At 43.9% G+C, this 60948-nt stretch overlaps 1 protein-coding gene and 2 non-coding genes across 3 annotated transcripts; all 3 read right to left on the bottom strand.

Annotated features, from left to right (window-relative positions):
* Window positions 1-5861: 5861 nt before the first annotated feature.
* LOC101144197 (small ribosomal subunit protein eS1) lies at window positions 5862-11043 on the bottom strand. The gene is made up of 6 exons (XM_004040485.5): window positions 10778-11043; window positions 9904-10007; window positions 9332-9519; window positions 7424-7632; window positions 6213-6322; window positions 5862-6025 (listed from the first exon to the last, which is right to left on the bottom strand). The coding sequence occupies exons 1-6, from the start codon at window positions 10837-10839 to the stop codon at window positions 5904-5906; spliced, it is 795 nt and encodes a 264-aa protein (XP_004040533.1). The 5' UTR covers window positions 10840-11043; the 3' UTR covers window positions 5862-5903.
* On the bottom strand, window positions 6612-6676 carry LOC115934455 (small nucleolar RNA SNORD73). The gene has a single exon (XR_004070249.1). It is a non-coding gene; the product is annotated as a small nucleolar RNA SNORD73 (small nucleolar RNA).
* Window positions 8366-8437, bottom strand: LOC115934454 (small nucleolar RNA SNORD73). The gene has a single exon (XR_004070248.1). It is a non-coding gene; the product is annotated as a small nucleolar RNA SNORD73 (small nucleolar RNA).
* Window positions 11044-60948: the final 49905 nt, after the last annotated feature.

The following is a 60948-nucleotide window of genomic DNA, read 5'->3' as shown; positions in this document are numbered from 1 at the left end:
TCAGTTAGGAGCAAGCGGGCCCATGTCCTGTATAATATGGCCTTATTTACCTCCAGACAAATGGGATAACTTTAGCAGGGGTCACCAAGACTGGCATGCATGAGAAAGAGTTCTTTACTGGGTGCCTAGTCCACCATGGTGGATGTGTTGCCATTGTGAGGACAATCCAGGTGATGCTGGCTTCATCAGCAGCTTGATTCCACTAGGTGTTATCAGTCACAGGTGTTATCAGCCCTTAACTGTAGTCATCTACATGAATGACCCAGATGTTCTGGTTGGCAGCCACAATTTATTTTCATAGTTTATAGGCTTAAAAGAGATGTCTTTAGTCTGCCTTTCAAGTGGCACACCAGATGTCTAGGCCATTAGTAACAGCCCAAGTCAGCAAAAACTAGTGTGGTGGCTCACACCTGTAATCTCAACTTTGGGAGGCTGAGGCAGGAGAATCACTTGAGTACAAGAGTTCAAGACCAGCCTGGGCAACATAGCGAGACACCCATCTCTACAAAAATTTTAAAAAGCAGGTCATGGGGACACACACCTGTAGCCCCAGCTACTCAGGAGATTGAGGTAGGAGGATCCCTGAGTCCAGGAGGTTGAGACTGCAGTGAGCTGTGATCACACCACTGCACTCCAACCTGGGCAACAGCGCAAGACCCTAACTCTAAAAATAATAATTTTTAAAATAGGGCAAGGTTAATCAAAAGCAGTATTGGCTATGAGAACTGAGTTCCGCCCACTGAGCAGGGACTTCATTCACTTTAGTTGCATGGCTAGCACTGAGGTTGGATTGCAACAGCAACACAATGGATACTATCAGCTTTCCATTCTGCAGAGCCATCAGTGAATCAGGTCCAATCATTTAGGAGACTTAGGTGAACTAAGGACCCCATTGACCCAACAGGTGCAAGTACGCTTCACGCAGTGGAGTGCTAGATAAAGTTTTCCAGAGTTTCTACTACCACTTCATGAAAAACCAAGATGATCCTACGGCTGCTACATCCCAGAACACACTGTTTTTTTTTAGCAGCAAGGCTTGTTTAGTGAGGCATGCGGTCTCCAATATCCAAAGCCCTCCAATAAGCCTAGAAGCAGCGAAAGATTAAAGAGATAGCAGTTTGTCCTTGACTGCCAGAGGGATTAAGCACTGTGACTCCATCCACACAGTCCCAAGAAACTACTTGGTGAACAGGCTCCTGAATTGTTTTGGAGTTTTATCAAACACTCCTGTTGGTGGAGGTGTGATGAAACCACAGTCAAGGTATGAGATTGAGAATTCTGAGTTGTCAAACAACTGGACAGCATCCTCGCTCTCATGTGAAAACTGTGGCCATCAGAGTAGAAGCACTTGTGTTTAAATACTGACACACACACACACACACACATGGCAAATGGCAGAGGAGTTTGTTCCATTAACACTTTTCTAAATACAGCAGTGCCCTGAATGGGAGAACCTCCTCTGAATACATGAAGTGCACAAGCATATACACATCAGTCTCACATTTAGCAGTGGAAAATAGAACGCTGAATTGGCCCAGAGGGACTCACACACTTAAATATAAAAATATTTTTGCCTGGGCGTGGTGGCTCAAGCCTGTAATCCCAGCACTTTGGGAGGCCAAGGTGGGCGGGTCATCTGAGGTCAGGAGTTCAAGACCAGCCTGACCAACAATGGAGAAACCCTGTCTCTACTAAAAATACAAAATTAGCCAGGCGTGGTGGCACATGCCTATAATCCCAGCTACTGGGGAGGCTGAGAAAGGAGAATCACTTGAACCTGGGAGGCAGAGGTTGCGGTGAGCCGAGATCGTGCCATTGCACTCCAGCCTAGGCAACAAGAGTGAAACTCCCATCTCAAATATATATATATATATTTTATAAATTTAAAAAACCTTTTTCTCCACTGCCAGTTTTGCCCAAACCCTGTCAGCTGAATTTGGATGCTTTATTTCCTTATTTACAGTAGGCACTGGCAAACTTTTCTCTGTGAAAAGCCAGATAGTTTTGGCCTTGTGGGCCAAGAAGCAAAACTGGGATGTAGGCATATAACAAGAGGAAACAAATCTCCACAAAATTATTAATGAAGTTCAAACTATCATGATAATAATTGAGTACTTTTTTTGTAATACAGATCTACTAATGAGGAAAAAAATGGAATTTTTTTCTTTTGGGATGGGGAATAACATTTCATTAAATTAGAGCTTAGTGATTCCCATTATAAAAATGAGTTGCAAATTTTCATCTGTGAACAGTGACTTGTAATGAGATTTTATGTATTTCTTTTTTTTTTTTTTTTTTTTGAGATGGAGTCTCACTCTGTTGCCCAGGCTGGAGTGCAGTGGCGCAGTCTTGGCTCACTGTAACCTCCACCCACTGCAACCTCTGCCTCCCAGGTTCAAGCGATTCTCCTGCCTCAGCCTCCCAAGTAGCTGGGATTACAGGAGCATGCCATCACGCCTAATTTTTGTATTTTTAGTAGAGACGGGATTTCACCATGTTGGCCAGGCTGGTCTTGAACTTCTGACCTCAAGTGATCCACCTGCCTTGGCCTCCCAAAGTGGTGGGATTACAGGCATGAGCCACAGTGCCTGGCCTGTATTTCATTTTTGAAGATGTCTTTTCACAGGTAAAATGTGTGGCGCTCAAAATGAGCGTGCTATCGCTGCAGTTTGCAGTGTGCACCTCAGTGTGAAGTGATGAGTGCACCACCTCAGTGTGAACTGCACCTGCACCACTGCAGTTGTAGTGTAAAAAGCAGCAAGTGGGCCAGGGGCTGTGGCTCATGCCTGTAATTCAGCACTTTGGGAGGCTGGGGCAATAGGATCCTTTTGAGTCCAGGAGTTTAAGGCCAGCCTGGGCAACATAGTGAGACCCCATCTCTATTTAAAAACAGATTAAAAATTTTTTAAAGCAGAAACACAATATTTAAAGATAAATGAGTATGATCATGTTCCAATACGACTTGATTTGTGGATATTTATGTTTATTTTGAATTTCATATAATTTTCACACGTAGTAAAATATTTTTTCAAATCTATAAAAATAGAAAAAACATTCTCAGCTTGCAGACTATACAAAAATGGAAACTGGCCAGATTTACCATAGGCAGCAATTTGCCAACTCAGCCTGGACTAAGGATTGTATCACATGGATGGTTAGCAATTATAACTGCAGCTGCTTTTAAGATCAGAGGTGAAGAAGTCGCTGATACAGAAAATCAGAGCAAGGACACAGAATGCCAAAAACTGAAATTTAGGAAAACTTTACCTGCAAAAGATTTTTTTTTTTTTGAGACAGATTCTGGCTCTGTCTCCCAGGCTGGAGTGCAGTGGCACAATCTCGGCTCACTGCAAACTCCTCCTCCAGGGTTCAAGTGATTCTCCTGCCTCAGCCTCCCAAGTAGCTGGGATTACAGGCCCATGCCACCAAGCCCGGCTAATTTTTGTATTTTTAGTAGAGACAGGGTTTTGCCACGTTGACCAGGCTGGTCTGGAACTCCTGACCTCAAGTGATCTGCCCAGCTTGGCCTCCCAAAGTGCTGGGATTACCAGCCTGGCCAACATGGTGAAACCCCATCTCTACTAAAAAATAACAAAATTAGTTGGGCATGGCAGCACACGCCTGTAATGCCAGCCTCTCAGGAGGCTGGGGCAGGAGAATCGCTTGAACCTGGGAGGCAGAGGTTGCACTGGGCTGAGATCGCGCCATTGCGCTCCAGTCTAGGCGACAAGAGCGAAACTCCGTATCAAAAATTAAAAAAAGAATATACTGCCTACGTAACACTACTTAATCAGAAAAAAACCCTAGTAAGACATATTCAAGCAAAATTACTGGATTTTAAAGAAACAGAAGGCTAGGTGTGGTGGCTCACGCCTGTAATCCCAGCACTTTGGGAGGCCGAAGCAGGCGGATCACAAGGTCAGGAGATCGAGACCATCCTGGCTAACACGGTGAAACTCCGCTTCTACTAAAAATACAAAAAAATTAGCCAGGCATGGTGGTGGGTGCCTGTAGTCCCAGCTACTCGGGAGGCTGAGGCAGGAGAATGGCGTGAACCTGGGAGGCGGAGATTGCAGTGAGCTGAGATCGTGCCACTGCACTCCAGCCTGGGCGACAGAGTGAGACTCCATCTCAAAAAAAAAAAAAAAAGAGAAAAAATTGGGGGGCCTCTACCCAAAATCGAAGACTTTTAAAAGAAATTTAATTATCATACTTTTCACTGGCAATGCTTTAAGTTATTTTTTAAAAAATGGGAGTAGCATATTTAAGATGCTCAAAGAGTGAGCCAAGGAGCTAAGGATGCAGCAAAAGTGACTATGAGATATAAAGTACTCTGACAAATTATACTCTCCATGGAAGAATAAGAACTTCCTAAGGAACCTACCAAAGAACATGCTTCAGACAACCAAAATAACTAGAGAGCCATCAATCTAAAGACTGGTGGTGGGCATTAAACAGTTACTTGTGGCCAGGCGCGGTGGCTCATGCCTGTGATCTCAGCACTTACTTTGGGAGGCCAAGGCGGATGGATCCCCTAAGGTCAGGGGTTCGAGACCACCCTGGCCAACATGGTGAAACCCCGTCTCTACTAAAAATACAAAAAATTAGCCGGGCGTGGAGGCCGGCGCCTGTAATCCCAGCTACTTGGGAGGCTAAGGCAGGGGAATCTCTCGAACCCGGGAGGTGGAGGTTGCAGTGAGCCACGATCACGCCACTGCACTCCAGCCTGAGGGACAAGAGCGAGAGGTCATCTCAAAAAACAACAAAACAACAAAATATAGTTACTTGTAGCACTGAGACTAAATGAAGGCTAAGAGGGAGAGTAGACAAGTGATGGCTGTATACTCAAGCAGTTCTGACACAGTGCAACTATGAAAACTTCCTAGGGGAAACTGGGACAAGCACATGCCCACAAAAATTGTAACTGTTTTTAGTAATTACTTTGATCTCCCCTTCCACACTCTTCCACATTTAAGAACTAGTGTCATTACATTAGCCCCACCCAGGTAATTCAGGATATTCTCCCTAGCAGTTTTTCCCCCTTTTCACATTAGTATGCACTTTCATTAGTGATATTGCTCAGCTGTTCAAAGTAAAGAAGCAAAAGCCCACCACACCTTGCTAATTCACCATGTTGGCCAGGCTGGTCTTGAACTTCTGACCTCAAGCAATCCACCCACCTCAGCCTCCCAAAGTGCTGGGATTACTGGCATGAGCTACGCATGTGACCTCTAAAATATATTTTATATGTAAAAAAGTTTTAAAAATTAAAAAAAATTAAATGATACCAATATATAAAAAATTCCTTTGAACTTTGCTATAAAGGGACTTAGTAAGGTGCTCTGGGAGGGTATACTAGGATTTGTATGGTGATGGAAGGGACAGCGAGGAATTGATAAAGGTGTGAATTGCTGAAGCCATGAGGCTGATTAGGCAAAAACAAAAAGGCTGTCTTACGTCTTAGCACAATCCATCCAGTGGTATGACAGAAGGCAGTATGATTAACACATGCATAGGTGGCAGAGTATAGGTAACAGAAATTTGTGGGGTTCTTTTCTCTGCTTTACAACTTTTTTAGTGATTAAAGGAAGCAAGGTTATCAGCTAAGCAAGAAATGAGAAAACTGAAGGCTTGAGAAGAGGTAGAAACTGAATGAATGAGTGACTGTAGGTGGATAGCACTAAATGCCCACTTGGTAACAGCTTCTCCGTCCCATTTCAGCTTCACAGTAAAGGTGCATAGTAGTATGTTTATATCCAATTTGTCTGGGTCAGAAAAGTTTACCAGCTGTCAAATTTACTGTCTAATACACCAAGCTGTCAGATTATTTTAAAAAAAAAAGAATGTTCAGAAGCAAACCATCACAAATAGCACTTTTTATTTGCCACTTTGAAGTCTGAACTTTAAACAGATTCTTGGACTGGTGGTTCATATCCATCAGCTCGTTCAACTTTAGCACCTGTCTCGTCCCCAGTGGCTTTTCCAGAACTACTGCCTTCACCATGAAGCTCCATGAGCTTTCCCACTAAAAGGCAAAAAAAAAAAAACAAAAACAAAAACAAAAAACCTGTTAGTATATCTTGAAATAATGGTCATCACTACTATGCAAGCATGACAGGAAGAAAAAGAAGGCCATGATATGGCCCCACACTCCTCCTCCACCCAAAAACAATGTATTTGGCCCTACAGGAATCATGTGATTTCTCACTTACATTCAAACTTGGGCTTCTTCAGCATTTTTACTTTTCTAACGAAGACATCATGGAGAGGATAAATAGATTGGCAAGCCTTTTCTATGTCTTTTCCAATGCTGTCTGGAATCCTGCAAACCATAACAGTAAATTTTTTTCTAAAAGTCCTAGTTCTCAGATATAAGATAAGCCATTTCCTTTAACAGTAGAGAAGCCTTGGAATAAACCTACACATAACACCTACCTCATTTAACCTGCATAAATCCTCCTGTTAAGATAAGCCATTATTTACCTTTCACATGTAAAGGATAGATGATGTGAATTACATAGCTAGCTAGTGGCAAAGTTAGTAGAGTCTTCTGAGTCCAAGCCTTATGCTTTTTCCATTACACCCTCTTAGCTAACTGTATATTGCATGGGAACATCAGAAAAATGTTGTTATCACTGGCCATCATCTGGGACCGAAACTTTTTTCATCACTTATTCCCGTGCATCATTAATCATGAAAGGTTTTGTCTATTCAGTGTATTTTTTCTTTGTGTGTGTATATATATATACGTATATTTTTTATTTTTTGGGATGGGGTCTCCCTATATTGCCCAGGCTGGCCTCAAACTCCTGGGCTCAAACAATCCTACCACCTCAGCCTCCTGAGTAGCTGGGACTCCAGGCACATCCCACTCCACTCAACTTATTCAGTGTATTTTCCAAGTAGGGGAAAAACATTTCCTGTCCTTCAACTCCATCTACTGTGAGACAGCTTCGTTCAAAATAAATAAACACGAAAAAATTGTTATCATTTACAGAGTACTGGCAGATCACCTGAAGTCAGGAGTTCAAGACCAGCCTGGCCAACATGATGAAACCCCATCTCTACTAAAAATTTAAAAAAATTAGCTGGGCATGGTGGCAGTCCCCTGTATTCCGATACTCAGGAAGCTGAGGCTCGAGAACTGCTTGAACCCAGGAAGCAGTGGTTGCAGTGAGCCAAGGAGGATCACAACACTGCACTCGAGCCTGGGCAACAGAGCAAGACTCTGACTCAAATAATAATAGTAATAATAATAATATTTACTGAGTACTTAACACTCTTTCACTTAAAGAGATATAGCTAGAAGGATTCACAGACAGGATTTCAACAGACCTTTACCTTGTCTCATATGCTTTCTCTCATCTCAGGAATAATCCAATACTCAAGGTTGTGTTGTGTGAGGAAGTAAAGAAACACTTACAATTTATTGACCACTTCTTTCAAGTCATTTGTCTGCACCTCTCGGGTCATGATTTCCATCATCTTCTTCCGGATTTGGCGGACCTGTTGGTGCTGAGCATAAGAGGTCTTCCGTATCTGATTGTTGCGTTTTTTAGTAAAACCAACACAGAACAGACGAAGCAAGTAACCATCGGTAGTCTTGACATCAACGTGAGCTTCAATCATTGTCTGGAGAAAAAAGATACCGTCAGATTTAACAGGTTTTACGTTATCCATTTATCCCTCAAGTTCTAATTTTAAAAAGCTGGATTGTCAAACACTCATTATTAAAGTATCCTAATATAAGTAACATCTCTTAAGTTTACAGAATTAACTTCCTTGAACTTACCAAGTCACCCCCAAATTCTTACCCAATTAAATAACCAGGTCCTCTCAACTGCCCTCCCTCCTCCTTTCTACCCTCCATTAACACTACCACTATCTTGATGGCATCCAAACCCACATCCATTGCATATACATATACCCCTTTAAACAGCTCATACCCCCTCAAGTGTAAAACTACACCAGAGGAAAATAGGTCTGAGAGGATCCATGGTATTCTATGGTATGAACATCTACAGTGATTATGTCATTTTTCAAAAAACTGTGTTGTAAATAGGTGACTGCTATAACTCTAAATGCACACTTTGAAAGACGTCTTTTATGTTCCAAACTAAAGCCATGCTGATGATTAAATACCCAATTTCAGAGCTAAAATATAATTAAAAACCCCTAGTTAGTGGTCATATTATTGCCTAAATTGAAAAAACAAAAACCATCTTGGGTAGTGATGAAAACTGATTTATCTTGTTTGCATTTTGTAAATTTTATACCTTAGTATAAAAAAAACCTAATCAAATACAATTTACAACTAAAGGACCTTAAAATATTTCTAGAAATGTAAACCATAAAGCCTTAGAGGAATGTCAGGATAAATGTAACGGTATAATCAGTATGTATCATTTGGGACTGAAACATTTTGTCATCATTCATTCCCACATACAAAATATTCGAACTGTGCCAGGTGCAGTGGCTCACGCCTGTAATCCCAGCACTTTGAGAGGCTGAGGCGGGCAGATCACTTGAAGTCAGGAGTTCGAGACCAGCCTGGCCAATATGGTGAAACCCTGTCTCTACTAAAAATACAAAAATTAGCCGGGCGTGGTGGCGGGTGCCTGTAATCCCAGCTACTCGGGAGGCTGAGGCAAGAGAATCGCTTGAACCCAGGAGGAGGAGGTTGCAGTGAGCAGAGATGGCGCCACTGCACTCCAGCCCGGACGATAAGAGACTCAATCTCCCAAAAACAAAAAACTCCCACAAAATATTCCAACTGGATAGTTAGCCAGACACATCTGAAATATTTTCATTTCATCCTCACAATTCAATAAAATGACACTCTTATCTGCACTTTACAAATAAAGAAACCGAGGCTTAGAAAACAAGTTACTTTCCAACGAGAACACAATAGGGAAATGGAGCCCAGATTTTAACCTCACTCCAGAGGCTCTGCCACAATTATGCTCTATTGCCACAGTTAATCAACATTCACTCAATTCTGAGGTCAAAAAACATCCTTAAGACAGGCAAAACCGCCCACCTGCACCTAAACGTTCCTCAAAAAACCACTAATCTATGCAGCAAGAAAATCTGACTTTGATGATACACCACTATTAAATCTTAGATTTAAATAGTAAGTAAAATATGGTGTGGCAACCCCAGAGTTAGCACTCAACAACGGCAAGAAAACAAAAATTTAAAATCAACTTTGTGGACATTTCACTGGTCTCAATAAATAAATAAAATGAACTTGCTCCTTCCGGTCATCAAACCATGCTATCCTTGGTCAAACACCCATAGCACAACCACTCTAAGGAACTTTGGGTCTCACCTGCCATTTTTTGACCATGGAACACATTTTGTCACGGGTAAGATCCATGCCATGGAAGTTAGTCAGGCAGTTTTTACCCTGAACATCTTCAGTAATCAGCTTGAATTTTCTAAATGCAACTTCATCATTCTGCAAATCAGCAAGACTCACTTCAAACACACGACCCTTGAGACCATCAGATGCAATTTCTACAAAAGAAAAAAACAAGTATCTTAACATTTAGGAACCATATAAGCAAAGTCAAGCCTGTAAACTGAGGGTAGAAATTAAGTTAATGGTAAATTATAAAGACCTTAACCTTTGTTATCAAATCTATCCAGACACCAGTGACTTACTGACAGTACTTATTAGAAGCTCAGAACTACCCATGGCACATTTTCTTAATTCAAAAAGCACCATCTTGCTTCTCCAAGTGCTGTACTAAAAATGATCACCACAGGTGCCAAGGCTGCAACCAAGAGCTGACATTTCCTTAAAGTCTCCCACCACAGGACCAACAACAGACCAAGATGCCTGCTACAATATACAAGCGCCAACTTAAGGAAAATACAAACCAAGAATAAGCTACTTACTGGTTCCTTGGGTCCTGGTGACGAGCGTCTTTCCAATATTTCTTATATTGAACATAGCAGGTGCTTTCACATCATACCAATCTTTCTTAGAAAATGGATCAACCCTGGATTTTAAGAAGATGCTTAAGTTCCATTGCAGATCAATTCTTACTGTATTTTTCACTGTTAATGTTATTTCCCATTAATATTTTAAAAAGCTAACCGGCAATTTGATACCAAAGTATATCTCACAGTGAGGTGAGGGGAATAAACATAAATCTAGCTCTTCCCACTGTACGTTTCACTGCATGCATCAGACTTTGAAAGGTTATGTCCACTTCCCACCCTCATCGGTCCGTCCACTACACAGGCACTTAGAATAACATGCATCGGTCCTTCCACTACACAGGCACGAGTAACATGCAATCTCATTAACTTTGCTGGCACGTAATGGCATGTACTGGTAACTAAGAGCCTGCATGGCCTCAAAGCTTAGTAGCAGCTCGCAGATTCCAGCGGGACCAAGCAAAGGCGAGATTGACGGGTCCTGAATGGATAGAAGGGTGCTTTCCTCAACTCCTGCTGTCGCAGTGCCATCAAACACTCGCAGAATTGAGGCAGCTCGTGAGCCCACAAAACTAACATTCCAGCCGAGTCGCGGCGGCAAGCCGGCTCAAACGCGACGCGCGCAAGGACCAGAAGGCCTGGGAAAGGCAGCCGACCTGCCGCTACTCAACACCGACCCTCCAGGCCGCGTTCCTGGGTGCACCAACCCGCCACGGCCCGCACAATCCGACTGGAATCCTCGCCATCCGGCCTACGCCGCGATCTAGGACCAGCCCGCCGATTCCAGCAGACCCCCAAAAAGCAAAACGCCACGACAGTCGCCACTTACACTTTCTTCTTGGCTCCCTTTTTGCCGCCTTTCGTAAGGCGCTTGTTCTTACCAACCGCCATGGTGCTGGTCAGAGAGCCAAAAGGGCGGAAATGGGAGTCGCGCGAGAACTTAGGCGTACGGGGGCGGGGCACGCCGTCTACGTGACCTTTGCCCTGTTATTCTTCCGGCCTCAAGAATTCCGCGACAGTAGACAGCGCCACTCCTTCTATTGTGGTTGCGACAGCGCCATCGTGTGTGGGGAGGCCGCGCGGCATGCCGCGGGCTCAGTGGAGGCTGCGCTGTGTAGACCAAGGCGTCGGTGGCCTGACGTGCAGTCGTCTTGTTACCTGTGGTTTCTGCGGCTGTGACGTCGGGAAGTAAGTTTCTGTAAAACGAGACGGCCACTCAACATCGTTCAAAGCTGAACTCACCGTCTAACCCCCAAACCTGCTTTTTGAGAGCATTGGCTTTGGAGTCAGTCAGCGGATCTGATTCAAATGCCGGTTTCAACAGGGCTTTGCTTGAGACCGACCTCTCCACGCTTGTTTCCTCATGCGTAATATGGGGGTGATAAAACGGTCGGCTTCATGAGGTTTCATAGGGCTAAATGAGCATCACTCCAGAGACGCTAGCAACGTTCTGCTTGTTGATGTGGGTGCTGGTTCATCTCAGGTGTTGTTGCTTTGTGAACATTCACTAAGCTTTACGCTTATTTGTGTCCTTTTCTATATGTCTGTTATATATTGATTAAAAGGTTTTTTTAAAGTAGAGTGAGACCGAACTCGTTGGCTCACACCTGTAATCCCAGCACTTTAAGCGGCTGAGGCAGGGGAATCAATTGAAGCCAGGAATTGGAGACTACCCTGGGCCACACAGCCAGACCCCGTCTCTACAAGAAAATGATAAAATTAGGGCGTTGGCCGGGCGCGGTGGCTCACGCCTGTAATCCCAGCACTTTGGGAGGCTGAGGCGGGCGGATCGCCTGAACTCAGGAGTTCGAGACCAGCCTGGCCAACATAGTGAAACCCCATCTCTACTAAACATACAAAAAATTAGCCGGGTGGGTGCCTATAATCCTAGCTACTCGGGAGGCTGAGGCACGAGAATCTGAGCTCAGGAGGCGGAAGTTGCAGTGAGCCGAGATCGCGCCATTGCCTGGCCAACAAGAGTGAAACTGCGTCAAAAAAAAAAAAGTGAGATCTCCAAATGTTTCCATTTTTGCAACTAATCCAACCCCCCTCCCCCATTTTTTTTAACTGTAGGGGTTAACAGAGCACATCCTGGCAAGGTGTGGCTGGCTAGCTCAAGTGTGCAGCCCTCGGAAAGCATCTGGCCCATACAGGCTTGGTACTCAGCCAGTGGTGTGTTGAGTTCCCTTCTCTAACTTCCCCTCTGGCAGAAAACCCTGTGACCAAGACAAAAACCAACCCTTACTTACAAGGCCCCCTGCAAGCTTGTAAACTTACAATCCCTTCCAGTCCTGCTAGCCTCCATCCCCTACCTCCCACTACACCCACCCCTCAAGACAACCTTCCTAAACCTCTAGTAGGGTCCTGAAATATTTCAGTAATTCCATAAATCTCAGTTGCCTGGAGGATAAATTCAAAGTCTTAGTTTCATAATAGTATGAATGTACTTAACACTACTGAACTCTACACTTAAAAAAGGTTAAGGTAGCCCTGCCAGGTGTCTCAGGCCTGTAGTTCCAGGTATTCGGAAGGCAGAGGCAGGAGGATCACTTGAGGCTAGGAGTAGGACTCCAGCCTGGGCAACATAGTGAGACCCCATCTCTTTTTAAAAAGATGGTTAAGATGGTTAATTTGGCCAGGTGTGGTGGCTCATGCCTGTAATCTCAGCACTTTAAGAGGCCAAGGCTGGAGGTTTGCTTGAGCTCAGGAGTTTGATACCAGCCTGGGCAACATTACAAGATCTCATCTCAACTAAAAATAAAAAAAAATTAGCCCAGCATGATAGCTCATGCCTGTAGTCTCAACTACTCGGAAGGCTGAGGTAGGAGGATCCCCAGCACTTTGGGAGGCTGAAGCAGATGGATCACTTGAGGCCAGGAGTTCGAGACCAGCCTGAACAACATGGTGAAACCCCGTCTCTACTAAAAATACAAAAATTAGCTGGGCGTGGTGGTGCACACCTGTAGTCTCAGCTACTCGGGAGGCTGAGGCACGAGAATCGCTTGAACCTGGGAAGTGGAGGCTGCAGTGAGCTGAAATCACACCACTGCACTCCAGCCTGGGCTGGACAGAGTGAAACTCCAACTAAAAAAATATATATATATGTATGTATATGTATATATTATGGGCCCCAAGTCTGCCTACTCCAGCATAAAAACCAAACTTACCTTCTTCCTGGTCTGATTCCTCTTTCTGCCGAAGAGTGAAAGCCACAGGGAGAGACCTTAATGAAGTCAGCTGCATCTAATTTATTTTAGCAGCACCAGCACCTAAGGGATTTGTCAGAGGTCTGTATTTCAATCCTCAACTTTGTTTTGTAGTAAAAGCTTTAAAAATTTTCTATTAATATTTTTCTGACCCTTTACATTAAATGGTGCAATCAGCAGTTTTAATGTAATTGTGTTGAATAAAAGTTAGGGGGTGTGAAATTAGTTTATTGGGTCTCAACCATCATTTAATATTTTCAGATAGAATAAAATGGAACAGGCCAGGCATGGTGGTTCACGCCTCAGCATTTTGGGAGGCTGAGACGAGTGAATCTTTTGAGCTCAAGAGTTGGAGACCAGCCTGGACAACATGGCAAAAAACCCTGTCTCTACAAAAAATACAAAAATGAGTCAGGTATGGTGGTGACTTGTGGTCCCAGCTACTTAGGAGGCTAGGTGGGAGGATCGCCTGAGCCCGGGAGGTTGAGGCAGCAGTGAGCCATGATGGTACCACTAAGTGAGACCCTGTCTCTAAAAAAATAATAATAAAATGGAACAGAAAAATGTCTGAATACATCAAACCTAGTAAGGTGTCAATATTGTTTCATTGGCTGGGCGTGGTGGCTCATGCCTGTAATCCCAACACTTTGGGAGGCTGAGATGGGCAGATCAGCTGAGGTCAGGAGTTGGAGACCAGCCTGGCCAACATGGTGAAACCCCGTCTCTACTAACAATACAAAAATTATCCAGGCATGGCGATGGGCACCTGTAATCCCAGCTATTTGGGAGGCTGAGGCAGGAGAATCACTGGAACCTGGGAGGCGGAGGTTGCAGTGAGCCGAGATTGCGCCACTGCACTCCAGCCTGGGTGACAGAGCGAGATTCCATCTAAAAAAAAAAAAAAAAAAGTACAGTATTATAATCTGTACTGGGATACTGGTATTGACTGGAAGTCATTATGTGGCACATAATTGTAGTAGACATTCAGTAACTTTAACTTTCCTTTTCTCTGTTCCCCAAAATAAATATAAGATTTATTATCTAGCTTTCTCTCCACTGCCCACTGACATTTATATCAACATCTCCCTGTCCTCAACCTTGTGATAACTTTATGTCGAGTGTTGCTCTTGTTGGAGTCATTTCCCATCCCTGCCTCCCCTGCAGAGTTTGTCGTGATTGCCAGATAGGAAGAAAGAACTTGTTCCAGGATATAAAGCAAGAGGATTGAGAACAAAAGCTGAGATTAAATCTGTACATGGTGATATTAGTGTCATTATAAAAGTACAGAGGTACAACCAAACTGGATTCCTTCATACCATTGCTGTTCCTAAGCGCAGCACACGTCCAGGGCAGGGGCACTCCCTTTGCTTCACTATCCACACTGCCATCGTTGTTGCTGTTTTAACATGGGAATTGAAACCACTGCACTTCAGTGTGGGTGACAGAGAGACTCCTTCTCAGAAAAAACAAAAACAAAAACAAAAAAAACACTGCTCGTACTCTAAAAGCACAAGTGCTGGAACTTTCCTTCTAGTCAGCAACATTTCACAAAGTGAAAATCTAGGGCTAGAATCTAGTACAATCACTATTTGGTATCATGTAGGTCTAGGTTCAATCCCACCTTATCACATAGTTTTTTTTGTTGTCATTTTTGTTTTTAAACATTTACTTTAGGTTCAGGGGTACATGGGCAGGTTTGTTATATTGGTAAACTCATGTCATGGGGGTTTGTTGTATAGATTGTTTTATGTAAGGTACTAAGCCTAGTACCCACTAGTTATTTTTTCTGATCCTCTCCTTCCTTCCACCCTCCACCCTCCATTCTCAAGCAGGCCCCAGTGTCTGTGTTCTCCTCTTTGTGCCCATGTGTTCTCATTATTTAGCTCCCACTTATACACTTATAAGTGAGAACGTAGTATTTGATTTTCTGTTCCTGTGTTAGTTTGCTATGGATAATGGCCTCAAGCTCCATTCTTGTTCCTGCAAAAGACATGATCTTGTTCTTTTTTTATGGCTGCGTAGTAGTCCATGGTGTGTATATACTACATTTTCCTTATCCAGTCTGCCATTGATGGGCATTTAGGTTGATTCCATGTCTTTGCTATTATCACGTAGCAGTTTGACTTCACAAAAATTTTTAATCTTTCTGAACTTGTTTTCTCATTACCATATTAGTTCAGTTCAAGGCTGCCATGTTGGACAATTCCAGGAGAGCCACTCACATAGATTGCACAGGGAGTTACACAACAACTTGGTTCAGAAGCTGTAACAGAGACTTAAATAACAGTGGCATAAACAAAGTAGAAGTTGGCCAGGTGCAGTGGCTCACGCCTGTAATCCCAGCACTTTGGGAGGCCGAGGAGGGCGGATCATGAGGTCAGGAATTTGAGACCAGCCTGGCCAACATGGTGAAACCCCATCTCTACTAAAAATACAAAAATTGCCTGGGCGTGGTGGCAGGCACCTGTAGTCCCAGCTACTCAGGAGGCTGAGGCAAGAGAATCGCTTGAACCCAGGAGGCGGAGGTTGCAGTGAGCTGAGATCGTGCTGTTGCACTCCAGCCTGGATGACAGGGCGAGACTCTGTCTCAGAAAGAAAAAAACAAGGTAGAAGTTATTTCTCACTTATGTGACAGTCCAAGTGGATGCAGTCCAGGGCTGATGATGTGTATGCCCCATAGTGTTGGTTACCTAGGTGTCAGTGATTTCATCAGTCTTATTACTCTGCTATCCATACTGTGCTGTCATCCATGTGGTCTGGAATGAAAAGTCAACATTTACGCTGGGCGTGCAGTGGCTCATATCTGTAATTCTAGCACTTTGGGAGGCCAAGGCAGGAGGATTGCTTGAGCCCCAGAGTTCAAGGCTGGAGGGAGCTGTGATTGTACCACTGCACTCCAGCCTTGTTGACTTGTCTCTAAAAAATAGAAAGAAAAATCAACATTTAGTCCAGCAGAGAGGGAGAAGCAAAGAGGAGGGCACATTCCTTTCCTTACACAATACCATCCACAAGTTACACACATCCATTCTGCTCATGTCACTTTCCTGTGTCCCTAGCTATGAGATTGGCTGAGAAATGTAATAATACAACTTAGCAAAAAAGCCATGTGCCCACCAAATATTCTGTTACTTTCCAAGAAGGGAAGAACAGATATTTAGGAACAATTATTATCTGTCTCCCTTACTTATAAGGTTTTTGTGAAAACTAAATGCATAGCAAAATATCTGGCATAAAGTAGATGCTCAAAAAAAGTTGCTTCCCTTCATTTTTTTCCCATTCTTCTTACCCTTACCCTTTTACCAAAAAAGACAACTTATTTCCAACATTTGTTGATTAACAATCCATTTACAACAGATCAATAACAATTGTATAGAGTGAATTTTTTTTCTTTTTCTTTTTTATTTTATTTTATTGAGACAGTGTCTCGCTCTGTTGCCCAGGGTGGAGTGCAGTGCTTACTGCAAACTCTGCCTACTGCAGCCTCCCACCTGGGTTTAAGTGATTCTCATTCCTCAGGCTCCCAAGTATCTAGGACTACAGGCATGTGCCACCGTGCCCAGATCAGTTTTTTGTATTTTTAGTAGAGACAGAGTTTCACCATGTTGGCCAGGCTGGTCTTGAACTCCTGAGCTCAGGTGATCCACCCATCCCAGCCTCCCAAAGTGCTGGGATTACAGGTGTGAGCCACCATGCCCGACCAATTTTTTTTTCTTAACTGGCTAATCGCAAAGTTCATACATCTGTAAAACTGTGGAATACAATGCGTGAAAGATTCTGAATATAAACCAAAAATAAAATTCTAAGCCCCCAAACAACTGAACGGACTCTTCCTGTCGGCTAAGAGCATTCCAAAGTAAACCTAAAACACTAGTTCAGGCCATGATGGGTCAGACATACCTCATTATACCCTCCTCCCCTTGGAATTCAGAGACTTAAGACTGACAAAGCAAACTCTTGTGGCAAGAAGATACCAACATGACAGATAGTGGGCCCTGAAAGAAATAAAATATTCTATCCCAAAATATATATTTTGGGAGATATGCTGGGGATTGGGAGGGGAGACAGGGTCCCACTCTATTGCCCAGGCTGGGGTGCAGTGACGTGATCTCGGCTCACGGCAGCCTCAATCGTCCTGGCTGAAGCAATCTTCCTACCTCAGCTTCTTAAGTAGCTGGGACTACAGGCATATGCCATCATGCCTGGCTAATTTTTTCATATTTTTTCTAGAGACAGGGTTTTGCCATGTTGCCCAGGCTGGTCTTGAATTCCTGGGCTCAAGCAATTTGTCAGCCTCGGCCTCCCAAAGTTCTTGGGATTACTGACATGAGCCACTGCGCCTGACCCCAAAATATATTTCTTTGACATATTTTTAAATGACCTTGCAAAACTGTCTCTTGTGGAGAAAAATCTACATTCTGTAGAGAATCCCCTTCCCTTTCCAGGTCTTTTTCCTCATCCAGGAGCGAATTAAGTCTGGCACCTTTTCATGTCTCATAAGAAACATTTACAATCTATTCTCTCTAAGCCTGCTACCTGGAGGCTTCATCTGCATAGTAAGAACTTTGGTCTCCACAGCTCCTTAACACAGACACTCCGTTCTATAAACTCATTCAACCTACTGCCAATCTGAAAATCTCTGAATCCATCTATGACCTGGAAGCCCCTCCACCAGACCTGACTTCAAATTGTCCTGTCTTTCCTGACCAATGTACATCTTTGTGTATTTTTGCTTTTTGTTTTTTGTGTTTTTTTTGAGATGGAGTTTCGCTCTTGTACCCCAGGCTGGAGTGCAATGGCGCGATCTCAGCTCACCGCTGCAGCCTCAATCGTCCTGACTGAAGCAATCTTCCTACCTCAGCTTGGGTTCAAGGTGAGTTCAAGTGATTTTCCTGCCTCAGACTCCCGAGTTACTGGAATTACAGGCACCCACCACCACCACCTGGCTAATTTTTGCATTTTTAGTAGAGACGGGGTTTCACCATATTGGCCAGGCTGGTCTACAACTCCTGACCTCAGGTGATCCACCTGCCTTGGCCTCCCAAAGTGCTGGGATTACAGGCGTGAGCCACCGCGCCTGGGCTGTACATCTTACATGTATTGATTGATGTCCTGTGTCCCACTAAAACATATAAAACCAAGCTGTAGCCTGACCACATTGGGCACAGGTTCTCGGGATCTCCAGGGCTGTGTCATGGCCCATGGCCACTCATATTTGGCTCAGAGTAAATCTCTTTAAATATCTTGCAGAGTTTGACTCTTTTCATTGACATGCAGAAATTAAAGGCTTGGAAAATAGAATAAGCAGTAAGAACCTTGAATGTGCTGATTTCGATCAGAAGCTTGGGTTATAAAAACTAAGTAAGATAAATTCCAGCACTTTGGGAGGCCTAGGTGGGCAGATCACGAGGTCGGGAGACCGAGACCAGCCTGGCCAACATGGTGAAACCCCATCTCTACTAAAAATACAAAAATTAGCTGGGTGTGGTGGCACACGCCTGTAGTCCCAGCTACTCCGGAGGCTGAGGCACGAGAATCTCTTGAAACGAGGTGGCACAGGTTGCAGTGAGCCAAGATTATGCCACTGCACTCCAGCCTGGCGACAGAGCAAGACTCTGTCTCAAAAAAAAAAAAAAAAAAACACACAAAAGTCTGAGTAAGATAATGGAAATGGTAATAAGCAAATATATGTGAGCAGTCCAGAAGACCCCAACATAGTCAGGGGCCAAATGACTGTGAGAGTCACCTTGATCTGTCATTTATCTTCCCCTAGATTAAAGGGAAGAAAGGATCTTGTTTCTGGAGGGAATTCAGTCTGGTCCTGGAGTGGAAATATTTTTGACTGAGGACAGAATAGTGACCCCAAGGGTCAGAAGTAGAGAAAGGTGCTTTTGACAAGATGAGTCGGAGAAGGATAATTTTAAAGAAAATGAATTCATTCACTCACTCATTTATGTATTCATTCATTAGTGCTGGGTACTGTGATGTGGGGTGTGAGAGGGAACAGCCTCTATCCTCAGGGATCTTGTGGTCTGGAATCTAAGGATATTGAGTAATGTGGGTCTCTGTTTACTTACACACTCCCATATCCATATATGGATTGTATTCAGCGATACCTTCACATGGTATACTAAAACAGCAATGTCCTGTACATACTACCATGAAGTCCATGTCAAGTCAAATTACAAAGCTTTCTTTTTTTTTTTTTTTCTTTTTGAGATGGAGTTTCACTCTTGTTGCCCAGGCTGGAGTGCAATGGCATGATCTCGGCTCACAGTAACCTCTGCCTCCCAGGTCAAGCGATTCTCCTGCCTCAGCCTCCCGAGTAGCTGGGATTACAGGCATGCGCCACCATGCCTGGCTAATTTTGCATTTTTAATAGAGACGGCGGTTTCTGCGTGTTAGTCAGGCTGGTCTCGAACTCCTGACCTCAGGTGATCCACCCGCCTTGGCCTCCCAAAGTGCTGGGATAACAGGCATGAGCCACCACACCTGGCAAATTACAAAGCTTTCAAAAGATTCACTCATTTTGTTTAAACTTTTTATTTTGTTTTATTTTTTTTGAGACAGGGTCTTGGTCTGTCGCCCAGGCTGGAGTGCAGTGGTGCCATCACGGCTCACTGCAGTCTCGACCTCCTGGGCTCACAGGTGATCATCACAGTAACCTCTGCCTCCCGGGTTCAAGTGATCCTCCTTCCTCAGCATCCTGGGTAGCTGGGACTACAGGCATGCACCACCATATGCCTGGCTAATTTTTTGTATTTTTTTGGAGAGACCAGCTTTCACCATGTTGCCCAGGCTGCTAAATTTTGATCAGAATAAATATCCATACATATGCTTCCTACCCTCTGTTCCCAAAATCTGTATTGGAAATAGGGAGCTCCTCTTAAATAGCATGGAGATCCTCTTTGCTTCCTTTCCTATGGAAATAGCATTCATTGCGTATATGCAATGGTATTCACTGTAATAAGATTTTTACTGGCTGGAAGTGGGACTCACACCTGTAATCCCAGCAGTTTGGGAGGCCAAGGTAGGTGGATGACTTGAGGTCGGGAGTTTAAGACCAGCCTCACCAACATAGTGAAAACCCGAGTCTACTAAAAAAAAAAAAAAAAAAAATACAAAAAATACAAAAATTAGCCAGGTGTGGTGGCAAGTGCCTATATATAGTCCCAGCTACTCAGGAGGCTAAGGCACGAGAATTCCTTGAACCTGGGAGGTAGAGGTTGCAGTGAGCGGAGATCACGTCACTGCACACCAGCCTGGGCAATAGAGGAAGACTCCATCTCAACAATAAAACATTTTTATTTATAAATCGATATTTATTTATTCAATAGTATTATTAACCATTAACTATTGAATAAATAAATATCGGATTTATAAGTGCATAGTGACCCTTATCCTCTCAGTATTACCTTTGTTTTGAGATATTCTCAAAAGCTCTGAGACTATGTAATTTGTAATTAATTGACATGACTTCAATTCCAGCTTCCTCATCAAATAGTTTTGTAATCACAGGCAAGTCACTTAATCCCTCTGTGTTTTAGGTCCCTGTAAAATGGAGGTAGTAATGCCTGTCTTACCCACCTCAAAGGATTATTGGCATTCTCTCAGTAAAATAAAAAATACATAGAATGGTGATTTTTTTCAGTTATTTTTATTTTTATTATTATTATTTTTGAGACAGAGTCTCGCTCTGTTGCTTAGGCTGGAGTGCAGTGGTGCAGTCTCAGCTCACTGCAGACTCCACCTCCCAGGCTCAAGTGATTCTCCTGCCTCAGCTTCCCCAGTAGCTGGGACTACAGGTGCACGTCACCACGCCCAGCCAATTTTTTTTTTTTTTTTAAGATGGAGTCTCACTCTGTCGCCAGGCTGGAGTGCAGTGGCATGATCTCAGCTCACTGCAACCTCTGACTCCCTGGTTCAAGGGTTCTTCTGCCTCAGCCTCCCAAGTAGCTGGGATTACAGGCACGTGCCACCACACCCAGCTAATTTTTTATATTTTTAGTAGAGACAGGGTTTCACCATGTTGGCCAGGATGGTCTTGATCTCCTAACCTCGTGATCTGCCCGCCTCGACCTCCCAAAGTGCTGGGATTACAGGCATGAGCTACTGCACCCGGCCTTTTTGTATTTTTATTAGAGACAGGGTTTCATCATGATGGCCAGGCTGGTCTCGAACTCCTGACCTCAGGTGATCTGCCTGCCTCGGCCCCCCAAAGGGCTGGTATTACAGGCGTGAGCCACCACGCCCAGCCTTTTCAGTGATTTTTTTAAAAAGTGCTATCATTGCAGGCTTTGAGCATACACCAGCATTCAGGGTGGTATGTCAAATAATTTTTCTGAGTACCTTGAAAAATGATCTCATACTGAATTTCTCTTTTTCTTGGAAATACCATGCAACCTCATTTTTCTATTCCTATTCCTGTTTGTGCATTTTTCCTTCCCAATAATTGCTAAAATGAGTAGTTTAAGTAATTTAAGCCTCTGGTAGTTACAATAAAATAATGAGAAAACAGGTAGAAGCTTTCGTTATATTATGGTGTGATACGAAAATAAAATAAATCTTGGGACCCCAAAATCACTAAGTCAAAGGGAAAAGTCAAGCTGGGAACTACTTGAAAACCTGATTTTCTTTCTTTTCATTTTCATTTTTTTAAATTTTTGACAGTCTTGCTCTGTCGCCCAGGCTGGAGTACAGTGGTGCAATCTCTGCTCATTGCAACCTCCGCCTCCTGGGTTCAAGGGATCCTCCTGCCTCAACCTCCCAAGTAGCTGGGACTACAGGCACATTCCACCACGCCTAGTTAATTTTTGTATCTTTAGTAGGACGAGGTTTCTCCGTGTTGGCCAGGCTGGTCTTGAACTCCTGACCTCAGGTGATCCACTGGCCTCAGCCTCCCAAAGTGTTAGAATTACAGGCATGAGCCACCCCACTCAGCCCCTGCCTTTCATTCTATTCCTTAAAAAAAAAAAAAAAAAAATAGCTACTAAGATTAAAAAGCTACATACCACCCTCACAGGGAATTTCCTTGTGGACAAAGGACAGACAGAACTCAAGACTTTGAGTTCTTGCTCACTGAGATAAATGCATATCTGATTGCCTCCTTTGGAAAGGCTAATCAGAAACTCAAAAGAATGCAACCATTTGTCTCTTAACATCTATGACCTGGAAGCATCCTGCCCACTTCGAATTGTCCCACCTTTCCAGAGGGAATCAATGTCTATCTTACACATATTGATTGATGTCTCATGTCTCCCTAAAATGTATAAAACCAAGCTGTGCCCCAACCACCTTGGGCACATGTCGTCAGGACTTTCTGAGGCTGTGTCAAGGACGCGCGTCCTTAACTTGGACAAAATAAACTTCCTAAATTGACTGAGACCTGCCTCAGATATTTGGGGTTCACAATGGCAATGGGAAAGAAAATATCGTGGAAATCCTGACCTAGTAGTGTAACTGCCCGATGGCTTTCACCTTGACCACTGTCGAGATCTGGATTCATCAAGACAGGAGAATTGCAATAGAGAAAAAGTAATTCACGCAGAGCCGGCTGTGCGGGAGACTGGGGTTTTATTATTACTCAAATAGTGTCCCCGAGCATCCGAGCATTCAAGCATTCAGGAAGCAGAGTCTTTAAGGACAACTTGGTGGGTAGGGGGAATCCAGTGAGCCGGGAGTTCTGATTGGTCAGAGGTGAAATCATAGGGAGTCGAAGCTGTCTTCTGTTCCTGGGTGGAGGCCACAAGATCAGATGAGCCAGTTTATCCATCTGGGTAGTGTCAGCTGATCCATCAAGAGCAGGGTCTTCAAAATATCTCAAGCACTGATTTTAGGAGCAGTTTAGGGAGGGTCAGAATCTTGTAGTCTCCGGCTGCATGAATCCTAAATTGTATTTTCTAATCTTGTGGCTAATGTTAGTCCTACAAAGGCAATCCAGGCAAGAAGGAGAAGTGCTTTGGGAAAGGGCCATTACTGTCTTTGTTTGTTTTGTTTTGTTTTGTCTCGCTCTGTCGCCCAGGCTGGTTGGAGTGCAGTGGCACTATCTCAGTTTACCGCAACTTCTGACTCCCTGGTTCAAGCAATTCTCCTGCCCCAGCCTACTGAGTAGCTGGGATTACAGGCACCCGTCACCATGCCCAGCTAATTTTTTATTTTTAGTAGAGACCGGGCTTCACCGTGTTGGCCAGGATGGTCTGGATCTACTGACCTCGTAATCCGCCCACCTCAGCCTCCAAAAGTGCTGGGATTACAGGGGTGAGCCGCCATGCCCAGCCTCTGTCTTTGTTTTAAACTGTAAACTAAGTTTCTCCCAAAGTTAGTTCAGCCTACGCCCAGGAATGAACAAAGATAACTTGGAGGTTAGAAGCAAGATGGAGTCAGTTAAGTTAGATCTCTTTCACTGTCTCAGTCATAATTTTGCAAAGGTGGTTTCAGTAGTAGAATTATTTACATGATCTCATTGAATCTCTTTTAGTCCTCACGACATTGCTGCGGGGTAGGATTAGTGTGGAGCTAGAATTCAAACCCAAATTTGACCTCAAAGATTAACTTTTTTTTTTTTGAGATGGAATCTCACTTTGTTGCCCAGGCTGGAGTGCAATGGTGCGATCTCGGCTCGCTGCAACCTCCTCCTGGTTTCAAGTGATTCTCCTGCCTCAACCTCCTGAGTAGCTGGGATTACAGGCAACCACCACCATGCTCAGCTAATTTTTGTATTTTTAGTAGAGACCAGGGTTTCGCCATGTTGGCCAGGATGGTCTTGAACTCCTGACCTCAGGTGATCTGCCCGCCTTGGCCTCCCAAAGTGCTGGGATTACAGGAGTCAGCCACCGTGCCTGACCAAAGATGAACCTTTTCATCTGACAAATTCTCAGGTGGTACCTATGCTGCTAATCTGGGGTCCCCATTATGTGAACCACTGGGCAAAAACTCTGCAGTATTTATCCTCTAGTACCTGTGTTCCGTGTTATTTTATGTGATTATGAGTCAGGTGTGGCCACAAGAGGAGATAAAGGAGATGCACAGGAAAATAGATAATTATACTTACAGGTCCTGAAGAGGGGGTCACTGCATACCATGCAGGGTCACAGGGGAAGCACCAGGTTTGGGTCAGGTGGCAGAAGCTAGAATTGGGTTTGAATTCTAGCTTGGGAAACCAAGGCTAGAGCCTTTATTGGGATTTTGTAGAATGGCAGGGCAGGGTAAATGGTTAAGGCCTGGTGCATGGGTATAGATAGAGGCCATGGGGCTCTGGATTGGTTAGTTTGCATACAGAAAGCATGCTCTCAGCTGAGTTCCTTGCTATCTTTAACTGGCACCAGCCTGGGCAACATGGCAAAACACCGTCTCTACAAAACCATAAAAATTGCCTGAGCTTGGTGTCTCATGCCTGTAATCCTAGCACATTGGGAGGCTGAGGCAAGCGAATCACCTAAGGTTAAGAGTTCGAGACCAAATTGGCCAATATGGCAAAACCCCCTCTCTACTAAAAATGCAAAAATTAGCCAGGTGTGGTGGTGCATACCTGTAATTCCAGCTACTCAGGAGTCTGAGGCAGGAGAATCTCCTGAACCCCTGGGGGCAGAGGTCTCAGTGAGCTGAGATAGTGCCACTGCACTGTAGCATGGGCGACAGAGTGAAACTCCGTCTCAAAGATTTAAAAAAAAAAAAAGTTAGCCTTGGTGATGTGCACCTGTAGTTCCTGCTACTTGGGAGGCTGAGGTGGGAGGATAGCTTGAGCCTGGGAGTTTGAGGCTGCAGTGAGCCACGATCACACAACTGCACTCCAGCCTGGGTGACTTGGTGAGCTTGTCTCAAAAAAGTAAAATAAAATAAATAATTGGGATTGAACACAGTAGCGCATGCCTATAATCCCAGCACTTTGGGAGGCTGAGGTAGGCAGATCACTTGAAGTCAGGAGTTTGAGACCAGCCTAGCCAACATGGTGAGACCCTGACTCTACTGAAAATACAAAAATTAGCCAGTCCCGGTCCCATGCACCAGTAATCCCAGCTACTCGGGAGGATGAAGCACGAGAATCAATTGAATCTGGGAGGTGGTGGTTACAGGTGGGAGCCAAGATGGCACCATTGCACTCCAGCCTGGGCCACAGTGAGACTTTGTCTTTAAAAAAAAAAAAAAAAAAAAGCCGGGCACAGTGGTGGCTCACGCCTGTAATCCCAGCACTTTGGGAGGCTAAGGAAGGTGGATCACCTGACATCAGGAGTTCAAGACCAGCCTGGCCAAGATGGTGAAACCCCATCTCTACTAAAAATACAAAAAATTAGCCGGGCGTGGTGGTGGGCGCCTGTAATCCCAGCTACTCAGGAGGCTGAGGCAGGAAAATCCCTTTAAAAACTCGGAAGGCGGAGGTTGCAGTGAGCCTAGATTGTGCCATTGTACTCTAGCCTGGGCAACAAGAGTGAAACGCTGTCTCAAAAAAAAAAAAGAATTGGCTAGCCCTGGCAAGGGCAATCACCCTAGACAGAAAAGTTTTTTCAGATTTCAAAACATCATTATATACAGAAAATAAAAAATGGCCAGGCGCGGGGCCGCACACCTGTAATCCTAGCACTTTGTGAGGCCAAGATGGGCAGATCACCTGAGGTCAGGAGTTCAAGACCAGCCTGGCCAACTGGTGAAACCCTGTCTCTACAAAAATACAAAAATTAGCTGGGCAAGATGGTGCGTGCCTGTAATCCCAGCTACTCAGGAGGCTGAGGACGGAGAATCGCTTGAACCCAGGAGGTGGAGGTTGCAGTGAGCTGAGATGTGCCATTGCACTCCAGCCTGGGCAACAGAGCAAGACTCCGTCTTGAAAAAAAAGTAAAAATAAAAAATATATACTATATTGTCTATAATAGTGGGCCGGAGGCAGTGGCTCACACCTGTAATCTCAGCACTTTGGGAGGCCAAGGTGGGCGGATCACCTGAGGTCAGGAGTTCGAGACCAGCCTGGACAACACAATGAAACCCCGTCTCTACTAAAAATACAGAAATTAGCTGGGTGTGGTGGTGGGCACCTGTAATACCAGCTACTCGGGAGGCTGAGGCAGGTGAATCGCTTAAACCCGGGAGGCGGAGGTTGCAGTGAGCTGAGATTGTGCCACTGCACTCCAGCCTGGGCAACAGAGGTAGACTCTGTCTCAAAAAAAAGTAAGAGCACTGAAAAGTAAGAGTTACAGACCAAGACCCTGACAATACCAGAAAAAAAAATTTTTTTTGCCAGGCCTAGTGGTGCATGACTATAGTCCCAGCTACTAGGGAGGCTGAGGTAGAAAGATTATTTGAACCCAGTTCAAGGCTAGCATGGGCAACACAGCAATACCCCTTCTCTTTAAAATAAATATATAGGCCAGTCGTGGTGGCTAACGCCTGTAATCCCAGCACTTTGGAAGGCCGAGGTGAGCGTCGCCTGAGGTCAGGAGTTCGAGACCAGCCAGCCTGGCCAATGTGGCAAAACCCAGTCTCTACTAAAAATACAAAAATTAGCCAGGCGTGGTGGTGCGTGCCTGTAATCCCAGCTACCTGGGAGGCTGAGACAGGAGAGCCAAGATTTCACCGCTTGCACTGTAGTCTGGGCAACAGGGCAATACTCCATCTCAAATAAATAAATATAAATTAATTAATTAAATAAAATAAATAAGAGAAACAGAAAACACATGAGACATAATAGAAAACAAAACTGTATAATGGCAGATGTAAATCTAATCCAATAACACTGAGTGTGAATAAATTAACCAATCCAATTAAAAGGCAGAGATTGGCCAGGCATGGTGGTTCACAACTATAATCCCAGCACTGTGGGAGGCCGAGGTGGGCGGATCGATCGATCCCAGGAGTTCAAGACCAGCCTGGGCAACATGGCAAAACACTGCCTCTACCAAAAATACAAAAAAATTAGGTGGATGTAGTGACACATGCCTGTGGTCCCAGCTACTCAGGAGGCTGAAGTGGGAGGATTGCTTGAGCCCAGGAGATGGAGGTTGCAGTGAGCCAAAATTGTGCCAATGCACTCCATCCTGGGTAACAGAGTGAGACCCCATCTCAAAAAACAAAGAAACAAACAAACAAACAAAAAAATTGCAACTATGACTGAGTTGGATCTATCCTAAGAATATGAAGTTGGTTTAATGTCTGAAAATCAGTAAGTGTAATACATCATATCAAATGCATTGACAAAACTCAACATTCTTTCATATAAAAACCCCTAAACTGGGAATAGAAGAGAACTTCCCTAATCTAATAAAAAGCATCTATGAAAAACCCACACCTAACAGTATACTTCATGGTAAAAAATGGGATGACTTTTCCCTAAGATCAGAAAAAGGGAAATGGGGAGAAGTTAGTCAAAGAGTACAAAATTTCTTTCTTTCTTTCTTTTTTTTTTTGATACAGAGTTTCACTCTTGTTGCTCATGCTGGAGTACAGTGGTACAGTCTCAGCTCACTGCAACCACCACCTCCCAGATTCAAGCAATTCTCCTGCCTCAGTCTCCTGAGTAGCTAGATTATAGGCACCCACCACCATGCCCAGCTACATTTTTGTATTTTTAGTAGAGATGGAGTTTCACCAGGTTGGCAAGGCTGGTCTTGAACTCCTGACCTAGGTGATCCACCCCCCCTGCCCCACAGCCTCCCAAAGTGCTGGGATTACAGGCGTGAGCCACCATGCCCAGCCGAGTACAAACTTTCAATTAGAAAAATAAATAAATTCCGGGGAGCTAATATACAGCATGGTAACTATAGTTAATACTGTATTGTATACTTGAAATTTGCTACCAGAGGAAATTTTTTTCTTTTTTAGACTGAGTGTCACACTGTCACCCAGGCTGGAGTGCAGTGGCACAATCTTGGCTCACTGCAACCTCTGCTTCCCAGGTTCAAGCGATTCTCCTGCCTCAGCCTCCCAAGTAGCTGGGATTACAGGTGCCCACCACGATGCCCAGCTAATTTTTTGTATTTTTAATAGAGACGGGGTTTCACTATGTTGGCCAGGCTGGTCTCAAATTCCTGACCTTGTGACCCACCCCCCTTGGCCTCCCAAAGTGCTGGGATTACAGGCATGAGCCACCATGAGCCACCATGCCCGGCCGTATATCTTTTTTTATTTTCTATTTTTTAGTCCTGATCATGGCAAGGACAAGGACAAGAGAGTAAATCTTTTTTTTTTTTTTTTTGAGACAGAGTCTCGCTCCGTCACCAGGCTGGAGTGCAGTGGCGTGATAGCTCACTGCAACCTCCGCTTCCCAGGTTCAAGCAATTCTCCTGCCTCAGCCTCCTGAGTAGCTGGGATTACAGGCGCATGCCACCACGCCCAGCTAATGTTTCTGTTTTTTTTAGTAGAGATGGGGTTTCACCATGTTGGTCAGGCTGGTCTCAATCTCGTGACCTCGTGATCCACCCGCCTCAGCCTCCCAAAGTGCTGGGATTACAGGCGTGAGCCACCGCGCCCGGCCAAGAGAGTAAATCTTAAGTGTCCTCACCGCCCCCCAACCCCGCAACACATAGAGCTATGTAAGGTGATGGATGGATGTGTTTATTAACTTGATTGTGGCAATTGTTTAACATATATGTATACTTAAATGATCATATTGTACACCTTGACAATATATACAATTTTTATTTGTCAATTATACTTCCAACAAGACGATGATGTCTACTCTCACTACTTCCTCAACATTATATAGGAGGCTCTAGCCAGGGAAATAAGGCAAAAAAAAAAAAGGATCCAGATTGGAAATGAAGAAGTACAACTACCTTTATTCACCGTTGACATGATTTTATATACAGAAAGTCAGATCGAGCTCAGTGGCTCATGCCTGTAATGCCAGCACTTTGGGAGGCTAAGGTGGGAGGATCACTTAAGGTCAGGAGTTGGAGACCAGTCTGGCCAACATGGTGAAACCACAACGCTACTAAAAATACAAAAAATTAGCTGGGCGTGGTGGTGTGCGCCTGTAATCCCAGCTACTCAGGAGGCCGAGGCATGAGAATTGCTTGAACCTGGGGAAGCGGAGGTTGCAGTGAGCCGAGATCACACCACTGCACTCCAGCCTGGGTGACAGAGGCTGAGTGATCCTGTCTCCAAAAAAAAAAAAAAAAAAAGGAAAGAAAATCAAAAATACACAATAAAAACTATTAGAGTTCATAAACCACCACAGCAAGCTTGCAGGACACAAAATCAATATACAAAAATCAACTATTTCTATATACTAGCAATGAACAATCAGAAAATAAAATTAAGAAATAATGGCTGGGCGCGGTGGCTCACGCTTCTAATCCCAGCACTTTAGGAGGCCGAGATGGGTGGATCACGAGGTCAGGAGATCGAGACCATCCTGGCTAACACAGTGAAACCCCATCTCTACTAAAAATACAAAAAATTAGCCGGGTGTGGTGATGGGCACCTGCAGTCCCAGCTACTCGGGAGGCTGAGGCAGGAGAATGGCGTAAACCCGGGAGGCGAAGCTTGCAGTGAGCTGAGATCACACCACTGCACTCCAGCCTAGGCGACAGAGTGAGACTCCGTCTCAAAAAAAAAAAAAAGAAAGAAAGAATTCTATTTACAATAGCATAAAAAAGAATAAGATACTTAGGGATAAGTTTAATAAATGAAGTGCAAAATATGTAGATAAACAGAAATAAACCCATGTGTATGTGATCAACTGATTTTTTTTTTTTTTTTTTTGAGATGGAGTCTCCCTGTGTCGCCCAGGCTGGAGTGCAGTGGTGCAATCTCGGCTCACTGCAACCTCTACCTCCCAGGTTCAAGCGATTCTCCTGCCTCAGCCTCCTGAGTAGCTGGGATTACAGGTGCGTGCCACCATGCCCGGCTAATTTTTTGTGTTTTTAGTAGAGATGGGTTTTCACCAAGTTGGTCAGGCTGGTCTCGAACTCCTGACCTCATGATCTGCCCTCCTCGACCTCCCAAAGTGTAGGGATTACAGGCGTGAGCCACTGCACCTGGCCAACTGATTTTTGACAAAGGTGCCACAACAATCTAATGGGGAAAGAATAGCCTTTTCAGCAAATGGTGCTGGGACAAATTGATAGCCACCTGCAGAAGAATGAATTTGGACCCTTACTTCACACCATATACAAAATTAACTCAAAATAGATCAAAGACTTTTTTTTTTTCAGGCGGAGTTTTGCTCTTGTTGTCTAGGCTGGAGTGCAGTGAATGGTGGATCTCAGCTCACTGCAACCTCCGCCTCCCAGGTTCAAGTGATTCTCCTGCTTCAGTCTCCCAAGTAGCTGGGATTACAGGCGACCACCATCACACCCGGCGTATTTTTGTATTTTTGTATTTTTGGTTTTTTTTTTTGAGACGGAGTTTTGCTCTTATTGCCCAGGCTGGAGTGCAATGGCGAGATCTCAGCTCACCACAACCTCCACCTCCTGGGTTCAAGCAATTCTCCTGTCTCAGCCTCCCAAGTATCTGGGATTACAGGCGCATGCCACCACACCCGGCTAATTTTTGTTTTTTTCAGTAGAGACGGGGTTTCACCATGTCGGCCAGGCTGGTCTCGAACTCCTAACCTCAGGTGATCCACCCACCTTGGCCTCCCAAAGTGCTAGGATTATAGGCGTGAGCCACCGCCCCTGGCCCAATTTTTGTATTTTTAATAGAGATGAGATTTCACCACGTTGGCCAGGCTTGTCTCAAACTCCTGACCTCAGGTGATCCACCCCCCTTGGCCCCCTAAAGTGCTGGGATTACAGGCATGAGGCAGCGCACCCGGCCGGATCAAAGACTTAAGTGTAAGAGCTAAAATTATAAAACACTTTAGAAAAAAAAAGGTAGCCGGGCACAGTGGCTCATGCTTGTAATCCCAGCACTTTGGGAGGCTGAGGTGGGTAGATCACCTGAGGTCAGGAGTTTGAGATCAGCCTGGCCAATATGGTGAAACCCCATCTCTACTAAAAATACAAAAATTAGCTGGGCGTGGTGGTGGGTGCCTGTAATCCCAAGTACTAGGGAGGCTGAGGCAGGAGAATCACTTTAACCTGGGAGGCGGAGGTTGCAGTGAGCTGAAATTGTACCATGGCACTCCAGCCTGGGCAACAAGTGCAAAACTCCATCAAAAAAAAAAAAAAAGAGAGAGAAAGAAGAAAGGAAGGAAGGAAGGAAGGATGGAAGGAAGGACGGAAGGAAGGAAGGAGGGAAGAAAATATTCTTGTTCTCAAAATGTGGTAATAGGGCCGGGTGCGGCGGCTCACACCTGTAATCCCAGCACTTTGGGGAAGCTGAGGCTGGTGGATCACTTGAAGCCAGGAGTTCGACACCAGCCTGGCCAACAGGGCAAAACCTTGTCTCTACCAAAAAATACAAAAATTAGCTGGGTGTGGTGGCAGGCACCTGTAGTACCAGCTGCCTGAGGCAGGAGAATTGCTTGAACCAGGGAGGTGGAGATTGCAGTGAGCCAAGATTGCGCCGCAGCACTCCAGCCTCGGTGACAGAGGGAGACTCCGTTTCCACAAAAAAAAAAAAAAAAAAGAAAAGAAAAAAAATGACAATAGATTCTTTCTTAGATGTGATGTCAAATGCAAAAACAACAAAAGAGAAAAATAGGTAAATTAGACTTCTTCATAATTAAAAGTTTTTCTGCTTCAAATTATACTATGAACAAAGGGAAAAGACAACCCACAGGATGGGAGAAAATATTTGCAATAATATATCTGATAAGGGACTTATATCTAGAATACATTAAAAAACTCTATCAACTCAATAATAAAAGAGAGAAAATCCAATTTTAAAATGGGCAAAGGCTCTGAGTAGACATTTCTCCAAACAAGATATACAAATGGGACTGGGCACGGTAGCTCATGCCTGTAATCCCAGCAATTTGGGAGGCGAAGGTAGGAGTATCACTAAATCCCAGGAGTTAGGTACCAGCAAGGCAACATAGGGAGACCCTGTCTCTATGAAAAATGCAAAAATTAGCCAGGTATAATGGCTCGTGCCTGTAGTCCCAGCTACTTGGGGAAGGCTGAGGTGGGAGGATTGCTTGAGCCTGGGAGGTTGAGGCTGAGTGAGCCATGATCACACCACTGCACTGCAGCCTGGGTGACAGAGCCAGACCATGTCTCAAAAAAATAAAAATAAAAAAAGGTATATAAATGATGAATATGCAGAGGTAAAACTAAGCCCTGATAGTCATCAGGGAAATGCAAATCACATTTCACCCATGTTACGTTTTATCCACTAGAATGGCTGTAACAAAAAAGTCAGATAATAAATGCTGGTGAGAATATGGAGAAATCAGAACACTTATACACTGCTGTTGGGAATGTAAAATGGTGCAGCCACTTTGTTTATTTTAATTAATTTATTTTTATTATAGAGGCAGGGTTTCACCATGTTGACAAGGCTGGTCTCAAACTCCTGACCTCAAGTGATCCACCCGCCTCAGCCCATGGTGTAGCCACTTTGCAAAACAGACTGATGGTTTCCCAAAATGTTAAACATAAAATTTCCATATGACCTAGCAATTCCACTCCTGGATATATGTACCCTAAAGAACTGAAAAAAAGGCCAGGTGCAGTGGCTCATGCCTGTAATCTCAGCACATTGGGAGGCCAAGGCAGAGGGATCACTTGAGCCCAGGAGTTCAAGACCAGCCTGGGCAGCATGGTGAAATCGTGTCTCTACAAAAAGTACAAAAATTATCTGGGCATGGTGGCACATGCCTGTAGTCCCAGCTACTTGGGAGGTTGAGGTGGGAGGATCACCTGAGTCAGGGGAAGTCAAGGCTACAGTGAGCTATGATCTCACCACCGCACTCCAGCCTGGGCAACACAATGAGTAAGAGCCTGTCTCAAAGAAAAAAAAGAAAGAAAAATGAAAAAAAGAAAATAAGCATTAATACAAAAACTTGTTCACATATATTCATAGCAGCACTATGTGAAATAGGCAAAAGATGAAAATAACTAAAATGTCCATCTTGGTATGAATATTATTCAAGTATATAAAGAATGCAATGCTGATATATGCTACAACATAGATGAAACTTGTGAACATTTTGCTAAGTGAAAGAATTCAGACAGGCTGGGCATGGTGGCTCACGCCTGTAATCCCAGCACTTTGGGAGGCCGAGGGGGGCAGATCACTTGAGGTCAGGAGTTCAAGACCAGCCTGGTCATCACAGAAAACCCCACCTCTACTAGAAATACAAAAATTACTCCAGTGTGGAGGTGCACACCTATAATCCCAACTACTCAGGAGGCTGAGGCATGAGAATCGCTTGAACCCGGGAGGCAGAGGTTGCAGTGAGCCGAGATGGTGCCACTGCACTCCAGCCTGGGCAACACATCGAGACTCTGTCTCAAAAAAATAAAATCAAGAAAGAATCCACACAAAAGGCCACATATTATATGATTCTGCTTATTGAAATATCCAGAGTTGGCAAATCCTTAAATACAGAAAGCAGATTAGTTCCCTGAGGCTAGAGATGAAGGAGAAATGGGGAGTGACAGTTTAATGGGTACGGGGTCCTTTTGGGGTGATGAAAATATTCAAGAAGTAGACAGTGATGTTTGTGCAATATTGTAAATACACTAAATGTCAGTAATGGTGAATTTTATGTTATGTGTCTTACCACAATGTAAAATACAAACAAACGATGTACCTACCATTCAGTTTAAGAAAAAACACTTTCTGCAGCCATAAAAAGAATGAGTTCATGTCCTTTACAGGGACGTGGATGAAGCTGGTTTGAAAGCATCCCCCTCAGCAAACTAACACAGGAACAGAAAACCAAACACCGCATATTCTCAGTCATAAGTGGGAGCTGAACAATGAGAACACATGGACCCAGGGAGGGGAACATCACACACCGGGGCCTGTCAGTGGGTGGGAGGAAAGGGGAGGGAGAGCATTAGGACAAATACCTAATGCATGCGAGGCTTAAAACCTAGATGACAGCTTGATAGGTGCAGCAAACGGCTATGGCACATGTATACCTATGTAACAAACCTGCACGTTCAGCATATGTATCCCAGAACTTAAAGTAAAATACATTTAAAAAAAAAAAAGAGATAAAAAGGGCCGGGCACGGTGGCTCACGCCTGTAATCCCAGCACTTTGGGAGGCCGAGATGGGCGAATCACGAGGTCAGGAGATTAAGACCATCCTGGCTAACATGGTGAAACCCCATCTCTACTAACAATATAAAAAAAAATTAGCCAGGTGTGGTGGCGGGCACCTGTAGTCCCAGCTACTCAGGAGGCTGAGGCAGGATAATGGTGTGAACCCAGGAGGCGGAGCTTGCAGTGAGCCAAGATCGTGCCACTGCACTCCAACCTTGGCGACAGAGCGAGACTCCGTCTCAAAAAAAAAAAAAGATAAAAAGAAATAACACTTTTCAAATACAGAATAAAGGTAAACTCTCTTCAGCAATAAAAATGGGCTGGGTACAGTGGCTCACACCTGTAATCCCAGCACTTTGGGAGGTTGAGGCAGGCGGATCTCCTGAGATCCGGAGTTTGAGACCAGCCTGGCCAACATGGGGAAACCTTGTCTCTACTAAAAACACAAAAATTAGCCAGGCATGGTGATGGGTGCCTCTAAACCTAGCTACTCCGGAGGCTGGGGCAGAAAATCGCTTGAACCCTGGAGGCAGAGGTTGCAGTGAGCCGAGATTGCGCCACTGCACTCCAGCCTGGGTGACAGAGCAAGACTCCGTCTAGAAAAAAGATAAAAATAATTAAAATAAAGAAGCACGTGGGAGCCTTTTACTGCATATGGTACATCAAATGCCAAAATATATAGTTCAGATTTCCTTTGTAGGCTGTGAGGAGTCTTCCTAGTTTATTGAGAAGTGAAGTGACAGATTCCAAACTGTGCTTTAGGAAAACCAACTGGCATCACAGGCTTGATTGGTGGGAGATGGACTGGAGTTTGCCCTTTTGTCTTCATTGATGCCCATTTCTCCTATAATCAGGTTTTCATTGTAACTGGAGTTAGCCGACCACAAGATCTGTAGCAGTGCTGGGCATAGTGGCTCATGACTGTAATCCCAGAATTTTGGATGGCTGAGAAGGGAGGATCACTTGACCTCAGGAGTTTGAAACCAGCCTGGGCAACATAGTGAGATCCCATCTCTATTTTAAAAAAAAATCTGTAGCACTGTCCTTCCGGATACAGGTATATCTAGAGCTTCCCCATAGGGAGATACCAGACCAGACTGAGTGCAGTGGCTTACACTTCAAATCTCAACACTTTGGCATTTGGCAGCCTGAGGTAGGAGGATTGCTTGAGCCCATGAATTCGAGACCAGACAGGGCAGCATAGGGACACCAAGTCTCTATAAAAAAAAAAATTTTTTTTTTTTGAGACGGAGTCTTGCTCTGTCGCCCAGGCTGGAGTGCAGTGGCACGATCTCGGCTCACTGCAAGCTCCGCCTCCCGGGTTCACGCCATTCTCCTGCCTCAGCCACCCGAGTAGCTGGGACTACAGGCGCCCACCAACAGGCCCGGCTAATTTTTTGTATTTTTAGTAGAGACGGGGTTTCACCGTGTTAGCCAGGATGGTCTCGATCTCCTGACCTCTTGTTCCGCCCGTCTCAGCCTCCCAAAGTGCTGGGATTACAGGCGTGAGCCACTGCGCCTGGCCAAAAAATTTTTTTTGTATTAGCTGGATGGACTATAGGCCCATGCCTATAGTCCCAGCTACTCAGGAGGCTGAGGCAGGAAGATCACTTCAGTCTAAGAGGCTGCAATGAGCTATGATCACGCCACTGCACTCCAGCCTGGGAAAAAGAACCAGACCCTGTTTCCAAAAAAAAAAGATATCAGACCAGGAAATATTGGGTAGTCTAAAACTTTTTTTTTTTTTTTTTTTTTTTTTGGTTTGAGACAGGCTGGAGTGCAGTGGCACAATCAGGGCCCACTGCAGCCTTAACCTCCCTGGGCTCAAGTGATCCTCCCATCTCAGCCTTCCAAGCAGCTGGGACTACAGGTGTGCACCACTACACCCAGATAATTTTTGTGTTTCTTGTAGAGACAGGAGTCTCATTATGGTGCCCAGGCTTGCCTTGAACTCCTGGGCTCAAGTGATCTACCTGCCTCAGCCTCCCAAAGTGCTAGTATTACAGGTGTGAGCCACCATGGCCAGCCTTAAAACATTTTTTTGTTAAGGAAGGCATTTACAATGTTTGCTTTCTTAGCATGTGTTCATCTGACCTAAGATAAACAGCAGCTGTCATTTATTGATCATTTGCTAAGTGAATTATATATACTATATATAGCTCACAATCATTTTTACAACCCTGTAAAGCATTGCTTCTGTCCATCTTACAGATGAGTAAGCTGAGGTTCAGAACAATTAAGAACTTGCTCTTAAGCTTAAGGGGAGTTGAACTTTGTACCTGACTCCAAAGCTTGTGTGCTCTTAAGAAGAAAATAGAAAAGAAAGTTGGAATTGAGAAGTATGGTGTTTTTGCTGCTCTAATCATACCTCTAAGCCATCTGAACTTATCATGGTCTTCTTTGTGATAATCTGAACCTACCTTAAAGTTTAAAAGTAAAACACAGGACACCAAAGATAGGGGTTAAGCAGCTCAGTCACTTCTCATGATTGCCCATATAGACAATCTCCTTCCCTCCTCTTCCTGCTATGGAAAAGCAGGATTTGTATTAATGGAGCCAGGCATTTGGCAGGCTCCATTTAACGTAGAATAATGTTTTTCAAATTGCAAGTCAGACCTATTAGTGGGTCATGAAATCAAGTTAGTGGATGTGAATCAGTACTTATTTTTTGCTTGTTTGTTTTTGAGACAGAGTCTTGCCAGGCTGAATTGTAGTAGCTATTCACAAGCACCATTATAGCTTATAGTACACTGTGGCCTCGAGCTTCTGGCCTCAGGTGATCCTCCCATCTTAGCCTCCCAAGTAGCTGGCACTACAAGCATGCATCACTCAGCTAGCACTTGTTTTTAAATCAAATAAAATTGAAAACTATTGCATCCTTGGAAAGTGCAATTGTGTGTGTGTGCCTGTGTGCGTGTGTGTGTGTGTTAGGTCACCATGTAAAATGTATTTCTTATTGTGGTTTATGATCAGAGAGGTTTGGAAACCATTGCTACAGGTATATATCGAATGAAATCAATTAGCTAAAGTCACACTTATCAAGGGAAAAAAATTGGGTCCTCATATTTTATTTATTTATTTATTTATTTATTTATTTATTTATTTATTTATTTATTGAGATAGAGTTTTGCTCTTGTTGCCCAGGCTGGAGTGCAATGGTGCTATCTTGGCTCACTGCAACGTCTGCCTCCTGGGTTCAAGTGATTCTCCTGCCCCAGCTTCCCAAGTAGCTGGGACTACAGGTGCGTGCCAACACACCCAGCTAATTTTGTATTTTTAGTAGAGACGGGATTTCTCCATGTTGGTCAGGCTGGTCTCAAACTTCTGACCTCAGGTGATCTGCCCGCCTCGGCCTCCCAAAGTGTTGAGATTACAGGCATGAGCCACCACGCCTGGCCAGGTCTTTATATTTCATTTTATTTTATTTTTTCAGAGACACAGTCTTGCTCTGTCACCCAGACTAGAGTGCAGTGGCGTGACCTTGGCTCACTGCAACCTCCACCTCCAAGGTTCAAGCAATTCTTCTGCCTCAGTCTCCTGAGTAGCTGGGACTATAGGCGTGCGCCACCACACCTGGCTAATTTTTGTATTTTTAGTAGAGACAGGGTTTCACCATGTTAGCCAGGCTGATCTTGAACTCCTGACCTCAGGCAATCAGCCTGCCTTGGCCTCCTAAAGGGCTGGGATTACAGGCGCAAGTCACCGTGCCCAGTGAGTCCTTATATTTTATTGTTTCTTTCACTTTAGAATTTGTACTCAGGGTTTGTGAAAAAATAAACTCCCTTACACAATTATTTTTGGTGCTTTCATTCAGGAATTTTGCACCGTTTAATAGTTCATAGCTCTGTCAACACTTTAGCGTGGCCTTTGGCTTGGCCTGCCCAAGTAAAGACACAAATCCGCTAGTGAGTTTAGGTGCCTGGAAATAGTGATCTCTTGTGGGACTCAAACATCTTTAACCTCTTGACTTCCTTCCAGAGTGATAGGCATGCCAATGGATGGACACTGTGACTTCATCCAAAAGATACCATTTGTAATCTCTCAATGAATGACTACTCATCACCCCTTAATTTCTTGGTTCTGTACTCTTTTTATTATTTTATATATATATATATTTTTTGAGATGGAGTCTCACTCTATCGCCCAAGCTGGAGTGCAATGGTGCGATCTTGGCTCACTGCAACATCCGCCTCCCAGGTTCAATAGATTCTCCTGCCTCAGCCTCCCGAGTAGCTGGGATTACAGGCACTTGCCACCACGCCCAGCTAACTTTTGTATTTTTAGTAGAGACAGGGTTTCACCCTGTTGGTAGGCTGGTCTCGAACTCCTGACCTCAGGTGATCTACCCTCCTCAGCCTCCCAAAGTGCTGGGACTATAGGCGTGAGCCACCATGCTGGGCTGGTCCTGTTTGTAGTCTTTATTATAAATTCAAATGTCATAATTTAACTACAACTTTAAAAGATTAACTTTGAAAATTTAACAGTGTAAATTTTTTTTACAAATTTAACTTTGTCACAATGCCCCCTCTGACACCCTCTGCCCCTTGAGTACAAGTATTTAAATAATTAAATAATTAATTAATTCTGAATCTTAATCATACCAAATTACATGTGACTTTCATCTGTGTATGCCATAGTTCATGTTCATTCATTTATCTCCCAGATAGTTTTTATCACTTTATAAATTTGGTTTACAAGCCAAGGACTCAGAAATCCATTTCCTTCTAGGTTATAGACAGTAGCATCTTAGGACTTCAGAGCTTGGAGAGGAAAAAAATAGACGTTTTTTTAGAGACAGGTCTCACTCTGTTGCCCAGACTGGAGTGCAGTGGAGGGAACACATCTCACTGCAACCTTGACTTCCTGGGCTCAAGTGATTCCTCCTACCTTAGCCTCCTGAGCAGCTTGGACTACAAGCACACGCCACCATGCTCAGCTAATTTTATTTTTCTTTTTTTGGTAGAGGAGGAGTCTCATCATGTTGCCTAGGCCAGTCTCAAACTCCTGGGCTCACTTGATCCTTCCGCTTTGGCCTCCCAAAGTGTGGGATTGTAGGCGTGAGCCACCATGCCTGGCCAAGAGTAGAGTTCTTTACCAAGACAGATGAGCAAAGAATATTGACTGACATCTCTAGTAATATCAGTCAATAATTAATAAGTTACAGACAATTTAAGGGAAATTTAAGGAAACCCCAACAGAAGTAAAATTCAATTTTTTTTTTTTTGAGATGGAGTCTTGCTTTGTCACCCAGGTTGGAGTGCAATGGCGTGATCTTGGCTCACTGCAACCTCCATCTCCTGGGTTCATGCAGTTCTCCTGTCTCAGCCTCCCGAGTAGCTGGGATTACAGGCATGTGCCACCATGCCCGGCTAATTTTTGTATTTTTAGTAGAGACAGGGTTTCACCATATTGGTCAGTATGGTCTTAAACTCCTGACCTCAAGTGATGCACCCACCTCAGCCTCCCAAAGTGCTGGGATTACAGGCATGAGCCATCACACCCGGCCGATTTTATTGAGTATAAGTAGTTGACTCCCTGTCATTTATTCCACCTCAGATAACTAGTCTAATCCAATTCTGGTTATTCTATCATCTCCTTGGCAGTAATTGGTTTTAGAGTAGGAGTGTGGCCAACTGTGCAGGGTTCTTAGAAATACTTTCTTGTGGTCGGGTGCGGTGGCTCATACGTGTAATCCCAGCACTTTAGGAGGCTGAGGCGGGTGGATCACTTGAGGTCAGGAGTTTGAGACCAGCCTGACCAACATGGAGAAACCGCGTCTCTACTAAAAATACAAAATTAGCCGGGCATGGTGGCACATGCCTGTAATTCCAGCTACTTGGGAGGCTGAGGCAGGAGAATTGCTTGAACCCAGGAGATGGAGGTTACGGTGAGCCAAGATTGTGCCATTGCACTCCAGCCTGGGCAACAAGAAGAAAACTCTGTCTCAAAAAAAAAAAAAAGAAAAAAGAAGAAATACTTTCTCACTCCTAAGAGTGCTCTTCTTCCTCTGCATATTGGCATGGCTGAGTTAAAAGAATTTCTGCAGTTATCTTGCTACTGCCTGAGGATAAAGCTGTTACCAAGAATGGGATAGGGTAAAGGGATGGATGAACCCTGGATCCTTCATGACATTGTAATACAACTGCATCAATCAACCCTGTCCTATCTCTGAGCTTCCTTGTTGTATGACATAGTAATTTCCTCGTTTGATTATTATTCATAGTGTGAGTGGGTTTTATTAATTATTTACAACCAAACCATTCTAACTGATCTGCTGAACGTTAGTACCACTTGGTAACACTGATTTTCCCTAGATTCCGGTAAAATGCTTTCTTCAATTCATCCTGTATTTTCCAGTATAGTTAGAGAACCCTCTGAAGAATACACATGGCTCCAAAATTTTAGAAACTCTACCAGGTACCCAGTCCTCAACATCTTGTCAGGATTAGTTTACATCAGAAGCTGCGACTCTCTTCCTTTCAGCCAGATACTCCACTGACCTCCATGGTAAACTCAGGCCAGGTTGGAGAATTCAGCTCTTTCCTTAAGCATGTAAAAATTCCCAGGTGTGAAGATCCTGCTTACTGCTGGTGCCTTATATCTTTTACTTAACTCTGCTTGAATTCCAAATGCTTTTGGCTAGACTTCTTAAATAGGTTCCTCACCCACATATTGCCCTTCTTGCCTGTGCTGCTGACCCAAGCTGATGAGACTGCTTCCAAACTTACCTTCAAGAGCTCCCCTGTTGTTTCAACCTCACCTGCCTACCAGAATTCCTGATCCATTCCTTCTCCAACTTTCAGTATCTTCATGTTTATTTAAAGCACAGTAGAACGTATTTACAGGAAGGAAATAAATAGCCCAAAGTACACTGGAGAAATATTTTAGCAGGAGTAACCACAATAGTGGTTCATGTTTTTTTATGTCTGTTTTCTTTCTTAAGGTAAGGAGAATTTATAAGCTGTTAACTTTGTATGCTCTGCATGAACTGTTGTGAAAGTTTCAGATGCAATTGAATGTAGTTTTTTTAACTACTAAAGATTCCAAAGAGAGAGGATAAATTAATAAAAAAGTTTTATCTCAAGAGCAATTTTTATTAATTAAAATATAACTAGCAGAGTTCATTATATAAAGTTCATAACTTCTTTAATATAGCCATTTGTCATTTATAGACATCAACCCCTTAACTTGAGTAATCAACTCTGGTTTCCTTTCAGTCCCATTTAGTCAGGTTTAGGGGTAAGTATGGATTTTTCTCTGGCTTTTGTTTTGTGTAATAACCTCTTGCAATCTGCTTTATGTGCATTTACACACATGAAAAAAGTCCAAATACATTACCAAGCCTTTATTCTTATATATTAACTATGTGAAATTTAATTTCCTACCCATTAAAATATTTTTCCTTTCAATTAATTATCAATTAGTTCCTCTTGTTGTTCTTGTAATACACTCCTGAATTACTTTCCTACTTGCTATAAAATTCTGTGAAACTATTCAGTATGTGTTAGCAACACCCTATCCTCTATCCAGATTTCCAAAGGTATTTTTAAAAAGCAATTTATCATCAAAATTTTAAAAACTTTTTTTTTTTTTTTTGAGACAGAGTCTCGCTACGATGCCCAGGCTGGAGTGCTATGGTGTGATCTTAGCTCACTGCAACCTCCGCATCCCGGGTTCCAGTGATTCTCCTGCCTCAGCCTCTTTAGTAGCTAGAACTACAGGTGTGCGCCACCACGCCTGGCTAATTTTTTTTTGTATTTTTAGTAGAGACGGGGTTTCACCGTGTTAGCCATGATGGTCTCGATCTGCTGGCCTCTTGATCTGCCCGCCTTGGCCTCCCAAAGTGCTGGGATTACAGGATTGAGCCACCATGCCTGGCCCTCACAGTGGCTCAAGCCTGTAATCCCAGCACTTTGGGAGGCCAAGGCGGGCAGATCAAGAGGCCAGCAGATCGAGACCATCCTGGCTAACACGGTGAAACCCCGTCTCTACTAAAAATACAAAAAAATTAGCCAGGTGTGGTGGCGGGCACCTGTGGTCCCAGCTACTCAGGAGGCTGAGGCGGGAGAATGGCGTGAACCCAGTAGGCGGAGCTTTCAGTGAGCAGAGATCGCGCCACTGCACTCCAGCCTGGGCAACAGAGCGAGACTCAGTCTCAAAAAACAAACAACCAATCAAAAAACTTTTATGCTTCCAATCATACTGTCAAGAAAATGAAAGGCTGGGCATGGTGGCTCATGCCTATAATCCCTGAACTTTGGCAGGTCAAGGCAGGTAAATCACTTGAGGTCAGGAGTTTGAGACCAGCCTGGCCAACATGGTGAAAGCCCATCTCCATTGAAAAATACAAAAATTAGCCAGGCCTGGTGGCGCACGCCTGTAATCCCAGCTACTCAGGAGGCTGAGGCATGAGAATTGCTTGAACTCAGAAGGCAGAGGTTGCAGCGAGCAGAGATCGCACAACTGCACTCCAGCCTGGGCAACAGAGTGAGACTGTCTCAAAAAAACCCAAAAAACAAAAAACAAAACACCAGAAAACCAATGTACATCTATTAGGTATCAATTTAAAAAAAAAACCAAAACAACCCAATTTAAAATTGAGCCAAGGAACTGAATAGACATTTCTCCAAAGAAGATATACAAATGTCCAATAAGGACATGAAAAGATGCTCAATATTATTAGTAACTGGGAAATGAAAATCAAAACCACAGTGAGATACCACTTCACACTCACTAGAATGGATGGTGATAATTAAAAAAGACAGGCAATAACAATTATCGAGAATTTGGAGAAATTGGAACCCTCATACATTGCTGGTGAGATTGTGAAGTTATGCAGCCACTGGGGAAATCAGGCTGGCAGTTCCTCAAGTGATTAAGTAAAGAGTTATTATATAACTTAGCAGTTCTACTCCTGGGTATACATCCAAGAGAACTGAAAATATATGTCCACATAAAAACTTGTACACAGATGTTCATAGCAGCATTATTCACAAAAGCCAAAAAGTAGAAACAACCAAATATCTGTCAACTGATGAATGGATAAATACAAGTGGTATATAATACACAAACAGTGGAATACTTTTCTGTCATATAAAGGAATGAAGTGCTGATATATGCTATACGTGGATGAAACTTGAAAGCATGCTAAGTGAAAAAAGGCAGACACAAAAGGCTACATATTGTATGATTCCATTTATATGAAATGTCCAGAACTGGCAAATCTATAGTTTGAAAATAGATTAGTGTTGCCAGGAGTTTAGGGGGAGAAGGAGGCATGATGAGTGACGTAATGGGTATAGGATTATTTTTAGGGTGATGAAAATGTTCTAAAACTAGATAACAGTGATGGTTATCTGAATAACTAAATGGTTAACTCTGAATATGTTAAAAACCAGTGAACTATATACCTTAAAATTATAAATTAACCAGGGATGGCGGCACATGCCTATAGTCCCAGCTACTTGGGAGGCTAGGGCTGGAGGGTCGCTTGAGCCCAGCAATTCAAGGCTGCAGTGTGCAATGATTGTTCCTGTGAATAGCCACAGCACTCCAGCCTGGGCAACATAATGAGATCCCATCTCTTTAAAAAAAAAAAAAAAAGCTTAAATTAAATTTATATCTATTCAGCTTCTGTTTTATGTCTATTTGGGTTCTGTTACAGTAACAAAACTTTAATTCTAGAAATATATTCAGAATTGAGATAAGAAGTATATGGAAAAAAAAGTCAACAACAATGAATCATGTACAAATTCACATTTTACTCTCTCAAGTGTTTTCCCCATGATTGATACTCACATGTGTTTTCCCTGAAGTACTTACTGTTCTCTGCATTGAAATAACAAGGTAACTATCCCTGGAGATCTCTCTAAATGTTCTAGAGGAGATAAAGGGTACAATTAGAGTAATAGACCATTTATTGCCACTGACTAAGGGTGAAGTCAAAATTAACACTCATCTTTATCTGCTCCATCCAATTTGTTTCCAAACCTTTAGAGATTTTTAAAAGGTGTCTCTAGGTTATCTACAGAATGCAATATTTTTCTCTTTTAAGAAGTACAGCTTTTAAAAAGAAACATTTTAGGAACTTTAGAGTCAAATTAAATTTGCCATTTATTACATTTGCCACCATTCCTTAATAAATATAATGAGAATCCCATAGATGATGAATACTCATAGGAGTATAAGTGAATCTCTGAAAAGACGCTAAATTTCACTGAAAATTAAGGAAGTGCACCTTAATATGCCTTTTTTCTTTTTTTTCTTATATTTCTTTTTTTTCTTTTCTTTTTTCTTTTAGAGACAGGGTCTTGCTCTCTCATCAAGGTTGGAGTGCAACAGTGCAATCATAGCTCACTGAAACCATGAACTCCTAGGCTCAAGTGATCCTTCTACCACAGCCTGCTGAGTAGCTAGGACTATAGGCACGAGTCACCATGTCCAGCTGTGCACATTAATATAATAACTGTAAATTACTTTACCCCTCTCAGATTAGCAAAGATTTAAAAGATTGCTAATATTCAGTGTGGAAGAGAGTGTTTGGAATAAGCACTCTCACTTTACTGGTGATGGGAGAATAAAAATATACCATCATTTTGGGTGGTAATTTGCAATGTTATAATTTTAAATATGTACACTCTTTGACTCAGCGTTTCCATTTCAAAAAATGTGTTTTAGAAAAACATATATAGATTTTGACAGGGTCTTGCTCTGACACCCAGGCTGGAGTGCAGCAGCATGATCTCAGCTCACTGCAACCTCGGCCTTCCAGACTCAAGCAATTGTCCCACCTCAGCCTCCCAAGTAGCTGGGACTACAGATGTGCACCACTATGCCAGGCTAATTTTTGTATTTTTTATAGAGACAGGGTTTCATCATGTTGCCCAGGTTGTGAATTTTATTTATTTATTTATTTATCGAGACCAAGTCTCACTCTGTCACCCAGGCTGGAGTGCAGTGGCATGATCTCCGCTCACCGCAAACTCCGCCTCCCGAGTTCACGCCATTCTCCTGCCTCAGCCTCCTGAGTAGCTGGGACTACAGGCGCCCGCCACGATGCCTGGCTAATTTTTTTTGTATTTTTAGTGGAGACGGGGTTTCACCATGTTAGCCAGGATGGTCTTGATCTCCTGACCTCGTGATCCACCCGTCTCGACCTCCCAAAGTGCTGGGATTACAGGCGTGATCCTAACATTAATTTTATTTCAACTGTTTTAGGAAAGTAAGGTTATTTTGTGTCACAAATAAACAGTGATTTTAAGTAATCCAAAGAAATTTAATTAACTACTATTCAGTTCCTACAAAGCTTGAGTACTCAGAAATTGAAAGGGCCCTTAGAGACCAACAGAGATATAATAGTGTACAGTCATCTTCTATTAATTTAATAAAGGATGTTTATTTAGGTTTTGTTTTTTTTTTTTTTTTTTTTGAGACGGAGTTTCGTTCTATTGCCCAGGCTGGAGTGCAGTGGCGCAGTCTTGGCTCACTGCAAGCTCCGCCTCCCAGGTTCACGCCATTCTCCTGCCTCAGCCTCCTGAGTAGCTGGGACTACAGGTGCCCGCCACCATGCCTGGCTAATTTTTTGTATTTTTAGTAGAGATGGGGTTTCACTGTGTTAGCCAGGATGGTCTCGATCTCCTGACCTTGTGATCCATCCACCTCAGCCTCCCAAAGTGCTGGGATTACAGGTGTGAGCCACTGCACCCGGCCTGTTTATCTAGTTTTATAAGAGACTTTGAAGGCTTAATAAGAATTGCATTTATTCATGATACTACTTTAAACCCCCAACTCTCAGGAAGTATTACGGAAGTTACTGAAAGCAGCCAGGCGTGGTGGCTCACACCTGTAATCCCAGCACTTTGGGAGGCTGAGGTGGGCAGATCACTTGGGCGGGCCAGGAGTCTGAGACCAGCCTGGCCAACATGGTGAAACCTCATCTCTACTAAAAATACAAAAATTAGCTGGGTGTGGTGGTGCGCGTCTGTAATCCCAGCTACTCAGAGGCCAAGGCAGGCGAATCGCTTGAACCTGGGAGGCGGAGATTACAGTGAGCCAAGATCACGCCACTTCATTCCAGCCTGGGCAATAGAGAAAGACTTTGTCTCAAAAAAAAAAAAAAAAAAAAAATTAGAGACAAATTAAGTAAAATGTATTAGAGATAATATCCTGCATTAAGCTTAAAAGGATTAATTGCCAAATCAATGGCTCTTTAAAAAACAAGTTAGAAGGCCAGACTGGATGGTACATGTCTGTAATCTCAGCACTTTGGGAGGCAAGGTGGGCAGATTGCTTGAGCCCAGGAGTTCGAGACCAGCCTGGGCAATAAGAGGAAACCCTATTTCTACAAAAAAATATAAAAATTGTCTGGGCATGGTGGTGCATGTCTGTAATCCCAGCTACTTGAGAGGCTGAGGTGAAAGGATCGCTTGAGACCAGGAGGTCGAGGCTACAGTGAGCCGTGATCACACCACTGTACTGGGTGACAGCGTAAGATTCTGTTTCAACATAAATACATAAATAAAACAAGTAGAAACTTTTTGTCTTTTAGTTGACTAGAAGCTCAATATAAACCATTGGCACAAAAATCATTCTGCAATCTTAGGCTGCATGCATAGAAGATGGTATTCAGGACCGAAGCAGGCAGCATCTAAGATGGGTCATTGCCTATATGTAATCCTTTGGACTGGACCTAGTGGCTATTCTAACAAATAGAATATGGCAGATGTGAAGGGATGGGATACTCCTTCTAAGATTATATTATAAGACTGTGATTTCTTTCTCAGATGTCTCTCTCTCATTTTTCCTCCTTCCCTCCCTCTGGGATCCCTTGATCTAGAATTAGCAAGCTGCCATGATGCATGACGGAGAGGCCTATATGGTGTGGTGAGTAACTGAGGCCCTCAATTTAATAGCCCGTGAGAAAGTTAAATCTGACAACAACCCATGAGTGAGCTTAAAAGAGGATCCTCAGCCCCAATTGAGTTTTTGTTTTTGTTTTTCTTGAGACAGAGTCCTGCTCTATTGCCCAGGCTGAGAGTGCAGTGGTGCTATCTCAGCTCACTGCAACTTTCCTCTCTCGGGTTCAAGCAATTCTCGTGCCTACACAGTTACCCAGCTCATTTTCTTTTCTTTCTTTCTTTTTTTTTTTTTTTTGAGACGGAGTCTCACTCTGTTGCCCAAGCTGGAGTGCAGTGGTGCTATCTCAGCTCACTGCAATCTCTGCCTCCTGGGTTCAAGCTATTTTCCTGCCTCAGCCTCCCAAGTAGCAGGGGTTACAGGTATGTGCCACCATGCCCAGCTACTTTTTGTATTTTTGGTAGAGACAGGGTTTCGCCATGTTGCCCAGGCTGGTCTTGAATTCCTGGGCTCAAGTGATCTGCCCGCCTTAGCCTCCCAAAGTGCTGAGATTACAGGCATGAGGCCTGGCCCCTAGTTGGGTTTTGAGATGACTACAGCCCTGGCTGATGACTTCAGTGCAACCTCATGAGAAACCTTGAGCTGCTATGCTTCTCCTGAATTCCTGACCCACAGACTTCTGAGAAATAAATGTTTTGTTGTTGTCTTAAATTGTTAATTTTTAAGGTAATTTGTTACTCAGGAATAGATAATGAATGCAAGGATAATGAAGTACAGTCATGCCCAGTATCTGACAGGGATTGGTTCCAGGACTCCCACAGATACCAAAACCTAGGGATGCTCAAGTCCCACAGCTGGCCATGTGGAACCCGTGGATATGGTGGACCAGCTGTACTAGTAACATGGAACTCAGTAGGGAGATCACATCTAGAACATGTATTTATTTTATTTAGTTTTGAGTGCTATCTTTAAGCATGTTGACAATTTGGAGAGTATTTTTGGAGGGGGGCAGTAAGGATTGAGAGGAAGGTAGAAATCACATCACAAAAGGAACCTTTGGCACTAGGGTGGGGAAAAAGTATACCTGGGGGGAACACAATCACTACTTTCTGATATCATAAGATCCTGTTGAAGGGCTATTAGATACGTGGAATTTAAGAGCTAGAAGAGGGATCCAATGGTCCAAACCCCTTCATCTTACAGACCAGAAAAGTGAGACTCAGCATGATTATAGTTCTGACCTAATGTCACACAGTTAGTTACCAGCTAACCTGGGAATCGAATTTTGGATGTCTGATAGAAGCAATAGAAAAGCAATAGAAAGGCCAACTTTAGTTGTGAGAAGGAACTTTCTAGCAATTATATCTCTTTAAAAATGAGATGAATGAGGCTGGGCGCTGTGGCTCATGCCTGTAATCACAGCACTTTGGGAGACCGAGGAGGGCAGATCATGAGGTCAAGAGATCAAGACCAGCCTGGCGAAAATGGTGAAACCCCGTCTCTACTAAAAATACAAAAAACCCGTCTCTACTAAAAACACAAAAATTAGCAGGGTGTGGTGGTACGCTCCTGTAGTCCCAGCTACTGGGGAGGCTGAGGCAGGAGAATCACTTGAACCCAGGAAGCGGAAGTTGCAGTGAGCCGAGATCGCACCACTGCACTCCAGCCTGGCGACAGAGCGAGACTCCGTCTCAAAAAAAAAAAAAAAAAAAAAAAGAATGGACTGCCATATGGTATAGAGGGCTCCCTAATACTGGCTATGGTTTAAAAAATGAGCTGGGGACAGGCGCAGTGGCTCACATCTGTAATCCCAGCACTTTGGGAGGCCAAGGCATGAGTATCACCTGAGATCAAGAGTTTGAGACTAGTCTTGCCAACATGGCGAAACCCCATCTTTACTAAAAATACAAAAATAAGCTGGGCATGGTGGCACACACCTGTAATCCCCGCTACTCGTGAGGCTGAGGCAGGAGAATTGCTTGAACCTGGGAGGCAGAGATTGCAGTGAGCTGCACTCCAGCTTAGGCAAGAGAGTGAGACTCTGTCTAAAAAAAAAAAAAAGAAAAGAAAAGAAAATGAGCTGGGAAACTGTGTAATTAGACATTAAATTCAATCAGATTATTTTCAAGCTTCTCATCAGTTCTAACACGTGATTCCATATTAATTTTAAGGTTGAAAAGAATGTAAAACAGATAAATATTTTTCATGGCATTGAAAACAAAATTCTAGGCGGGTGCGGTGGCTCATGCCTGTAATCCCAGCACTTTGGGAGGCCAAGGTGGATGGACGACTTGAGATCAGGAGTTTGAGACCAGCCTGAACAACATAGAGAAACCCTCTCTCTACTAAGTATACAAAATTAACAGGGTGTGGTGGTGCATGCCTGTAATCCCAGCTACTCGGGAGGCTGAGGCAGGAGAATCACTTGAACCTGGGAGGCGGAGGTTGCAGTGAGCTGAGATCACGCCATTGCTCTCCAGCTGGGGCAACTGGAGCGAAACTCCATCTCAAAAAAAAACCAAAACAAACAAACAAACAAAAAACTTGGCATGGTGACACATGCCTATAGTCCCAGCTACTCGGGAGGCTGAGGCAGGAGGATCACTTGAGCCCAGGAGTTCAAGGCTGCAGTAAGCCATGATCACACCACTGTACTCCAGCCTGGGTGGCCAAGATCCTGTTGCATTTAAAAAAAAAAAAAAAAAAAAAAAGTAAATCTCTGAAAGCACAGAGTTTTCTTTTTCTCTTTCTTTCTTTCTCTTTTTTTTTTTGAGATGGAGTCTCACTCTGTCGCCCAGGCTGGAGTGCAGTAGCATGATCTCAGCTCACCGCAAACTCTGCCTTCTGGGTTCAAGAGACTCTTCTGCCTCAGCCTTCCAAGTAGCTGGGATTACAGATGTGCACCACCACGCCTAACTAATTTTTGTATTTTTAGTAGAGACGGGGTTTCACCATGCTGGCCAGGCTGGTCTCAAACTCCTGACCTCAAGTGATCTGCCCACCTTGGCCTCTGAAAATGCTGGGATTACAGGTGTGAGCCACCGCACCCGGCTGTGGCTTAATCCTAGCACTTTGGGAGGCCGAGGGGGCAGATTGCCTGAGGTCAGGAGTTCGAGACCAGTTTGGCTAACATGGTGAAACCCAATCTCTACTAAAAATAAAAAAATTAGGCCAGGCGCGGTGGCTAATGTGTGTAATCCCAGCTACTTTGGAGGCTGAGAATTGCTTGAACCTAGGAGGCAGAGGTTGTGGTGAGATGACATTGCGCCACCGCACTCCAGCCCGGGAGACAGAGGGAGACTCCGTCTCAAAAAAAAAAAAACAAATACAATTATTAGCCGGGTGTAGTAGTGCATGCCTGTAGTCTCAGCTACTCAGGAGGTTGAGGCAGGAGAATCGCCTGAACCCAGGAGGTGGAGGTTGCAGTGAGCCGAGATCACACCACCGTACTCCAGTCTGGGCGACAGAGCAAGACTCTGTCTCCGAAAAAATAAAAAAAAAAATAAAAAAGTAAGAAATGAAAAGAGATTAGATCTGATTGGTGGTCTTAAAAGAAAAAAAAGGAAATGAAAAGGGAAGAGAAGAATATATATTTTTAGATTTAGATTATTTGTAGAAATAGAAAGGGATCCTATAGTGAAATATGCCCTTCTGAAATTATCAATAGAGAACATATTCTTGCCCTATTTACATCACAATGAACAAGTTTAAGAATTACCAGTATAGAACAGTGGGTAGTCACTGTAGAAATTCTATGTATAATTCTCTTTAAAGATAATTTAAAGGCTGGGCTCACACCTGTAATCCCAGCACTTTGGGAGGCCGAGGCGGGCAGATCACCTGAGGTCAGGAGTTGGAGACCAGCCTGGCCAACATGGTGAAACTGCGTCTCTACTAAAAATACAAAAATTAGCCTGGTGTGGTGGTGGGCATCCATAATCCCAGCTACTTGGGAGGCCGAGGCTGGAGAATTGCTTGAACCCAGGAGGTGGAGGTGCCAGCCAGTGACTGGAGATTGCACAATTGCCCTCCAGCCTGGGTAACAAGAGCGAAACTCCGTCGCAAAAAAAAAAAAAAAAAAAGAAAGAAAGAAAAAAAAAGATAATTTAAAAATCAGAAAATGGGCCAAGAGATAATTCCTGCAATTAAAGTGCTATACTGACAGTACCAGCATGTGTCACCCCTACTTTATCACCCACAATACAATAAGTCAACAAGGATTTGAGCAGCTCAACTAGAACAAAGATTGCAAATTATACTTAACAATTATATTACAAGTGTTTTTTTAGAAGAATGACTGTGAATGTTTTCTCATCAGATCCTCAGGAATAAAAAAAGTCACATTCTGATTTAAGTTGCATTGTAGTTAGAAATAATTATCTCTCACTGTAAAGTACTTTGCTCAGTAATGAAACGTTATTTAGAAATAAATTACAACATTTGTAAACCTGGAGGCTCATATTCATTACAGGATGTGCCCTTCCCCATCTTAGTAATGGCAACTGAATTCTTCCAGTTGATCAGGCATAAAACTTTAGAATTTTTCTCGACTTTTATCTTTTCCGTACCTAAAACCCATCTTCAAAATATATTCAGAATCTGAACGCTACTCACCACTTCCACTGCTACAACCTTGGTCAAGGCCATAATCATTTCTCTCTCTTGTTTTTTTTTTTAAAGAGTCTCGCTCTGTCGCCCAGGCTGTGGAGTGCAGGGGTACGATCTCTGCTCACTGCAAGCTCTGCCTCCCGGGTTCACGCCATTCTCCTGCCTCAGCCTCCCTAGTAGCTGGGACTACAGGCGCCTGCCACCACCCCCGGCTAATTTTTTTGTATTTTTAGTAGAGACAGGGTTTCACCGTGTTAGCCAGGATGGTCTCTATCTCCTGACCTCGTGATCTGCCCACCTTGGCCTCCCAAAGTGCTGGGATTACAGTTGTGAGCCACCGTGCCCAGCCTATTTTTATTTATTTTTTGAGATGGAGTCTGTCACCTCCGCTTCCCAGGTTCAAGCGATTCTCCGTCCTCAGCCTCCTGAGTAACTGGGACTACAGGTGCACACCACCATGCCCGGATAATTTTTGTATTTTTAGTAGAGATGGGGTTTCATTATGTTGGCCATGCTGGTCTCTAAATCCTGACCTCAGGTGACCCACCTGCCTCAGTCTTCCGAAGTGCTGGGATTACAGGCGTGAGGCACTGTACCCAGAGTTTTCTGTTTTCTATATAGCAGCAATATTATATCAATTCCCTTTTGAATGGAATGGTCCAGATATAGGGGTTTTATAAAAACTGAATTTCTTTTTTTTTTTATTTTCTTTTCCTTTTTTTTTTTTTTTCTGAGACAGGGACTCACTCTGTCGCCCAGGCTGGAGTGCAGTGGTGCAATCACGGCTCACTGCAGCCTCGACCTCCCACACTCAGGTGATCCTCCCACCTCATCCTCCTGAGTAGCTAGGACTACAGGCATGCACCACAATGCGTAAGTAATTTTTGGTATTTTTTGTAGAAACGGTTTTCCATCATATTGCCGACCAGTTGCTTGATGGTCTCAAACTCTAGGACTAAAGCAATCTGCCCACCTCATCCTCCCAAAAGTACTGGGATTACAGGCGTGAGCCACCATCCCAGCCGTGAATTTCTTTTTCTTTTCTTTTCTTTTTTCTTTCTTTCTTTTTTTTTTTTTTTTTTGAGACAGAATTTCGCTCTTGTGCCCCAGGCTGGAGTGCAATGGCGCGCTCTTGGCTTACTGCAATTTCTCCCTCCCGGATTCAAGAGATTCTCCTGCCTCAGTCCCCCAAGTAGCTGGGATTACAGGCGCCTGCCACCATGCCTAGCTAAAAGTGCTGGGATTACAGGCGTGAGCCACCCCTCTTCCCGGCTCTGAATTTCTTTTTCTTTTTCTTTCTTTCTTTTTTTTTTTCTTTTTTGAGATGGAGTCTCACCCTGTCGCCCAGTCTGGAGTACAGTGGTGCGATCTCAGCTCACTGCAACCTCCGCCTCCCGGGTTCAAGTGATACTCGTGACTCGGTCTCCCGAGCAGTTGGGATTACAGGCATGCGCCACCATGCCTGGCTAATTTTGTAGTAGAGACGGGGTTTCACCATGTTGGCCAGGCTGATCTCCAACTCCTGAGCTCAAGTGATCTGCCCGCCTCGGCCTCCCGAAGTGCTGGGATTACAGGCATGAGCCACCGACCGACCCCCGGCCCTGAATTTCTTTAAGATCTGAAATCAGGCCGGGGGCGGTGGCTCACGCCTGTAACCCCAGCACCTTGGGAGGCCAAGGCAGGCAGATCACCTAGAGGTCGGGAGTTCAAGACCTGCCTGACCAACATGGAGAAACCCCGTCTCTACTAAAAATGCAAAATTAGCCAGGCGTGGTGGCGCATGCCTGTAATCCCAGCTGCTTGGGAGGCTGAGGCAGAAGAATCGCTCGAACCCAGGAGGCTGAGACTGAGATGAGCCGAGATCGTGCTATTGCACTCTAGCCTGGGAAATGAGCAAAACTGCATCTCGAAAAAAGAAAGAAAAAGATCTGAAATCAAAGTTGGTAATGAAACAGAAGCATCTTTTAATAAAACGCTGTTAAATAATTTTAATAAAATGCCTATTTAAATTCTTTTTTTTTTTTTTTTTTTGAGACAGAGTTTCATTCTTGTTGTCCCAACTGGAGTGCAATGGTGTCATCTTGGCTCACGGCAACCTCCGCCTCCCAGGTTCAAGCGATTCTCCTGTCTCAGCCTCCCGAGTAGCTGGGAATACAGGCATGCGCCACCACGACTGGCTAATTTTTGTATGTTTAGTAGAGATGGGGTTTCTCCATGTTGGTCAGGCTGATCTTGAATTCCCGACCTCAGGTGATCCGCCTGCCTTGGTCTCCCAAAGTGCTGGGATTACAGGCATGAGCCACTGCGCCTGGCCAAGATGTTTCATTCTGAAATGCATCATATATATGGAACAGAGTGTTAAATGTATACAAATAGTTTAAATAATCATGATAAATCTATGTAACCATCACCTGGGTGAAGAAGTAGCATTAACAGTCTGGGCGCAGTGGCTCAAGCCTGTAATCCCAGCACTTTGGGAGCCAAGGCAGGAGGATCACAAGGTCAGGAGTTCGAGACCAGCCTGGCCAATTTGGTGAAACCCCGTCTTTACTAAAACATACAAAAGTTAGCTGGGCCTGGTGGCTCACGCCTGTTGTCCCAACTACTCAGGAAGCTGAGGCAGGAGAATCGTTTGAACTTGAACTTTGGAGATGGAGATTGCAGTGAGCCAGAATCACACCACTGCACTCCAGCCTGGGCGACAGAGCAAGACTCTGTCTAAAAAAAAGAAAGAAAAGATACACAGGAAAACATTTTTGAGACCTTGAATGTCGGAAAATATCTTTGTTCAATGCCCATCCTCTTTTTAAAATATTATATTAAATTTATTACAAATCAGCAAACAACATCATGCCTGATGATAAAACACTGAGAGCATACTATGGGCACATAATTGCACGTTGATTTAACCGTACTGACTGTCTACAGCTGATATCTGGGTTTTTTTTAGAGACAGAGTCTTGCTCTATCGCCCAGGCTGGAGTGCAATGGCTTGATCTCAGCTCACTGCAACCTTTGCTGCCTGGGATCAAGTTATCCTCCCACGTCAGCCTCCTGAGTAGCTGGGACTACAGGCGCGGGCCACCATGCTCGGCTAATTTTTATATTTTTTATAGAGATGATGTCTCACTATATTGCCCAGGCTGGTCTTGAACTCCTGCGCTCAAGTGATCCTCCTGCTTCAGCCTCCCAAAGTGCTGGGATTACAGGTGTGGGCCACTGTTCCTGGCCCTGATATCTGTTGTGACTGGTGCCTCTATTCTGACTGGTCAGGGCCCTTTTCTAGTTTTTACATATTTTTAAAATGCCATCCCTGAAAACTATTAATATCAAGAGCAAGACAAAGTGGGTAGCTTTCACCATTTTGTAAATAATAGCCAATTTATTAGACAAGGAAATGAAATAAGAGATATAAATATTAGGAAGAAATCATCATTACTTACAGATGATTTGACTTTCTATCATCTGCTCAGAATTTTTCCATTTCTCTGTGGCTCCAGGAACTATCTCATCCTCATGCTTGACCTCTGAGTTGCTGCTGGTGAAAATCTCAGTGCTGTGTATTTGTTTTTGGTTTTCTGTTCGGGGGAGGAGTGAGTGAGTGAAGCCAGTTTGCCTCTATGCTGCCACTTTGGAACTGGAAGTCTTCAATCTCCATTCTTGCTTGATAATTTCTAAGGACAAAATTCTAGGTTGGAGATCATTTTCAGGATTTTGAAGGCATTTCTCTTGCTTCTTGAAAGCCTGTCTTCTTGTTTCCAGTCCTGCTGTTGGGAAGTCCAGAGCTGTTGTGTTTCTTCATTCTTTGTGTATAACCAAACTGTTTCCTTTTTCTTCCCCCGGAAGTTATTCGAATTTCTTTGTCCAGTTGTTGTGAAGTTTCACAATGGGTGACTTGTTATGAATCTATCTTCATCTGTTTTCCTCAGCACTTGGTGGGTCCTTTTAATCTGAACCCTCAAGTTCTTAAACTCTGGTGATTTTTCTTAAATTATTTTGATTATTTGCTTTGTTCTACTTTTTCTGTTCCTTTGGTTTTGTTATCTTTTTTCTCCTATTTCCATCTCTGTTTTGTCTTGTTCCACTTTTAGTAATACTTCATCTTCTCCTCTATTAAGAGTTGTCTTTTTGTTTCTGTCATGTCTTTAATTCCCAACAACTCTTTTGTTCTCTGAGAACTCCTGTTCTATAGCATCCTATTCTTGTTTTGTAGATGCTGTATATATTTTTTAATAACTCTAAGGATATTAATGACCCTTTGTTTTTCTTTCTAAAGTTTTATTTTCCCTGAATAGTCTTTAATTCCTCCTGATTGCTTTTTTCTTTCTTTCTTTTCTTTTCTTTTCTTTTTTTTTTAATAGAGATGAAGTCTTTTATGTTGCCCAGGCTGGTCTGGAACTCTTGGCCTCAAGTGATCCTCTTGCTTCGGCCTCCCTAAGTGCTGGGATTACAGACATGAACCACTGCACCTGGCCTAGATTGCTTCTTTCTGTTTGTATTTACCTGTATCTTTCATATTAGAAGACTTTCTCAATGACTTGTAAACCTTTATTATTTTTTTTAGACGGAGTCTCCCTCTGTCGCCCAGGCTGGAGTGCAGTGGCACGATCTCGGCTCACAGCAACCTCCACCTCCCAGGTTCAAGCAATTCTCCTGCCTCAGCCTCCTGAGTAGCTGGGACTACAGGCATGGGTCATCACACCTGGCTAATTTTTGTATTTTTACTAGAGACAAGGTTTCACCATGTTGGCCAGGCTAGTCTTGAACTCCTGACCTCAGGTGATCTGCTCACCTCAGTCTCCCAAAGTGCTGGGATTACAGGGTGTGCTACCATGCCCAGCCGGTAATCCTTGATCACATAATCATATGATTAAAGCATGGCAACTTATCCCCATGATTAAGCGTGAGAGAGTAAAAACTCAATGGAAGTGCAAAATATGGGGCTTTTTTTTTTTTTTTTTTTAAAGAGACAGAGTGTTGCTGTGTTGCCCAAGCTGGCCTCTAGGCCTCTAATTCTTGGGCTCAAGCAATCCTCCCACCTCAGCCTCTAGAATAGTTGAGACTACAGGCTTGTGCCACTGGGCGTGGCTTGCATATGGGGCTTGTTGACTTTACAATTCATTATAGAGTGCCTGGAGTAGGCAAGTTCACCAGGAAGAAACTTCCGATTTCCTGCTAGGTGGACAAATGCCTAGTTGCTAGCATTCTGGATGATAAGTGAGGGGAGAGGGGTGGGGAGGTCTGTGCAATAAACATTCAACATACATAAGCACTACGTCCCCGTTTGGGATATAAGACCTATAACTCAACTGTGCAGGAAACTTTCATAGTCTGAAGACCTTTGGTTTTACTTTCATCAGAGAATAAATGGCTGGTCTTATCACTTAGACAGATATGTTTGCAAGGTTTGACATTGCTTGCTATATTTCTTTACCTATTTATTTTATTTTAATGATGGAGCCTCGCTCTGTCGCCCAGGCAGGAGTGCAGTGGTGCGATCTCAGCTCACTGCAAGCTCTGCCTCCCGGGTTCACGCCATTCTCCTGCCTCAGCCTCCTGAGTAGCTGGGACTACAGGCTCCAGCCACCACGCCTGGCTAATTTTTTGTATTTTTAGTAGAGACGGAGTTTCACCATGTTAGCCAGGATGGTCTCGATCTCCTGATCTCGTGATCCACCCGCTTTGTCCTCCCAAAGTGCTGGGATTACAGGCATGAGCCACCGCGCCCGGCTACCTGTTTCTTTTTTTTTTTTTTTTAGACGGAGTCTCCCTTGGTCTCCCAGGCTGGAGTGCAATGGTGCGATCTCAGCTCACTGCATCCTCTGCCTCCCAGGTTCAAGCGATTCTCCTGCCTCAGCCTCCCGAGTAGCTGGGATTACAGGTGCTCACCACCACGCCTGGGTAATTTTTGTATTTTTAGTAGACACAGGGTTTTACCATGTTGGACCAGGCTGGTCTAGAACTTCTGGCCTCAGGTGATCCGCCCTCCCTGGCCTCCCAAAGTGCTGGGATTACAGGTGTAAGCCACCATGCCCCTCCTCTTTACCTGTTTCTTAATTCGAAGTCACTTATTCTTGAGATCAGAACTAGCGGTAGAGAAGGATGGTGAAGCATTCATTCCTATGCTAAGGGCTCTGCTGGGTCCCTCCTTTGGTACATCAAGATGTGGGCCATTGTCTCTAGCGAACTTTTTCTTTATAAAAACTTACCTGTTATATGTGCCATTTCTTTGGGACCGTGGTGACATGATTAGTAACAATTTAAATTCATAGGTAAAATTATCAAGAGTGACTTAACACAGCTAAAGTGTTTGTATGCTAAGAAAGCCTTTAATGATTAATCCCATTATTGACTTTTAAGGTGTGGTAGAACACTGATGGGGATATGATTTTTGTCCCATTTTATCATACCACTTATACGTAGGTTCAGTAGAATAAGATTCAATAAAATGTTGAGATGTGTCAAAGTACCCCCAAATTTCACACACACACACACAAAGCTGAAACTATTTTTCTTTTATTATAGTTTATCCTATATAATCTAAAAATCATTAGTAAATGTATTTTTTAATCACAAAACATATAAAGAAATAGTTCCAAATGTCTTTGTCATCCCTCAAGACATGAACACTCATTATTTTTAAAAAATGAAAGTGGTCAATTTCACAAAGCTGGGCTTTTGTGATATGTAAGAAATAGTAACTGAAAGGTTTACTGAAACTACACTCAGAGGCAAAGACAAATGCCTCTGCAAGGTGGCTTCTAAATATACATGGGACACATAGTTATTAGTGACTATCTGACTCAGTTCAGCTGAAGCTAATGAGGGAAATGGGCGAGGAGCTGTTAAGTGGAAATTTGTACCTTTCACTTTTGGGTTTTATGTGTCTATTTCTGGATCCACCAGGAAGAGAAGCATTTTGAGATAGGATACTGTTTATACTTAACACATTCTAGACATGGAAAAAGATAACTCCCTTCTTTTTTTTCTTTTTTTTTTGAGACAGAATTTCGCTCTTGTTGCCCAGGCTGGAGTACAATGGCACGATCTTGGCTCACCACAACCTCCGCCTCCCAGGTTCAAGCGATTCTCCTGCCTCAGCCTCCTGAGTAGCTGGGATTACAGGCATATGCCACCACGCCAGGCTAATCTTGTATTTTTAGTAGAGACGGGGTTTCTTCATGTTGGTCAGGCTGGTCTCAAACTCCCAACCTCAGATAATCCGCCCGCCTCTGCCTCCCAAAGTGCTGGGATTATAGGCATGAGCCACCGCGCCCGGCCCACCCTTCTTTCTTTGACTTAGTACTTAGTACTTTCTTTGACTTAGTACCATCAAATTTCATCCCCCTCAGAAACAATTTTTTTTCAGTTTTAAAATAGTTTTCTTTTGCCTGAAGAAACAATTTAGGCTGGTTGCGGTGGCTCACGCCTGTAATCCTAGCACTTTGGTAGGCCAAGGCAGGCGGATCACTTCAGGTCAGGAGTTCAAGACCAGCCTGGCCAACATGGTGAAACCCAGTCTCTACTAAAAATACAGAACATTAGCCGGGTGTGGCACGCCTGTAGTCCCAGCTACTCAGGAGGCTGAGGCTGGAGAATCGCTTGAGCCAGAAGGCAGAGGTTGTAGTGAGCCGAGATCCTGCCACTGCACTCCAGCCTGGGCGACAGAGCCAAAACCTGTCTAAAAAAAAAAAAAAAGGCCGGGCGCGGTGGCTCACACCTGTAATCCCAGCACTTTGGGAGGCCAAGGTGGGTGGATCACGAGGTCAGGAGTTCAAGACAAGCCTGGCCAAGATGGTGAAACCCCATCTCTACTAAAAATACAAAAAATTAGCTGGGCATGGTGGCACGCGCCTGTAATCCCAGGTACTCCGGAGGCTGAGGCAGAGAATTGCTTAAACCTGGGGAGCGGAAGTTGCAGAGCCGAGATCACGCCACTGCACTCCAGCCTGGGCGACAGAGTGAGACTCCGTCTCAAAAAAAAAAAAAAGCCAAATGCGGTGTCTCACGCCTGTAATCCCAGCACTTTGGGAGGCAGAGGCGGGAGGAGTTTGAGACAAGCCTGACCAACATGGTGAAACCCTGTCTCTACTAAAAATACAAAAATTAGCCAGGCATGGTGGCACGTGCCTGTAACCCTAGCTACTTGGGAGGCTGAGGCAAGAGAATGGCTTGAACCCTGGAGGCAGAGGTTGCAGTGAGCTGAGATCGCGCCACTGCACTCCAGCCTGAGTAACACAGTGAGACTGTCTCAAAAAAAAAAAAGAACAAACAAACAAACAAAAAACCCCTACAGTTTAATAAAGATTTCCACTAAGAGTTTCCCCTAATTATATTTATTTTTGCCACAGTATTTTTTTGAGACAGGGTCTCTGTCACCCATGCTGGAATGCAGTGGTGCAGTCTCTCACTGCAGTCTCACTACAGCCTCGACCTGTGTCAGCTTCTGAGTAGCTGGGACTAACAGACTGGTGCCACCATGCCCGGCTAAGTTTTGTATTTTTTGCAGAGATGGGTTTTTGCCATGTTGCCCAGGCTGGTCTCGAACTCCTGAGCTCAAGCGATCCAGCTGCCTTGGCCTCCCAAAGTGTTGGGATTACAGGCATGGACCACCGCAGCCAAACCTCAGTTTTTTAATTTTTTTTTCCCCGAGACAGAGTCTTGCTCTGTCGCCATGGCTGAAGTGCAATGGCATGATCTTGGCTCACTGCAGTTATTTCAATGAATATAAAAGTTGAAAGCTGAAAAGAACTGCTGATTATCTGTTAAATTAGGCATATTTAATATTTTTGTACATTATTTTGCTATTCAAAGACATTTATATGGTCAGGTGTGGTGGCTTATGCCTGTAATCCTAGCACTTTGGGAGGCCAAGGTGGGCAGAGTGCTTGAGGCCAGGAGTTCAAGACCAGCCTGGGCAATACGGTGAGACCCCATTTCAATTATTTAAAAAAAAAAATTAAAAGAAATATATTTAGAAAAAAAAAAAGAAAGAAATATATTCAGGCCGGGCACGGTGGCTCATGCCTGTAATCCCAGCACTGGGACGCCAAGGCGGGAGGATCACCTGAAGTCAGGATTTGGAGACCAGCCTGGCCAACATGGTGAAACTCCTTCTCTATTAAAAATACAAAAATTAGCCGGGCATGGTGGTGCACGCCTGTAACCCCAGCTACTCAGGAGGCTGAGGCAGGAGAGTCGCTTGAATCCGGAGGCGGAGGTTGCAGTGAGCCGAGATCGTG

This window comes from Gorilla gorilla, chromosome 3 (assembly GCF_029281585.2).
Source record: "Gorilla gorilla gorilla isolate KB3781 chromosome 3, NHGRI_mGorGor1-v2.1_pri, whole genome shotgun sequence".
NCBI classification, from domain to species: domain Eukaryota; kingdom Metazoa; phylum Chordata; class Mammalia; order Primates; family Hominidae; genus Gorilla; species Gorilla gorilla.
The sequence above is the reverse complement of the archived record's forward strand: the minus strand, read 5'-3'. Positions and strand labels throughout refer to the sequence as shown.

What these genes read in the sequence shown, in the direction of transcription:
- LOC101144197 (XM_004040485.5), bottom strand. Translation starts at nt 10,839, where the DNA reads ATGGCGGTTGGTAAGAACAAGCGCCTTACGAAAGGCGGCAAAAAGGGA. An exon ending in CCATGGTCAAAAAATGGCAG is followed by an intron (nt 7,633 to 9,331) that starts GTGAGACCCAAA and finishes TTTTTTCTCCAG; the next exon opens with ACAATGATTGAAGCTCACGT. An exon ending in AAAGAAGTGGTCAATAAATT is followed by an intron (nt 6,323 to 7,423) that starts GTAAGTGTTTCT and finishes TATGGTTTGCAG; the next exon opens with GATTCCAGACAGCATTGGAA.